The sequence below is a fragment of the Ovis aries genome, chromosome 1 (assembly GCF_016772045.2).
Source record: "Ovis aries strain OAR_USU_Benz2616 breed Rambouillet chromosome 1, ARS-UI_Ramb_v3.0, whole genome shotgun sequence".
Taxonomy (NCBI): Eukaryota; Metazoa; Chordata; class Mammalia; order Artiodactyla; family Bovidae; genus Ovis; species Ovis aries.
This window is the reverse complement of record NC_056054.1, coordinates 146,708,360-146,780,448: the sequence shown is the minus strand read 5'-3', so window position 1 is coordinate 146,780,448 and position 72,089 is coordinate 146,708,360. Positions and strand designations below refer to the sequence as shown.

At 37.8% G+C, this 72,089-nt stretch overlaps 1 non-coding gene across 1 annotated transcript; it reads right to left on the bottom strand.

Moving 5' to 3' along the window:
* Positions 1–48,765: 48,765 nt before the first annotated feature.
* Positions 48,766–48,837, bottom strand: TRNAC-ACA (transfer RNA cysteine (anticodon ACA)). Its single transcript has one exon. It is a non-coding gene; the product is annotated as a tRNA-Cys (tRNA).
* Between the last annotated feature and the right edge of the window lie 23,252 nt (positions 48,838–72,089).

Genomic DNA, 72,089 nt, shown 5'->3' with positions numbered 1-72,089 from the left:
TAAAAAAGCATAAAAGTACACATATGAAATGTTTGGTGTAGTAATCATATAAAACTCACATTACATTCTTCTAAAACTTAGTATGTGCCTGAGTGGCATGGTCCTCAGCTGTCAGCCTCCTGAGCTTGTATCAGTATCCATCTGGCATATGTTAGTGATATGTATCTTGATGTATGATGGTATATTGGTTTCACAAATGATTCATTTCTTTCCCAGCCTCCTTCATTGCATTAAATGCAACCACTATGCACCCAGTTGCTTAATCCTGAAATATGAGAGCTGACCTTGACTCTACATTTCCTTACCTCCCCACATCTGGCATATCAACAAACCCCAATTGTTCATTTATTCAAGGTCCCCAGAGGAAACAGAATTCATCCCCAAAGGTTCAAATGAAAAGACTTCAGTAAAAAAGATGAGTTTCAGTGATGTGAGAATTATGAAACAGACAAAGAACAGTGAGGCAAACAGGGATTAATAACAGTAGGAAGCCAATAATGTCCCAGGGGCTGAATGGATAAAGGGAGAAAGGAATCTTATCAGAATCAGGAAGACCTGAGAAGATGGAGTAGATGGGGGAGAAATCAGAGTCATGGGGAAATGCAGGTATTATCAGAGATTGAGGCTGGAAGTAGGGAGTGTGTAGGAGAGGGAAAAATACCTTTGCACCTTCTAATTTTCTACCAGCATATCCTGTTGATTAAAACCAAATGGAAGACATCTGGAAAGGGAGCATGGACGACGCACTAAGGAAGATCAGCCTCCTAACTGCAGAGTAGAGCAGAGAAGATGAAAAAGGTTTGGGAGCCACTAGGATAAATTGAAAATATATGGCATGTTGTACCTTAAAAATAGAGCCAAAATTATTCCTCTTGATTTCATTTTGTTTTAAAAATACTCTAAGCCAGTGTCACGTCTCACTTGGCCCTTTTTTTAAAAAATATAAATTTATTTCCTTTAATTGGAAGTTAATTACTTTACAATATTGTATTGGTTTTGCCATACATCAACATGAATCCCAACTACTCATTTCATAACTGCATGATTACCTCTCAACAACAGATTTTATAAAATTATAAATTTCTCCTGCTTGAAACTCTTTAATAGCTCTCTGTTACACTTATAAAACCCAAATTTCTCACTATGTGGTAGGCACAGGCATAGGGTTGCAAAAGAACAAAGTGGCAGTAGATTCAGAATTTTTTTCCTAAGGTTTTCTATGTTGTTGATGGAAGCTACACTAAACCTTCCCATTTGAGCCTATTATTAACAATCATAGCCACAGTGCTTGTCTAGGCTGCTTATTTATTCACACTGAAAAGAAAGATCTTCCCATGACATGATGAGGGAATGAAAAATACCTTTGATTGTTTACGTGTTTTATTTAAAATTTTATAATGGAAATTTACCTCTTTTCTCAAGGCTTCTCATAAAATTATAAAATATGAGATTTAAAATATAATTGAGAAAGTCATTGGTACAACTCTCCAAGTACAAGAAGGGGAAAAGTGAGTCTCAGAAACATGAGTGGATTTGTTCCATGTCAGTAGAGCTAGATAATATTGAATTGTGTTTTAGAACCCAGTTCCTTCAACTTCCAAGTCAGTTTTCCAATAATTATATTGATTTTCTTCATAGTTGATAACTAGTTTCTTATATCTAATACCTTTGAAGACATAGAGTGTGGTGCCTTTGCAATACTTGTTATTTATTTTTAATTCTTTAGTTTTTGCTTTAAAAGCAATGTAATAAAATATGTCTCCTTTTTTGCTTTTATCAAATACATTCAGATTAAAATAAATTGTTCGGTCACTAGAAATAGAATCTTGACAGCCACTAGGTAGTGTTTGGAAAAGTTCAGGATGAGAATGAGTACATTGCTATTATGTTTGTCAGTGCCGTGGAAGCTAATAACACACCTCTAGGTTTCCGAATCATTGCAGCCATGTGCACTGAAGCTTCTCACAGCAATCAGCTTGTAAGAGTCTACTGTTGCCACAATGAGTTTTTATCAAGGTCATGTGAAATTTGTCTTTAACTTTATTGTTGTTTGTCATGATGAATGTATACATGTTGACAGTAGTGAACAGGTCTGGTTTGGAAGTGTGGAAGCTGCCAGTATTTTCTTATAGAAAACTAAATACCTAGCAGGCATCAATCTATCTAAAAATAGCTACTCCAAAAGAACAATTTTACAATTCAGTTGTGTTTTAGGTGAAAGCATTCTTATGATTTACTTAAACTCTTCTTGGTACAATTAGGACAATGGAGTTATTTTTAGACTATAATCAAACATGCTTAGTCACTCAGTCATGTCCTTTGCGGCCCCATGGAGTGTAGTCTGCCAGTCTCCTCTGACCAGGGAGTTCTCTAGGAAAGAATACTGGAGTGGGTAGCCATTCCCTTCTCCAGGGGATCTTCCTGACCCAGGGATCAAACTTGCATCTTCTGCATTGCAGGCAGATTCTTTACCATCTGAGCCATCAGGGAAGACCCATATAATCGAATAGTTACCAAACTAGAATCATTTGCCTGTTATCAATGTTTTAGTTTTTATTTTTTTCAGGAATACCTCTTTTCTATATCATTGCTTTGTACTGCTTTTAATTCTCACCCGCAACTTATCATAACACAAGAAAAATTTGCTAAGTATCTATTACATACCAATCACTGTGCCAATAATTATAAAGACTAATAAGCCATAGTTAATGTACTCAAGAAACAAATATAACAGAGAATCAAGGTAGTATTATGAAAGATGGAAATCAACCCTGAATATTCATGGGAAGGACTAGTGCTGAAACTGAAGCTCCAATACTTTGGCCACCTGATGCGAAGAACCAATTCATTGGAAAAGATCCCAATGCTGAGAAAGACTGAAGGCAACAGGAGAAAGGGGAGACAGAGGATGAAGTATTGGATAGCATCATGGACTCAATGGACTTGAGTTCGGGGAAACTCTGGGAGATAGTGAAGGACAGGGAAGCCCGGTGTGCTGCAGTCCATGAGGGTCACAAAGAGTCAGATACAACTTTGTGACTGAACAACAACAAATGAAAGATGAAGGGCATTCACTCACTCATTTATTTAGTAATCTATTAAATGATACATGCTTAGCACTGCTAGTTTCTATGGTTACAAGGATAAATGACTAAGCCTCTATCCTCAATTTCACCATCTATTGGGATCAATATACACAGAAATCAGTGTAACACACTATGACTATGTGTAAGTATAGAGATATGCAAACTGAGTTATGGGTGCACAGAGAAAGAGGAGCTGTTTCAGACTTAGAGGGTCAGGGAAACCTCTCTGGAAGAGTTATTACTTACATGGTAGAACACAAGTAATAAAGATATCAAAATTAGAAGCAACACGGTGCACCTTGGGGATCTACTAGCAGCTGTGATTAACGTAGAGTAAAACACAGTATAGAGGGTACTAAGAGGTAAGACCAGAGAGTTGAGTAGGGCAAGATTTTGAAGGGCTTTGAATGTCATATCAGAGACATTGACATTTGTCCTTTGGTCAAAGAATAATAATAACATGGTTTTGAGCAGATGAGCAGCATAATTATATTTGTATTTTCATATGCCATCATGCCAGTATATTAGATATTAAATTTCTCAGTACAGAATGCAAAGTAGAGAGCTGAGTTACAAGACTGATGCATTAGAGCAGGCCAGTGATGACCACAGATTAAAGAGATTGGTAGAATATATGAATAAAAGGTTTATAGATTATAAAGGATCATGCATATATGGCAAGAGATTGTGATTGATTGCAATTAGATTAGGGAAATAAGGAAAAGAAATGAATCAGCCTTATGCCTAGATCTCTAAGAGAAAAAAAATCAAGAAAAGCAATAGAGGTTTTTTTTGAAAATGGAAAAGGATGATGAGCTTGATTTTAGATATAGACTATAAATTTCAGAAGGGACGAAAGAAGTATGCTTTGTTAATAACCATATGCCTGGTGACTAGTTCATGCTACACTTTGGGTATTTCATATATATATATATGTATATATATATAATATACACATATATATGATATAATGACAAGTGAATATCAGTGTGTTTGTAATATTAATATTCATTTGAAATATTTACCAATTTTTTATATATGCATCTGAAACTTAGAAAAAAGAAATGATTAATGTAAAACTTAGAAGTCTGGGTTAAACTTGTACTGGAAACCATGAACATATAGGTGGTGATTGAAACCAAGAGAATGGATGGTGTCAGAGAGAGTGAATCATGATAATTTCAATGTGCTAAAAACCAGACAGAGAGAGAGAAAGAGAGAGGGGGAGTCCTAGAGTTACAGGGAGAATCAGAGAATCATATCTGTGTCACAAATATGAATAAGGATTTGAGGAGAATTTGATAATATCAGATACAATGAAGAGATTCTAAGCATGATTTAAAGTATGTTCTTGATTTGATAATTAGGAAAAATCAAATTCAGTAGAATATGAGAAGAACCCAGATCAAATAATAAGTGCTGAACAATAAACAGGTTGTCAGGAAGTAAACTCAGCATGTTTAGATTACTCTTGGAAAGAAAATGGCTTGAAGATGAGTGTGGTGGTAATTTTGCATCTGAGGATGAGATTTTTCAGTGACAGTCTTAAAGATGAAAATAGGATGAAAGCAGCTGAATGTGGCAATAGAAAGAGATTATGAAAGAGGGAAAGAATAAAGAGAAAAAGAAACTACATAAAAAATATAATATGGTTTTCATAAATGATTAAGCACTACAGAAATCTGAAGATGAAACATATTTGTGTTAAAACGTTAGAGGGAAATTCACTCTTCAAAACTAGAAGAAAGGTGAAGGTAAGTGAAGACATAAGTAAATGTTTGAATCATAGAGTGGACATTGTGTTAGTTCCTAAAATAAGAGCCTAGTTTGCTTTCTGAGAGTTCTGAGATCAGGAACTGAGTATAGGGTTTGAAGAGATCTGCAAATAATTATTATTGGAGAACAGCTGAAAGAGAAATAACTGAGGATAAATGGAAGGATTGACAGTCAGGACTCTCATACCCAACTGTGATCCAAGGGCAGACATTTGAAGTGATAATTCTGTGTAGATTTTCTTCCATAGCTCTCAGCCACTCTAGGCTTTGGACCAGTGAACATGGATAGCAATTTCAGCCAATGTGATACCTTTTTTCTGGTTGAGTACATTTTAGGGGAAAAAGAAAAGAAGTTTAAAATGTGGTAGAAAAGTAATTTAATATTCATAGGTCTTAGGCTAAATCAGAAAAGAATAGATGTTTTGAGGAAGAAAACTGAGACATCAAGGGGTTATAAATCTCTACATATAAAGTTAAAGAGCAGCATGTGATTCATGAATTAAAGGTTAGAAAGTGCAGAAAGCTGTGGTCAATATATAGTTGAATTCAGGATTTCAGAAGTAAATGTTGTAGGTGAAAAATATTATAAGGTATGGCCAGGAGAGTGAATGACACAAATATAGATGTGAAGTTACCAAACTGTGGGGCTAAAAATTTGGATAAGATTAACCACGTGGATTTTGAAACCACCTAGATGACAACTGGGGGAGAAGGAAATGGCAACCCACTCCAGTGTTCTTACCTGGAGAATCCCAGGGACAGAGGAGCCTGGTGGGCTGCCGTCTGTGGGGTCGCACAGAGTCGAACATGACTGAAATGACCTGGCAGGAGCAGCGGCAGATGACAATTGGACTTAAGGCAGAGATGGAGAATATGACAGAGGTACCAAAACGTTTAATAATATGGTGATATAAATAGATCTTTAGAAAATCACAGAGATAAGTACAGATAGAGCAGAAAGCCATGAGCTTTATACATAGATTTATGGAGAGAGACCTGGAGATCTAGAAGATTGTTCACACATCTCTCTACTCAAACATAAGATAATGAGTAAGCTATCTTTGAAAGCACTGATAGAGCTATATGATGTGGCAAACAGATCATGTTTAGTTGAAATCCAGCATATAGACCATATGAAAGTAGATTAAGGATACAAGTTCTTTTATTCCATGGCCTAGGGTGGAAATATTTGATGGTTTCCCTTATAATGAAAAGGAGAATATGGTATTGTGAGAAAATAGATGAGGAAGAAAGTAGTGAGGCTAAAGAAGCAAAGGAATTCTGTTCCATTATTAATTGGATGAGGAGTAGCAATTATTCAGGGGGTTGCTATAATTCCAACAGAAGGGACAGCATGCCCCAAGACCAAAGAGAGAAGAGATTAGAGTGAGAATGTGAGATGGTTATCATGATTTGAAGGGTGTTGTGTATAGTACAAGATGAGTGTGTGCATACTTGTGGATGTGTATACACCTGTCAGCATGATATATAATGATAGAGATTTGAAGTACAATTTTGGGAAATTTTGTGGAGCATTTGGGTTGTCAATTCAAGGTGAGTTTAGTTCAGTTGCTCAGTTGTGTCGAACTCTTTGCTTCCCTGTCCATCACCAACTTCCAGAGCTTGCTCAAACTCATGTCCATCAAGTCGGTGATGCCATCCAACCATCTCATCCTGTTGTCCCCTTCTCCTCCTGCCTTCAACTTTTCCCAGCACCAAGGTCTTTTCCAATGAGTCAGTTCTTTGCATCAGGTGGCCAAAGTATTTCAAAGTAGTACTGTTAAATCCATAGGTAATATAGAGGACACTTATGGTAATATATTCAAATTAATAAAGATAACTGTGTGAGCAGTTCAGAGCATGAAATGTATGGGGACTGTGTGAATAAAATAAAGAGGACTGGTCAGGAGTTAATGTAATACATGACGTGAGAGAACAATGGCACTGAAATGAAAATGAGGCTTAAGACAATTATATTTGTAATTGATACAATTTTTAGAGGGGTTAAAGATGACCCCAATATTTTACACTTTGGAACACAGTGATCATTACATAAAATAATGGCAATTATTTTAAATGATATTGTTTGAGGAGCCTAAGGGCTTCCCTTAGACTAGTAAAGAATCCACCTGCAATGCAGGAGACGCCGGTTCAGTTCCTGGGTTGGGAAGATCTGCCGGAGAAGGGATAAACTACACACTCCAATGTTCTTGGGCTTTCCTGGTGGCTCAGCTGGTAAAAAATCTGCCTGCAATGCGGGACACCTGGGTTTGATCCTTGGGTTGGGAAGATCCCCTGGAGAAGGGAACAGCTACCCACTCCAGTATTCTGGCCTGGAGAATTCCATGAACTGTATAGTCCATGGGGTTGCAAAGAGTCAGACATGACTAAGCGACTTTCACTTTCACTTTCACTTTCACTTTGAGGAGTCTATAGCATACTTGATAGATGATAACTATTAAAAAGTTGAATGAAGATGACTGGAGCTAAGGCAATAGAAGAGTTTTGAAGAATGTATTTTTGAAAGTAATCTGAGTATACATATAACAGTAGAACTAATGGATAAAAAGTGTTGTCAGGGCAAAAGTATAACAGAAAAGTAAAACAGGACCATGGACAGAACCCTACATAGTATTAGCATTTCTGAAATGGCTAAGAAGATTAGATGCAAGAGGGAGTGGTGGAGTAATCAGGGCGATAACCACAAATGAAAGAGCATCTTCATAGAAATGTATTGAGAAAGTGTCAAGAACTGTGAAGAATGACAATTTTACCCTGCTTACCAGCAAACAAGTTAACATTTCTCTATTTTCTGGATGCCAACAGAAGATGCAAGGCTGCTGGGTCAGAGATGAAGGACTTTATTATTCACATCAAAAACATTAGCCAGATTGTCTGTGTGGTCATGTAGGTTCTCTGAACTTTAGTTCCCACATGGGTGATACAAGTGGGCCTAGATGGATGTCTGCACACACAGTGGGCTATATTATAAGAGAAAGACGCTAAACCTTGGTAACTTACCAGTTTATAGCAGCCTGTAAGCAACCCTGTATTTTTTTTTTTTTTTCCCAAGGGCAGACCTTACATCATCTCTTAATATTGCTGGCTGCAAACAGAAACATGAGGAATGGCCCTGTGAAAAGTGATCAGGGTCTTGCCTTCTTGGTATGTATAAGCAAGATGTAGAAGAGCCCCCACAGAAGACTATCATCCCCTAACAAAGTTTTAAAAGGAGGGTATGGACAGCATATCGCATGGTGCAAGAAGATAGGAGAGTTTGGGGAAGAAACTCATGGATTTGGCCATTAGATCTTTTTGGTAATCTTTTAACAGGAATGTGTTTCCCACCTAGCATCATTGAGGTAAACATTCCACAAATTGGAGTTCACTGAATTTTCGAGAGTTTTGGACATATCCTTAAGATTTAGCTATAAAATTTTAATTTCCTTCTTCACTTTTAATGTATTCTAGAAAAGACGATGTATACGTCTTATGTAGTCATTTTATTTCAGTCTCTCTGCCCATTTTTTTAAATGTAGAAGAGCAAGTGATTTTTATTTTTATTTATTGGCTGCATTATGTCTTAGTTGTATCTGTGGGATCTTTTCATGTGATGTACACTTTTCTCTATTTGTGCCCTGAAGGCTTAGTTGCCCTGTTGCATGTGGGATCTTAGTTCCCTTCAGTTCAGTTCAGTTCAGTCATTCAGTCGTGTCCAATTCTTTGCGACCCCATGAATCGCAGCACGCCAGGCCTCCCTGTCCATCACCAACTCCCAGAGTTCACTCAGACTCATGTCCATCGAGTCCGTGATGCCATCCAGCCATCTCATCCTCTGTTGTCCCCTTCTCCTCCTGCCCCCAATCCCTCCCAGCATCAGTCTTTTCCAGTGAGTCAACTCTTTGCATGAGGTGGCCAAAGTATTGGAGTTTCAGCTTCAGCATCAATCCTTCCAATAAACACCAAAGACTGGTCCTCTTTAGGATGGACTGGCTGGATTACCTTGCAGTCCAAGGGACTCTCAAGAGTCTTCTCCAACCCCACAGTTCAAAAGCATCAGTTCTTCAGTGCTCAGCCTTCTTTACAGTCCAAATCTCACATCCATACATGACCACAGGAAAAACCATAGCCTTGACTAGATGGACTTTTGCTGGCAAAGTAACGTTTCTGCTTTTCAACATGTTATGTAGGTTGGTCATAACTTTTCTTCCAAGGAGTAAGCGTCTTTTAATTTCATGGCTGCAGTCACCATCTGCAGTGATTTTGGAGCCCCAAAAAATAAAGCCTGACACTGTTTCCACTGTTTCCCCATCTATTTCCCATGAAGTGATGGGACCGGATGCCATGATCTTAGTTTCCTGAATGTTGAGCTTTAAGCCAACTTTTTCACTCTTCTCTTTCACTTTCATCAAGAGGCTTTTAAGTTCCTCTTCACTTTCTGCCATGAGGGTGGTGTCATCTGCATATCTGAGGTTATTGATATTTCTCCCAGCAATCTTGATTCCAGCTTGTGCTTCTTCTAGCCCAGTGTTCCTCATGATGTACTCTGCATATAAGTTAAATAAGCAGGGTGACAATATACAGCCTTGATGTACTCCTTTTCCTATTTGGAACCAGTCTGTTGTTCCATGTTCAGTTCTAACTCTTGCCTCCTGACCTGCATACAGGTTTCTCAAGAGGCAGGTCAGGTGGTCTGGTCTTCCCATCTCTTTGAGAATTTTCCACAGTTTATTGTGATCCACACAGTCAAAGGCTTTGGCATAATCAATAAAGCAGAAATATATGTTTTTATGGAACTCTCTTACTTTATCCCTACCAAGGATCAAACCTGGGCTCCCTGCAGTGGGAGGAGGAATCTTAACTACTGGACCACCAGGCAATTCCTTGTATGCACATTTGATCATTAAAGATGTCTCATATGCTATTATTTTAGTTGACATATGCTGAAGAGTTTGTCCAAATTTAAAGTCAAATGATATTATCACATGCTGCAAAAATGATTTGCACGTCTAAACATAGAAAAGCAGTGGATCTATGCCATAACACACTATTTGTCATAGAAGTATATCAAACTTGAAAGAACTGTGCCACATATCTCGGTTTGATATACATGTTGCCATTGTAAACTTTATTTAAGCAAAATGCGTGAAAGTGCTTGGTCACTTCAGTCATGTCCGACTTTTTCAATCCTATGAACTGTAACCCAGCAGGCTCCTCTGTCCATGGAATTCTCCAAGTAAGAGTACTGGAGTGGGTTGCCATGCCCTTCTCCAGGGGATCTTTCCAGCCCAAGAATTGAACCCAGGTCTCCTGAATTGCAGGTGGGTTCTTTACTGTCTGAGCCACCAGGGAAGCCCTTTAAGCAAAATAAAATGTTTTAAATATGGTTTGGCTAGTTATGTGATGATTTAAACATCTCATATGCCATATTACTTATATTGTTACATGGTCCAAACATGACTACAAGAATATTAGGAAAGAATCTTTCTATGCCTTCCTCCATTTTCCACATCATTTTCCTCTCCACACTAGTACACACATATATACCCAGGTTGCCATGTTACTACATTCTCATCTTTTTTCAAAATGTAAATTGAGTTTCAATTTGCATATAAAAAGCACACAGGAATAGGAATATATCTGTAGAAGGCAGAATTCTAAAGATGTCCCATCGGATTCAGGTCCCCTGGTTTTTAACCAAATGCTAATCTAGTGACTACTGTGGGGATTTAGCAAATGTAATTAAGGTTACTAATCAGCTAACATTAAAATAGGGAGATTATCTTTGATTATTCTGGCTCTGAGGTCACAAAACCCTGTAAAACAGAAGAGGAAGGCATAAAAGTAAATCACAGAGAGGAAAGCAGAAGAGTGAGGCAGATGGGAAATGAGAGATTTGTTCAAGAGTGAGAAGGACCAAGCAGTCATTGCTGGTTTGAAGATCACCTGCCATCTTACACTGGGAATGTGAGTGGCCTCTGGAGATGAAAACACCTCCCAGCCAAAAGCCAACATGAAAATGGAGACCGCAGTCCTATGATCATAGGGAAAATTGTTCTGCCAACAACCTGATTGAGTTTGAAATGTACCTGTCCCAAGAATCTCCAAAGAGACTGGGATGCCAAACACACTGATTTCATCTTTGTGAGACCCTAACATGACTAACTTCACAGAAACCATGAAATGATAAATTTATATTGTTTTAAACTGCTGAGTCTGTGATAATTTGTATGGCAGCAACAGAAAATGAATTATAGTATTTTTATTTTTCCTCTCTTTTTTTAATATAAATGCATCATACCATCATACAATTCGTATTTTGCTTTTTTTTTTTGAACTAAACATTGTATCTTGGAGCTGTTTACGTAACAGCACTGCAGAGTTTTGTGTTATTTATCAGCTACATAATACCTTACTGTATAACGAACCTTAATTTATTTGCCTAGGTCCCCACTGATGGATATATCTGAGCCGCTTTTCATCTTTTCATAATATATTGCAATAACTTTGTTCAAACTTTGTTCACGTATGTGCTAGGGTATCTGAGAGGTAGGTATTGCTAAGTCAAAGGTCATACAAGGCATACAGATTTAATTTGGATTGATATTGCTACAAAGGCTGTTTCCTTTATTTTCAGTGCAACTTTCTGTCTGTGTTCTTGTACACTCATTACTATTACCTACCAGATCTCTATCTCTTAACCTGTTTCATCCTGAGATATTATGCTTCTACTGCACTTGTTTTCTTTCTGTTTCTCAAATATTCTAACTTCTTTTGCCTTAAAGCCGTTGAATTAGATGCTGTCTTGGTTTATTACAGCCTCCTGTTCTGTGCTTTGCCGCTTAGTCGTATGTGACTCTTTGTGACCCTATGGACTCTAGTCTGCCACGCTTCTCTCTCCATGGAATTTTTCAGGCAAGAATACTGGAGTGGGTTGCCATGCCCTCCTCCAGGGGATCTTCCCAAACCAGGAATTGGATCCTGGTGTCCCACACTGAGGCAGATTCTTTACCGTCTGAGCTGCCAGGGAAACCCAACAGTTCTAGTCTCCACTTTTCCGTTTATCTCCACATGCTGGTCTCTTGGCTGGTTAGGTCTCAGTTCATGTATTCCTTCCCCAGAGAAAATTATGAAGCATCTAGTGGTTGGTCTACACTTTTTGGCTGGATGAATAAAGAAATCAGTAACTAAGGGCAGTAGTTCAGGGAGGAGCATGGCTATAAACTCTGCACTGGAGTTAGGTAGACTGCAGCTGGAATAAACCTTGCCAAGCATGAGGACAATACAGATACAGATTACGGGTAACTGTGATGAGAACATCATATAACATGAAGTTCATCTTATGGACAAGGAGAATCACTGATGGTTTTTGAATGTGGAAGTGATAGAATAAAATAAAACCATCTTGAAGATCTCTACCTTCAAAATGAGCAGGGAAGAGTAACAGATTCCATCCTAGTGTGGGATATCGTGTATGTCAACCATGTAATTACACAGTGAAAATAAATTTTAAGAAAATATAGGTTTAATTATCAGCGAAACTCTTGTGTAAGACTTACAGTATTGTTATATACAGACATTTTACAAGTTCCTGATGTTCTATGTATTAGTATATTGTAGATATTTGACTGTCAATCAATTTTCATTATATTTTTTCTATCCATGAAATCCAAAAAGTCATTATAAAAGTAAAATTAACTCATTAATACCTCAGACTATTGTTAATGTTATTGCTACAAGTTAAAAAATAAAGACAACTCTTAAAAGAAATTCATGAAACACAAAAAAGTTGTCATAATTGTTATTTTTTAGAGCAAACAATAATTTTTGCTTATTGCAATATAGAATTTAAAATAAATGATAGTACACAGCAGAATAAGATAATACGATGTTGAAAATTTTAACAAGAGAGATATAGTACACTGGAGATAATGTAGTTGTGTTTCTAAAGGAAGTTGAAAGTTTATCTAAAGGTAATGTGAGTACTGTCAGCTATGGTGCTTGTTTACTGAGGCAGTTTGATGTTTTCAGAGAAATCAACGAACATGAAAGGGTCATTGGTGACACAGCACATAACTACTTTTTGCCTCTAAAAAATGGCAGCAGCTGTGGAGAACTTCTAGCGTCACAAGTTCAGGATGGATTTGACAAAGAAACCTCTCTGGAGAAATATAATTTTTAGAGAACTGACCTTCTGAGAAGAAAATGTTTGAGAGACAAGTAGAGGAGAATAAAATATCAGGGTTTGGCACTTCAAAGAGTGAGATTATGTTTGTAGAGAAAAGTGAGGAGTTTGAATATAAGACCTGAATTTCCCATACTTCAACTTTTAGTTTTTTATATTTTCTCAAAACCATGTGTTTTTAAGTTTAAAACAAAATTACCGTAATAGTTAGAGATAATAGTTTTTTAATACGTCAATCTTGTCCAATAAATGCCCATCATTACAGTTAGTTTGATCCCAAAAGGTTGTGATTCCTCCACCCCATCCCTCACATACAAGCATACATGTTCATGCCTCTAAATGGGACTGTGCTACCACAATTTCAAACTGCTAGTCCACAAATTTTCTCCATTTTTGTAATTTCAAGGGAAAAGCAGAGTAACAATATGATAATCAGGAGGGTAAATGAGGAGGAAGAAGACTTAAGAAGGCAGAGTTTTATCTATATACACAAAACCAAGCATCATCCTGCCAGAAAACATAGTATGACAGATTTGCAGAACTAAAAGTAAATTGAAAGCGAAAGCTATTTCATCTTCAAAAAAATTTTTTAAGTCTTGCATGCATGCTAAATCACTTCAGTCATGTCCTATGAAGTGTGACCCACCAGGTTCCCCTGTCTTTGGGATTCTCCAGGCAACAATACTGGAAAAATACTGGAGTGGGTTGCTGTGCCCTCCTCCAGGGGATCTTTCCAACACAGGGATTGAACCTGCACCTCGTACGTATTTGGCAGGTGAGTTCTTTATTACTAGAGCCATCTGGGAAACTCCTTTTTAAATCTTAAAGTTCATTTTTTCTTAAAGATTTATAGATGGTATTGTGACTCATCTAATGAAAGAGTTGAAGGATTAAGCATGCTTTTCAGTGTCATATTTAACTCTATAAATGAGCAAGAATATATTTCAGATCAATAGACTGATAGTAAAGTTGAGAGTTCATCTTTCATTGTCCTATCTTTATGCCATTTCATACTGTTCATGAGGTTCTCAAGATAAGAATACTGGAGTGGTTTGCCATTCTCTTGTCCAGTGGACCACGTTGTCAGACACTTCTCTTTTATTGACTATGCCAAAGCTTTTGACTGTGTGGATCACAATAAACTGTGGAAAATTCTGAAAGAGATGGGAATCCCAGAACACCTGACCTGCCTCTTGAGAAACCTGTATGCTGGTCAGGAAGCAACAGTTAGAACTGGACATGGAACAACAGACTGGTTCCAAATAGGAAAAGGAGTACGTCAAGGCTGTATATTGTCACCCTGCTTATTTAACTTCTATGCAGAGTACATCATGAGGAACGCTGGGCTGGAAGAAGCACAAGCTGGAATCAAGATTGCCGGGAGAAATATCAATAACCTCAGATATGCAGATGACACCACTCTTATGGCAGAAGGTGAAGAAGAGCTAAAGAGACTCTTGATGAAAGTGAAAGAAGAGAGTAAAAAAGTTGGCTTAAAGCTCAACATTCAGAAAACGAAGATCATGGCATCTGGTCTCATCACTTCATGGGAAATAGATGGGGAAACAGTGGAAGCAGTGGCTGACTTTAATTTTTTTGGCTCCAAAATCACTGCAGATGGTGATTGCAGCCATGAAATTAAAAGACGCTTACTCCTTAGAAGGAAAGTTATGACCAACCTAGATAGTATATTCAAAAGCAGAGACATTAGTTTGCCAACTAAGGTCTGTCTAGTCAAGGCTATGGTTTTTCCAGTAGTCATGCATGGATGTGAGAGTTGGACTATAAAGAAAGCTGAGTGCTGAAGAATTGGTGCTTTTGAACTGTGGTGTTGGAGAAGACTCTTGAGAGTCCCTTGGACTGCAAGGAGATCCAACCAATCCATCCTAAATGAGATCAGTCCTGGATGTTCATTGGTAGGATTGATACTGAAGCTGAAACTCCAATACTTTGGCCACCTGATGTGAAGAGCTGACTCATTTGAAAAGACCCTGATGCTGGGAAAGATAGAAGGGGATGACAGAGGATGAGTTGGTTGGATCACACCACTGACTCAATGAACATGAGTTTGAGTAAACTCTAGGAGTTGGTGATGGACAGGGAGGCCTGGAGTACTGCAGTTCATGGGGTTGTAAAGAGTCATACACGACTGAGTGACTAAATTGAACTGAACTGAACATTGAGAGGCAATGATTAGAAATACATTAGAAATCTAAAGTAATGCTGGAGTTGTGGGATTAGCCTAAATCCTAGGTGGCAAAGAACTTTCAAATAGGTTTTACCAGGCCCTAGAAATTGTGAGAATGGAACATTTCTGCTGCTGCTAAGTTGCTTCAGTCATGTCCAACTCTGTGCGACCCCATAGACCTACCAGGCTCCCCCGTCCTTGGGATTCTCCAGGCAAGAACACTGGAGTGGGTTGCCATTTCCTTCTCCAATGCATGAAAATGAAAAGTGAAAGTGAATTCGCTCAGTTGTGTCCGACTCTTAGCGACCCCATGGACTGCAGCCCACCAGGCTCCTCTGTCCACGGGATTTTCCAGGCAAGAGCACTGGAGTGGGGTGCCATTGCCGTCTCTGGGAACATTGCTAGTGATACAGAATTTAACTGTAGCTGCTGCTAAGTCACTTCAGTTGTTTCCAACTCTTTGCGACCCCATAGATGGCAGCCCACAGGCTCCTATGTCCCTGGGATTCTCCAGGCAAGAACACTGGAGTGGGTTGCCATTTCCTTCTCCAATGGGTGAAAGTGAAAAGTGAAAGTGAAGTCAGTCGTGTCCGACTCTTAGCAACCCCATGAACTGCAGCCTACCAGGCTCTTCCATCCATGGGATTTCCCAGGCAAGAGTACTGGAGTGGGGTGCCATTGCCTTCTTTGGTTTAATTGTAGACAAAGTGCTAAATATAAGCAACTATTCACATAATTTAAAACAAACATAAGTTTGCCTCAGTTACCTATGTTTTTCAGCTGACATATTTTTGCTTGAATTACTTATTTTATCTGAAGCAATTCTATGTGTCTCTTTGCACTCACAACTAGATTTGGATTCAGGGAAGTTGTTTCCTTTGCTTCTTGATACTCTGTCACACAGCTGGGCTCAGAGCCCCCCAAAACTTCAAAAATCTTGAGTAAAATGGTATGAGTTACATGTCAATTGCATTCAGAGTGGAGGAAAAGCATTTGGAGAGAATGTGGAAAATTACTTAGCTGGTCTTTTCAATTATTGATGAGAAGGCAGAATAATCCAGAAAGGGACTGTCTACCTCCCTCAGCTCTGTATTCTCTGATTAAGTCAAGAAAGCTCCTATTAAAGTGTATCTGGACTCAATAGATTGCACCAGAAAAATCTGCAAAGGGTTATATTATTACCAGAGGGAGAACACATAAAGATAATTGATGTACACAATAAATAGGAGTTCATGACAAGTCCTCAAGCAGTGTAACCTCAATGAAAATATTAATGTCAAATATATGTACATCCAAGATGAAAGGTAGAATAGTAAAGTTGTTAAGACAGGTGCTTTACAAAATGATGAGGGAATACTGAGAAATGGCGAAAACTGGAAACACAGCATGCACTTTATAGCAAAAAAAAAATTGTTGACGTCTATTGGGAAACAAATTAAGATCTATAAAGGGCATAAGTAGATTCTTGGATATTGCTGGAGTGTAGGTTGCCAGGACCTTAACAAAAAGAGATGGGGAAATGTTTTTATAGATTGTCAAAATCTGTAGCAAGGCACGTTCTTTGATCCTGGCAGGATTTTAATTACTTTGCTGATGATTGGCATGCAACTATGTTCAAATGAAGGAAGAGCGCATATTCTGAGAGCTGTTTCAAGGATTGCTTTCTGATACACTTCATTGAACAGCTTCAGTGGTTAGAGGCTATTTTGGACTATAGCCTAGAAATGGCTCTGAGTAGGATAAATAAGGCTGAAATAGAAGAAAGTTGCTATTTCACACTATAATCATGATAACCTTCATTTAAAAATATTCTTGAGAAGTCAGGAAAGAAACAAATACATTTCAGAGAGAAGTATATGAAATCTTAATTGGAAGAATTCTGAAATGCTTCGATAAATTTTGATTGTATCCTTAACAGAAATAAATAGCAGCAGTAGAGCTGTTTTTTCCTTTGTGTTTCAAAGCACTTGTGAGTGTGTGTGTGTGTATATTTGTGTATGTGTACATACCCATACAAAATCCTGAGCAAATGATATGAACAAAGAGTTTCTGTGGGTTGCTCTGTCCTTCTGAACTTCCTTCCTAAATGATGAATTAAAACATGGTAGGACAAGACATGTCAAGAGCAACAGACAGACCATGGTGTGTTCTTGACAAAATACATTGTGTACTGTTATTTTCCCAGATGATTCATCACCCTGCATTATGGATCAGGAGCAGGGGAGTGTTTCAAAGCCAGGATACTCCATAAAAATTCTGTTTTTTCTCTCTATGATTGTCCCCAAGGCTGAAGGAACATTTAGAAAGCTCATCTCTGTAGAGCCCACCCTGAATACCCCAACTCAGGATTTTTTTTTTTTTCTCAAAAGTATACACTCTTGAGGTTTGTGGCTTTGTATAGACTTTGCTTACTAGTATTTGCTTTCACTTTTCATTCAAATGCATCCATAATGTGTCTTATTTTTTAAAATATAGGCTTATGGGTTAATTTTTAAAAGTTATTCCTACAGCTGTCCAGTAGAAGCATATAAGTGAAGTGAGTGAAGTTGCTCAGTCGTGTCCAACTCCTTGCGACCCCATGGACTGTAGCCTACCAGGCTCCTCCGTCCATGGGATTTTCCAGGCAAGAATACTGGAGTGGAGTGCCATTTCCTTCTCCAGGAGATTTTCCTGACCCAGGGATTGAACTGGGGTCTCCCGCATTGTAGGCAGACGCTGTACTGTCTGAGCCACCAGGGAAGTCAAAGCATATAAGGTCCTCATGAACTAGTTTGATTGTTTCTTCCTACTATCCATCAGGAAGAAGGGGGGATATGAAAAAACCCTTATGATAAGTCTAGCATATGGTTGAAAGGACACAAATAATTTTGTTAGAATTCCTTTAATGCCAAGAATTAAATTACTGGTTAAAATATTTTATTCCCACATTTTAGTCCTGCAGGACAGTTCATATCAAGATGAAAATTGAAACCATCGTCTATCTGTTTATTTCCTATATATGATGCCAAACACCCAGCTATTGGCTGGTGCTATTGCCAAACACCCAGAAAATTGAACAATGGGTAATTTTTCCATTTTATCCTGGGTGTTTTCTTTGGAAACTTTAGTGGGTTTATAGGCTATCTTCTTCCTATAAAAAACACATCCTCTAGCTTCCTCTTCTAATCAGGACATTTCTTTAGATAACCCACGACTCTCTGGCTTCACTGGTTGCGTCATGTTGCCTTCCATAAGGATTCTAAATAGCCTCATCAGACAGTTCCCTCAAGGGTGACTGGCATGACCTTGCATGTTTGTTCTCCTTGAGATTCTACTTCTTGGACTACTCCTTGCACTCCATGAATTATAGCCATTGGACCAATAACATTTCTATCAGCCATCTGCCTTCAGCACTAGTATATCAACCTAACCAGGAGCTTGAGGGCCTTGCTTCTCTGATATTCTACTGCCAGAGCTGTTTGGGGGGCCATGTGAGAAATGACAGTTGTTTCTTTCTATGCAAGAACTGGCCCTGTGCTCTAGAGCGAGATTTCCCTATAGCAGAATAAACAAGGTCCCAGACTCAGGTTGTTGGTGGAGGAATAATGACCCTGAAAGGAAGGAGAGTTCAATGCAATCAGCCTCCCCTACCCCACCTTTACTAGGGCAGAAATGTCTCCTTACCCCAACCACCACCAATACTACATAGTTCAACTTCTTTTGTGACTTCATTTTCACTGTGCTTTGGGATTTTTCTGTTTCAACAATGGTCCCCCAAAAAAACTTTGATAAGGAGTATATTATTGCCATCAGTGACACGGTGTGAAGATATCACTATTTCATTAAAGGTTCCTTGTGTTTCAGTGTTCCAGTTTCATTAAACTGGCCTACTTTTGTCTTATTTCAGAGTGGTTGAAGTTCAGCCTCACTGTAAAATAAATGTGCATTCAGAGTAAAGGCAAGTGGTAACCCATCTAAACAACTGTCTGATATTCAGAATATAGAAGGTGGTTTATAAGATGTGGGTTAGATAAACATATCTGGCATAAGCATCAATAAATAATAAGCAGTTCTTCTTGTAGCTCTTTACTTTCTCTGCACTATTGCTTGATGAGATTTGCAGACTTGCCATAAATGAGAACAGGCATCTTCTTCTCCCTCCATCCTTATTAGGGGAATGAGTGTCCCCAAACCCAAAGCAAAACCTCCAGCTGGGCTTTGATTCAATCCCCTCCTGGCTGCTTTGCCACCTTTCTCCATCAACTATCATCCCTTTTTTGTTGGATTCTCAATTTCCTTTTTTTAAACCAGGAATTGCAAAAACATTTCTACCTGAATCATCAAAGACCTCCTTAATATTTGTTGCTGTTGTTGTTCAGTCACTCAGTTCTGTCCGACTCTTTGTGACCCCATGGACTGCAGGATGCCAGGCCTTTCGGTCCTTCACTATTTCCTGCAGTGTGCTCAAACTCATGTGCACTGAATCAAACATGCCATCCGTCTCATCCTCTGTCATGCTCTTCTCTTGCATTCAACCTTTCCCACCATCAGAGTGTCTTCCATTAAGTCTAAAGAAATTCATTCTTCAGTTGTACATCATTCTTTTCTAATTGCCTTCCTTGTCTTCTATATTCTTGATACTTCTGCCATAATTTATTTTATAAGATCTAAATCTATTTATTATAATTAATGCGCTCTTATTGCAATCTTGTTGATTTTTTAACCTAAGTATTGCATTCCCTTGCATATTATTTTTTAACATCCCCATGACGTATTTATTTTATATCTGAGAAGTTGCACCTCTTGATCCAAATGTGTGACTGTTTTGCCCACCCTTCAATACTCCTTCTTTCTGGCAACTACCAATCTGTTCTCTTTATCTATGAGTTTTGTTTTGCTGGTTTTGTTTTTTCCAAATCCCACACATGAGTGAAATCATACTGTATATTTGTCTATCTCTGTTTGACTTATTTCACTTAGCATAATACCTTCAACGTCTGCCCATGCTGTTGCGAAAGGCAAGATTTCATTCTTTTTTATGGTTGAGTAGTATTCTACTGTATACATATACCATATCTTTATCCATTCATCATTGATTGATATTTATGTTGTTTCCATATGTTGGCTATAGCAGTTAACAGAGGGGTACATAAATCTTTTGAATTATTGCCTCATTTTCTTTGGATAAATACTCAGAAGTGGGATTGCTGGGTCATATGGTATTTTTAATTTTTTGAGGAACCTACATAATGTTTTCCATAGGGAATGAACCAATTTATATTCTCACAAATAATGTAGAAGTGTTCCTTTTTTCCACACAATCACCAGTATTTTTTAATTTTAATTTTTTGTTTTTTTTTTTGATAATAGCCACTCTGACAGATGTGAGGTGATATCTCACTGTGGTTTTGATTTGCATTTCCCTGATAATTTATCAAGTTGAACATCTTTTCATATGCTTATTAGCCATCTGTATGTCTTCTTCGGAAAAGTATCTATTTCTATCCTCTGCCCATTACTGGTTACTTATTTTTGTGTGTGTATAGTACTGAGCAGTATGAGTTCTTTATATATAATGGATACTAACCCTTCATCAAATATCCTCTTATGTCTTTAACCTTTGTCAGATATCCTCTCTTGTCTTGTTCCTTTGATATTATGGTGCTCTATAATCAGAGTTACTTATCTCTACTCCACATCAAGGGATTATATCTGATAGACAGAATGCCTGAAGAACTAATGAAAGAAGGACTATGGATGGAGGTTCCTAACATTATACAGGAGGCAGTGATCAAAACCACCCCCAAGGAAAAGAGAAGCAAAAAGGAAAATTGTTTGTCTAATGGATGCCTTACCAATAGATGAGGAAAAAGATTTTAAAAAGTGAAAGGCAAAAGAGAAAAGGAAAGATATACCCATCTAAATGCAGAATTCCAAAAAATAGCAAGGAGAGATACGAAAGGCTTCCTACACAAGCAATGCAAAGATAGGGAGGCAAACAATAGAATGGGAAAGACTAGCGATCTCTTCAAGAAACTTAGAGATACTAAGGGAAGGGAAAATTTCATGCAAAGATAGACACAATCAGTTCAGTTCAGTTCACTTCAGTCGCTCAGTTGTGTCTGACTCTGCGACCCCATGAATCGCAGCACGCCAGGCCTCCCTGTTCATCACCATCTCCAGGAGTTCACTCAGACTCACGTCCATCAAGTCCGTGATGCCATCCAGCCATCTCATCCTCGGTCGTCCCCTTCTCCTCCTGCCCCCAATCCCTCCCAGCAACAGAGACTTTTCCAATGAGTCGACACAGTAAAGGACAGAAATGTTATGGACCTAACAGTAACAAAAGATTTTAAGAAGTGGCAATAATTCACAGAAGAACTACAAAAAGAAAAAAAAAAAAAAGATCTTAATGACCCAGATAACCATGATGGTGTGGTCATTCACCTAGAGCCAGACATCCTTTACCGTGAAATCAACTGGGCCTTAGGAAGCATCACTACGAACAAAGCTAGTGTAAGTGATGGAATTCCAGTTGAGCTATTTCAAATCCTAAACAATGATGCTGTGATAGTGCTGCACTCAGTATGTCAGCAATTTTGGAAAACTCAGCAGTGGCCACAAGACAGGAAAAAGTCAGTGTGCATTCCAGTCCCAAAGAAGATCAATACCAAAGAATGTTCAGACTACCACACAATTGCACTCATCTCACATGCTAGGAAGGTCATGCTTAAAATCCTCTAAGCTAGGCTTCAATAATATATGGACTGAAAACTTTCAGATGTTAAAAAAGGCAAAGGAACCAGAGATCAAATTGCCAACATTCATTGGATCATAGAAAAAGCAAGAGAATTCCAGAAAAATATCTACTTCTGTTTCATTGACTACGCTAAAGCCTTTGACTGTGTGAGTCACAACAAGCTGTGCTGGGGTCCAGCCCCGGTGGATCCAGGGTGATTCGAAGGTGGGGACGGAGTCGGTGTCTTTGGAAAAATACATATTTAATCACAGATATAGAGAGATTAGAAATGGATAGTGTAGTAGGAAGATTAGTGGAGAAAAGGAGGCTGAATTACTTGGATTACGTGGAATAGCATCCATGCTCCAGATGGGAATTCAGCCAGAAAAACGGGAGCAAGAAAGAAGCGACATGGGGGAATCAGTCTTTCTGGAAACTGATCCGATTTCTTTATTTTTGGGTTTGCTTATATACCTTTTGTTACACATAGGGATGAATACAGAGTCACGCGAGGGTCAGCAGTCCTGACGTTTATCAAAATCAGGTGCTTCACATAAATGTATTTAAAAAGGTACATCATCTTCTGGCCATGAGTGAGACCTGCTGACATTTTATGATCCTTTCTTTCTGATAACCAAAATACTTATTTCTTCCAAGGGTGTTTTTTCTTAAACCAGGCACCACCCTCCAAATAAAGTTACATTCCTATAGGGTGAGGGTGTAGTGAGTTACAATCAAGAAAAGAATTTATTTAACCCAAGGTTAACATGATTAGTCTTAAAGGTTAATACTTGTTTCTCCTATATGCTTAAAGGTTAATGCTTATTTCTCCTATATGTTAGTTATATTCATTATAAGGGTAGGGAACATGGAGATTTAGCAGCAAACATCAGCCCAACAAATGAAAATCCTTTCACCAATGCTCCCCTTAAGATCTATTTAGTCTTAAGATATTGATAAAGTTACATTTTTACGTAACAAGGACACAGTGATTTATAACAAAGTACAGTGATCTATTACAAAAGAGAAAATCCATTAACTCAAAAAGTCTAGTATTGCTAACATCAAAAACTACCATATTTCCTTTGCTATATTCCAAATACATTGATTAATATATTCCCAGGTGCCTAAGGATATGGAGGCCTGGCAGCAATCATTGACTCAACAAGAAGAAAAAGCCCTATGCTAATTAAGACTCTCAAAATACTCCAAAACTCTGTGCTGTTTATGGTTAAGAGGTAGTAAACAATCATGTGGCAGGAGTATGGATAATCCTGTCACACAAGCTAGTCTGTCAGCAGAGAGGTTTGACCTGAGACATCCTTGTCCCACCTAGAGCAGGGAATTAGCAGCAATTATTGACACAACAAATGAAGAACCCTTCACCAATATAATTCCTAACCAACACACTATACTAATAATTTCCAACTCCCCAAAAGATTTTGCCTTTAGTAAGTCTAAAACATCTCATGCCTCTCAGATTGGGAGGCTGTAAACAATCACATGTGGCCGGACGAACCTATACAGGTGGGCTAGATAACTTTCAGAGGAGTCCGTAAGCTGAAACACTCTTGTCACGCCCAGGAATTTTTATTGCCTTGGAGCTGCACGTTTACTTCTTCTCTGAGAGAAATGGTTATGGGGGAGAGCCCCCGTAAAGTCAGAGGTGTAGGTGAGAGCCTAAAACAGACTCTGGTTTTGGGGTTAGATGCTCAGGAACAGGGGGTTTCCTGAGGCTTGATCACGCCTTTGTGTATGCCAAGCCTCCTTCCTCATGACCTTTGCCATGGGCGGAGTTCCTCACGCTGGCCCCCGGCAAAGCTGTGGGGAATTCTTCAAGAAATGGGAATACCAGACTACCTTAACTGTCTCCTGAGAAACCTATATGCAGGTCAAGAAGCAAAAGTTAGAAGCAGACATGGAACAACAGACTAGTTCAAAACTGGGAAAGAAGTACATCAAGGCTGTATATTTCACTTATCGAACCCCGCTTATTTAACTTGTATGCCGAGTACATCACGTGAAATGCCGAGCTGGATGAAGCACAAGCTGTAATAAAGATTGCAGGGAGAAATATCAATAACCTCAGATAAGCAGATGACACCATTCTTATGGCAGACACCAAAGAGGAACTAAAGAGCCTCTTAATGAAAGTGAAAAAGTGAAAAACCTGACTTAAAACTCAGTATTCAAAAAACAAAGATCTTGACATCCAGTCCAATCACTTCATGGCAAATAGATGGGGAAACAATGGAAACAGTGACAAGCTTTATTTTCTTGGGCTCCCAAATCACTACAGATGGTGACTGCAGCCTTGAAATTAAAAGATGCTTGCCCCTTTGAAGAAAAGCTGTTACCAACCTAGACAGCATATTAAAAAAAGAGAGACACTACTTTGCTGACAAAGGTCCGTATAGTCAAAGCTATGGTTTTTCCAGTAGTTATGTATGGATGTGAAATTTGGATCAGAAAGAAGGCTGAGCACTGAAGAATTGCTGCTTTTGAACTGTGGTGTTGGAAAAGACTCTTGAGAGTCCCTTGAACTGCAAGAAGATCAAACCAGTCAGTCCTAAAGGAAATCAGTCCTGAATATTCATTAGAAACACTGATGCTGAAACTGAAGCTTCAATATGTTGGCCACCTGCTGCAGAGCTGACCCATTGGAAAAGACCCTGATGCTGGGAAAGATTGAAGGCAGGAGAAGGGGACAACAGAGGAAGAGATGGTTGGATGACATCACTGACTCAACCACATGAGTTTGAGCAGGTTCTGGGAGATGGTGAAGGACGGGGAAGCCTGATGTGCTCTAGTCCATGAGGTTGCAAAGTGTCAAATATGATTGAGCAACTGAACAGTAACTACAACTCCACATCAGAGTGTGTGTTGTTTGAGGACACAGACTATGTCTTAATTAACTTCTTATCTTCATAATTGAGTGAGTGGCTGGCGCTTTGCAGACATCATTTTTTAAATATAATTTGTCAAGTTTGGGTTTCTTCCAACATTTCTCATCTTGGAATAAAGTGTTTAACCCCATTGTGGGCTCTTGGTTCACATGTAACCATACTAACAGAAGAGGGCTTTCACCAGAAAGTGAAGATGGGACTATCATTATTTTAGTGAAAATAGATGCCTTGTTATGATCTGATGAGGGATGTGAAAGCCAAAACAAACAATTATTTTGCCCTCACTCTTGGTTCAGTGTTTATATTTTATAATCTTATGGTGAGATTTTTTTTTCTGATAATGCTATCTGCCTGCCTTTTCTACAGCTAAGTATATTACCCAGATGATTTTTTTAAAAAGACAAAATTATCAAAACAATAGGATCTATGAGAGTTCCAGGAATGTGGTCCAAAATTGACTTTACATTTTGGTAGCTCTAACTTCAGACACATTTTGCAGAGAAAAGGGTGAAAGCCAGTATTGGTTTGGTGGAAATTTGTTGATCCTTTTTTTCTCTATAAAAATAAAATGGCAGATCATGTCTTACCACTAAGAAAAAATATATCAAAAACTGATTCCAAATTCAGATATGTAATTTTAAGTAAAGAAACTACTTCTGGGAAATGTAACATAAACCTACTTTTAAATCATATCTTGGCTGTATGTTTAAATAATATACTCCAGTGATCATTAGCCTACAGACACCTTTCAGATGAAACATCTCTAAATTTAAAGCAGTGGGTGTAATTGTTAATCTGATAGAATTACAATATTTAAACCTTTTTATCCTATGTATTTCTAGACACTTTGACACCTGTATTTTATTTATTGTACTGTTCTCAGATTAACAATTGAACCCATTGCTATAAATTTAGAGGCATTTAACCTGAAAACATGTTGAGCATTATTTGAATATGTAGCTTACATATTATTTAAGAATAAATTTATTCTCTGTTCCCTAGCTTTGTGGACACCCTGAATTATAACATTACAGATAGCATATGTTTAAGGATGTGAGAAACTTCATAGTATCTATGTTAAGTAAAAAAGAAAAAACAAGATATAAACATATAATTATATATATATATAGCAATATCAAATTTGTGAATATATTTTGAAGAAAAATTGTCTGCTAACAATGATGATGTGATCACATTTATTGATGTGATTACTTGAATCAGCAAAATTTTTAGAAGAATATTTCCTATTCTTCATAATTCAAAAATTTATTTTAAAATTTTTGTTATTTTCCTGATAATTTTCACAGAAATATAGAATAGAATCAGTCCTTGAGAACATTTTAGCAAGTTTGAGAGAGTGGCTTGGGTGTTTTCAGCACTATTCTGGGTAACAGCCTGCATTAATGATATTTGACTTAATCCTGCTTTTGAAAGGTTACTTTTGATCATAGTCAAGAGCATCTATTTCACAGTGACAATCCCAAATCTGTTTGATAATGTTTACTGACAATTACAGGCTTAGCAAAGAAGTAACAACAGGGAGTAAAGCAGTCTTTGAATAAAGTTGGCCTGAAAATGAACAACAGTAGGGGACTGATTGGCTCAGTTTTATTTAACATGTTTAAGCCTGATCTTTGACATTTTCATTAGTGAACAGAATAGTACATTGATGCAGTTCTCAGGTGGCTCACAGAGGAAAATGTTAAACATAACAGAAACAACTAAATAATTCAGAAGATCCCACTATCTTTAAAAATATAGACATACATAGACACATTTTAGGTTTCCTAACTTTTAGAAAATTTAGGGCACTATTTATCAATGCCCTTTCCCCTTGTTCTAGAGGAGACAAAAATTTATTTGTGGAAATCAATGATCCTGTTTTCAAAATCTCAAAAAATCACTGAAATTATGGCACTATGTTATAAAATCAAGGAACCATGAACATTTCATGACATTTTGGGGAAATTTTATTCTTGTTTTCTCAACTAATTACTGGAAAGATTTATGAAAGTCAAAAATTCTTCCAACATCCTTCTTATCAACTTCAAAACAAAAACCCTAAAAAAAAAAAAGTGAATTAACCAAATAAATCATGTCCAAGCAATTACATATGATGATACTTATTGTAACATAAACATTGGAAAGAGAATGGATGTTTTTTGTTGAACTTTCATCAGGTTATATCCTTGCTGCTTTGGTTGCCTACTGCCTATCATTTTGTTTTTCAAATTCAATGAGCACCTTACCAGAACTATGTGAGATTATGTAGGGAGTTGTAATATAAGGTCACAGAGTGAACATGGGGCATTTCCTAAAGTTTCATTGTTAAGACATTCATAAATATTAATATTAATGGGTACATCAATATTACTGGAGAATTGTCTTTCAATGTTTCTGAAGCCAATGCTTAAGTGACAAGTCAAGAAGAATTTTCCCATATTATTGAAGCTATATTCCAGCCCCTGTTGAAATGGACCTAAAATTCAAATAACAAAGTTAATCCTGAGCATTAAGAATTTAATCTGTTCTTAAAATGAGAGTCTCCTGCATGGATCTCGTTTGTTCCTTCAGTTATTCACTAATTTGGCAATATCTGTTGAGTACTATTTTCAAATTATTATAGAAATTTAGTTTTTTTTTTTCTGATCCCCCATTATTCTTGGAATCTGGAGATCTTAAAAGTAATGCGTCCTGTCATCTTTTGAAACATTTTCCTCCAGCTCTGTCTTGGGCATAAAGTGTGTTTGCTGTGACTAAGGTGTGGCAACATAATGAGAGATTTTGGAATCAGACTTTGTAGATTCAGATCTTGGTCTGAAAACTTACTCTCCCCCACAGACAAGCTCATCATCTCTGAGCTTTAACTCTTCATCCTTAAATGAAAGTATTACAATTGGGCTTTAGCACAGTTTCTTGCCATGATAAAGACACTAAAATATAATAGCTATTGTTTTTCAAAGACTTCACTGTTTTTAAAAGATATGATGAAACAGAAAACTCTGCAATGCAAGTAATTTCAATTGCTGCCTGTAACTTTCATTAATCTCTTATTGTGTTTGTGTGTGTGTGTGTGCATACATGTGGAGGGAGAAAAATTAAATGTTTATATGGAAAATGGGACAGTCATGTTAGAATGATAAGATAAAGGATTTAAAGGTTAAAGGTCAAAAGTCCCTGAAGCCTTCAGTCCTCCATACTGCAAGATTGAAAAGACAAACAGGTTAGAGGGGTTCCTCAACTGAGAAATTGAAGCACAGTATAAATCTGCTGAAATGCTGTCTCTAAATTCCAAAAACATCTCAACTAGAGCATTCTGTTCAATAACAGAGAAATTATGCATGATTGTTCACTGTTATTACATATTGGGAATGTATTCTGGTAGGCTTTTAAACAGGCAAGGAGAGATAATACTGATAATACAATGTGGAGTAAGCATTTAAAACAAATCAGATATTTTCTTGTGTTAATGTTTATAAATTAAGATAATACTATTGCCTGACTGAAGTTTTTTTTCAGTTTATTTGAAAACTCAATAATGCATACTCAGCACTTCAGACAGAAGGGATAATTGCTTTTAGGGGCAATCCTATCAACTTTTAATTAATTCTTTGGAAGTCTTGCAACAGAACAGAGAGCATAAAGTAATGCTATAAATGGGTTACATGACCCTCACTTCCTTCAAAGCCATATTTCAAAAGGAAATCTATATGTACAGTACTTCCAAACTTCAACTAAAAATAGTTTTAATGATCAAAATTCTCGAAGTTGAAATAGTAAAGGAAATATCCTTATTTCTTGTTATTGAACTGCTTTGAGAAGAAAATATCTTGAAAATCAAAATGAACTAATCAGACTCCATTTCTCAAGAGAATATATAAAGCAAGGAGGAAGGGAGTGATGATCTCAAATTCTCTTGGGAATGAATATTGAAGGAAGATTTAACTCAAGTTCATAATTGCACCTAGTACATTCATCTTCTTCATGGAAATAGTAGAACCTTTCTCTCAAAAAATAGTCTTCAAAAGATGGTACGGATATAGGACAGCAATACATGGATATAGGACAGCAATGGAGATGCAGACATAGAGAACAGATTTTTAGACATAGTTGGAGAGGGAGAAGGTGAGATGATTTGAGACAGTAGCATTGAAACATATACAATGCCATATGTAACATAAAGAGCCAGTGGGAATTTATTATATGATGTAGGGACCCAAAGCTGATGCTCTGTGACAATCTAGAGGGGTGGGATGGGGAGGGAGGTTTATGAGGGAGGGGACATAAGTATACTTATGGCTGATGGTTTCTGCCATTGATGTATGGCAGAAACCATCACAATATTTTAAAGTAATTGTTCTCCAATTAAAAATAAAATAAATGGTGTTCATACATTTATACAACTATGCTCACCTGGGTTAATGCTACATTTTAAATAATACAAAAAAAGGTGCAAATCAATTTATGTCATCTCAACTTATAATACTGAATTTGGGAGAGACTTGAACCACATAAAATGAAAAGACCAACTATATGTACAACAGATGACTTGAGTTGAAGGTTGAAGAAAGTCACACATATACAAGTTCTCAGAATCATCTTTCCCCCCTATCATATGTTAGTGTATAATTTTGACACATAAAAATGATTTTTTTTTCATATGAAAGCTGTTACTTATGACTTGTTTAAAACCTGATTCTGGTTTTGGACCATGGTGTCTGTTCCAGCTGTACTGTTTTTAATACCTCCACTAACTTCAATCCTTTTTGTCCCTCTAATAAGTGTCAGAGGTTGAGAAGGAAGAATATCCTATTCCAGTGAAGCTGAGTTCAGGCTAACTCAATCCAGATCATATATGGAGTTAAAGCACTTTGTTATAAGGAATGTGTGTTATGAGAGAGAAGAGTCAGATCACTGGTCCATATTGTTTGCATTTACTAGCATGATTAATAAATAACTGCACTCCACCTTAATTGAAAAAAAAATTATCTTCTTTAAGTAGTTCATTAAATTCATTAAATAACTCCCTTGGTCAGGATTCTCTAGTGAGTGGCTAAGGTAGTAAAGAATCCGCCTGCGATGTGGGAAACCTGGGTTCAAACCCTGGGTTGGGAAGATCCCCTCGAGAAGGGAATGGCTACCACTCCAGTATTCTGGCCTGGAGAATTCTACGGACTACAGTCTGTGGGGTTGTAAAGAGATGGACAGGACTAAGCGACTTTCACTTTCCATTTCTTTTTATTATTCTGCATTACTTTTCATTCAGATATTTTGTATGCCTATATGATGTAATAGGAATATATCAACTTAATAAAATCCTTTTTATATTTTACCCATCACTCCCTTCCTCACTCCTACCTTCTTTCCAGTGTCATTAATCTTCACATTTAACCCATGCTAACAGACCATTATTTAACTTATATGCAGAATACATCAGGTGAAATGCCAGATGGGATGATGCACAGCTGGAATCAACATTGCCAGGAGAAATATCAGTAACCTCAGATATGTAGATGACACCATCTTTATGGCAGAAAGTGAAGAGGAACTAAAAAGTCTCTTGATGAAAGTGCAAGAGGAGAGTGAAAATGTTGGCTTAAAACTCAACATTCAAAAAACGAAGATCGCGGCATCTGGGCCCATCCCTTCATAGGAAGTAGATGGGGAAACAATGGAAACAGTGACAGACTTTCTTTTCTAGGGCTCCAAAGTCACTATGCATGGTGACTGCAACCATGAAATTAGACACTTGCTCCTTGGAAGAAAAGATATGATCAATCTAGACAGCATATTAAAAAGCAGAGGCATTACTTTGCCAACAAGGGTCCATCTAGTCAAAGCTATGGTTTTTCCAGTGGTCATGTATGGATGTGAGAGTTGGATCATAAAGAAAGTTGAACACCAAAGAATTGATGCTTTTGAACTGCGGTGTTGGAGAAGACTCTTGAGAGTCCCTTGGACTGCAAGGAGATCAAACCAGTCAATCCTAAAGGAAATCAGTCCTGAATATTTATTGAAAGGACTGATACTGAAGCTAAAGCTCCAATACTTTGGCCACCTGATGCGAAGAAGTGACTCATTGGAAAAGACCCTGATGCTGGGAAAGATTGAGGGCAGGAAGAGAAGGGGATGACAGAGGACTTTTCTGCCTTTCCCCCCGATCCAGTAGTAGTGGAAATCTTTTCATTTCAACTAGGATAGCTTCAACCCTTGTTTGTTTGTCTGCTTAAAGTTTCATAACAGGGATGTATAGAAAGTTGTTTCAGCATTTCTATATTGATGAACATTTATCTTTTTGTCCCTTTCTGCTTTGTATATATCAATAGTTCTGCATTAAACACTGTCTTGATATGTATATTCTACATATTTTCATTTTTCTAAGATAAAACTCAGAGTGATATTATAGTGTCTAATTTTAATAGCTGTTATGAAATTCCTTTCCAAAATTACTAACTCATATTTTTCTAGCAATGTGAAGAATATAATTTACCCACATTCTAGTTGGCAACAGATATAATTGTTCTCTTTATATTTTACTAGTTGTGGAGGGTAAAGTAATATCTTTATGTTCATATTTCTTCTGTTCCTCCTACATTTCACACACTATTCTAGGTATCATATTAAAATAGTGAACAAAATACAAGTTCTGTTCTCATGGAACTTATATTCTAAGAGGGAAACAGAAGTAATTAACAAGTAAAAAAGTAATATAAGCCCCATGATATTTAGATTTAGTCTTCAATAAACTACTAAGACTTTGTATTTTACAGTTGTTAATCTTACATCATTGTGTTGAAAAAAGTTTTCTCTAAATATTTTTGTCTATTGACTTTATGATCTCCTTTGTCATATTTCATGCCATTAAATATATTTTTCTTTTCAAATTTCTGGTTTACCAATCTTATTTAAGCAGATTTCTTCTGCCACTAGATTGCAAATTTAAACCCTAGACTTTCTCCTAATATTTCTGATGAATCAATAGGTACTGTAGTTTTTAAATAAAAGCAATCTGGATGATCAGAAATAAAGTAATCAGTGTTGGCTAAAAAATATGGAAAGTGGCTCAATGACAGTCTTTGAAAGATGATAAAATTTAATGGGTAAAGAGAAGTTGCAATTTTTAAAAAAAACTTGAAGCCATGCCTGAGAACATACATTGCATATATATTACTCTGTCTTGAATAGACAGATCCCTTAATTCCACATATTTAGTGATGAGAATCTGAATCACTTGTTAAACTAGACAATTACACGATTACTATACAGTTACTTAGAAGATATTAAGAAGAGGTGGCAAGAACTGACACAGAAGAATTGTACAAAAAAGATCTTCAAAACCAAGATAATCACAATGGTATGATCACTCATCTAGAGCCAGACATCCTGGAATGTGAAGTCAAGTGGGCCTTAGAAAGCATCGTTATGAACAAAGCTAGTGGAGGTGATGGACTTTCGGGGGAGCTATTTCAAATCCTGAAAGATGATGCTGTGAAAGTGCTGCACTCAATATGCCAGAAAATTTGGAAAACTCAGCAATGGCCAGATGACTGGAAAAGGTCAGTTTTCATTCCAATCCCAAAGAAAGGCAATGCTAAAGAACACTCAAACTACTGCATGATTGCACTCATCTCACGCGCTAGTAAAGTAATGCTCAAAATTCTCCAAGCCAGGCTTCGGCAATATGTGAACCATGAATTGCCAGATGTTCAAGCTGGTTTTAGAAAAGGCAGAGGAACCAGAGATCAAATTGCCAACATCTGCTGGATCATTGAAAAAGCAAGAGAGTTCCAGAAAAACATCTATTTCTGCTTTATTGACTATGCCAAAGCCTTTGACTGTGTGGATCACAATAAACTGTGGAAAATTCTGAAAGAAATGGGAATAGCAGAACACCTGACCTGCCTCTTGAGAAACCTATATGCAGGTCAGGAAGCAACAGTTGGAACTGGACATGGAACAATAGACTGGTTCCAAATAGGAAAAGGAGTACGTTAAGGCTGTATATTGTCACCCTGTTTATTTAACTTATATGCAGAGTACATCATGAGAAACGCAGGGCTGGAAGAAACACAAGCTGGAATCAAGATTGCCGGGAGAAATATCAATAACTTCAGATATGTAGATGACACCACCCTTATGCCAGAAAGTGAAGAACTAAAAGGCCTCTTGATGAAAGTGAAAGAGAAGAGTGAAAAAGTTGGCTTAAAACTCAACATTCAGTAAATGAAGATCATGGTATCTGGTCCCATCACTTCATGAGAAATAGATGGGGAAACAGTGTCAGACTTTATTTTTGGGGAGCTCCAAAATCACTGCAGATGGTGACTGCAGCCATGAAATTAAAAGATGCTTGCTCATTGGAAGAAAAGTTATGACCAACCTAGATAGCATATTCAAAAGCAGAGACGTTACTTGCCAACAAAGATCCGTCTAGCCGAGGCTATGGTTTTTCCAGTGGTCATGTATGGATGTGAGTGTTGGACTGTGAAGAAGGCTGAGTGCCAAAGAATTGATGCTTTTGAACTGTGGTGTTGGAGAAGATTCTTGAGAGTCCCTTGGACTGCAGGGACATCCAACCAATCCTTTCTGAAGGAGATCAGTCCTGGGTGTTCTTTGGAAGGAATGATGCTAAAGCTGAAACTCCAGTACTTTGGCCACCTCATGGGAAGAGTTGACTCATTGGAAAACACTCTGATGCTGGGAGGGATTGGGGGCAGGAGGAGAAGGGGACGACAGAGGATGAGATGGCTGGATGGCATCACCAACTTGATGGACGTGAGTCTGAGTGAACCCTGGGAGTTGGTGATGGACAGGGAGGCCTGGCGTGCTGCGATTCATGGGATCGCGAAGAATCAAACGTGACTGAGCAACTGAACTAACTGACTGACTGACTGATTTATAAATAACTTGTCAACAGCTTCATAATACATAGGAATAATTATGAACACAGTAAAAGTACAGCCATAGCTAACTGTTGACCATTTTGCTATCATACATTATTTTTCTAATTATGATCAAAAGAGAGAAGTATTCCAACCAGCCAATTTATCTAGAAAGTTCTCCGATGTAGATTATTGAGTGTGTTTTTTATTCTAAAAGATATGAATGTTACATTTTCAACATCTTTTCTGGACAAATTAGACTGCAGTGTTACAAATTATGAAGAAATTTTTGCATCTATTACAAGGTAAATTTGAAAATTGTAGCTCTTTTTAAATTAGGAAATAAAGTTTTTTTAATTAAACTGTAAATTTTTCCTTTCTTTTTTCCAAGTCTTTCTCTTATAAATAAAAGCATCCTAAATATAACTAATTTTTCCCACCTATCTTTTTATATTTGGGTTGACTATCTTCCATAAGAAATAAATCAAAGTACTCATTGTGTTAAAAATAGTGTCATACCATTGTCTTCATACAGAAAGAAGACATATTTATTTGTTCCACAAATGTGCATTCACAGTCACATAAAAGAATAAAATTGTTTTCACAATTCATAAATTTTTCTTCCTTTGCCATGTAATGTATTATGTCTCATAGTACCTCATACTTGATGGCATTTTAAATTTCAAAGAAATTTTGTGTATTTTAACTGAACATATTGAGCTCATCATGGGGTAGTAGGGTTACTATGAGTTATTTGCAATGATTTTCTAATTTATTTGCCTTTCATCTCTTTTAAATGCTGGTATATTGTTAAACTAGGGCTTCCCTGGTGACTCAGAGGGTAAAGCATCTGCCTACAATGTAGGAGACCTGTGTTCGATCCCTGGATGTATGGCTTTCAATATCATATACCTAAATAGACATATATGCACACATGTATATTTTAATTTTGTACGATCAAGTTACTCAACGCTTACTGCTTTTCCAAAGCTCTGTTATGCGTTCCCAAAAGAGAATGCAAACTGAGTGACTTGTTTGAGATAACTGTTTGTACAAACCTAAATCTCACTCAATTTTATTTTCTGCCTTATTGCATGCAATTTGCTTCTTCTCCTATATATTTTTTCACATCATTACTCCTTTTCAAGTTTAATCCATTAAGTGTTTTGTAGAATTTTCTTTCAGTGTAATAGCCCTGTGCATTTAGAATACAAATTGTATACTACACTCATTTTTCTTACCACCTACTGTGCATTTATAAGTTATTTATCTGTGCCACTAAAACATTTTAGAGGGAGTAGGTATGTAATTAGGTTGGATACCTAAATAGTTTCACAGACGTCTCTAAATATAAAGAGTCCTCCATATTTTATACTTTGAAGAGAGTCAGGACAGTTCCTATACAGAAGAGAAACCCCAAATTTTGACTTTTCTAGTAATAGCAGTGTTAGCTGTGTACCTGCGTCTGACTGTGTGTGACCCCATGGACTGTTGCCCACCAGGCTCCTCTGTCTATGGAATCTTCCAGGCCAGAAGACTACAGTGTGTGGCCATGCCCTCCTCCAGGGCATCTTCCTGAACCAGGGACGGAACCCACATCTGTTACATATCCCCCATTGGCAGCCTGGTTCTTTACCAATAATGCCACCTGGGAAGTCCTAACTGTGTTGTAATTTATTAAAAACTTTATTGATAAAATTTGTATTAGCCTGATAAAAATATATTACGTTTTTCTTTTACATTTTCTTCCTTCTATCCTGACTAGCTGGAAAGTGTTAGTCGCTCAGTGATGGGGCTCTTGGAACCCCATGGACTGTAGCCGGCCAGACTCCTCTAGTAATGGACTTATCCAGGCAAGAATACTGGAGTGGGTGGCCACTTCTTGCTCCAGGGGATCTCCCCCACCCAGGGACTGAATCCAGATCTCCTGCATTTCAGGTAGATGGTTTACTGTCTGAGCCACCGAGGAAGCCCCTTAGCTCCTCTGATCCTGGACAATTGCTTGATTAGATAGTTTCTGGGACCAGAACAGAATTTTTCGTTGTTGTTACAGGCCACATTCAGGTGATTTCTCCGCAACTCTTGGGTTCCGGCTTTAAAAGAAATAATTTGTAGCTGTGTCTTTAAATAGAGTCCTATAATTTATAAATTCACTTTAAGAGCTCTTTGTGATATGCAGTGACTACTGGTCTACCCTTGACATTTTGTCCCTTTATAATTGCAGCATAGTTTCAACTCTAAAAATGGATCATTGATGTTACCTCTTTTTCTTTTGATTAGAAAATTCTAAGACATTATTTTCTAAAATTTTACATCAATTCAATGCTACTGTACCATCCAACGTACAGTGTATTTCACACTTTGCTAACTTTGAGAAGATTAGCACAAATTAAATTTCACATTAACCAGCCTAAAGCCATGAACAGGAAACTAGGCTCAAGGGTATTTGGTTAATTGTGCTAAAAATACATTCATGTTATTTGTGTAGAGCATAAATGTAGCAAAACTAGTTATTTAAAGAAAATACTGTGAGTTTAATTTCTTCTGCTTTCCCATTCATTTGTAGATGTGAATAATAATGACTATTTTGATATTCTGAAAATCTGGTAGATTATAGTTCACCAAACTGTTATCCTTTTATTACTTTGTAAGTGTTTGAGAGAGCGATATATTGTAAAATCAAATTTTCAAATGTATGCTTTTATCCCGGTTCTTTATTTTATTAATTTTTAACCATTCAATATAAGCATATACTTAGAAAAAAAGGAAAATCATAGTTAGACCAATTATATGTATATATGTACACACACATAAATTTAATGACTATTATTCATTGAAAACTTGAAGTGTAAAGTCACTCTACTCTTTATTACATCTTTTTATTTATTTATTTATTTATTTATTAATTTTAAAATCTTTAATTCTTACATGCGTTCCCAAACATGAATCCCCCTCCCACCTCCCTCCCCATAACATCTCTGTGGGTCATCCCCATGCACCAGCCCCAAGCATGCTGTATCCTGCGTCAGACATAGACTGGCGATTCAATTCTTAATGATCAAAAACAGTATTATTGCTTGTATGAATAGATGTGTATTTCTCTAAGGATGGCACTGTTAAGGCACAAGGATTTCATTAGATTTTGAAGGGTTTCTGTGTCCCCAGATGTTACTATATAAAATGTTAAATGTTTTCAGAAACTATGACAATTTTTAAGGAACTTGTAAAATAGTGATCCCCAATGTTGGTCTGGAGTAATTGCCAACTCCTTATTAACGTCATCAGATGAATCTCTAAAATATCCTAAAATAGCTATCAAGCAGGTACACTGAATTTTTATCTCATTTTTCTCTTCCTTGAATTTTATCAAATGACTACATAGAAGACAATTAAAGCCACTGAGAAGTTTTAAACCTAAAAAATACCCCAGCATATTCCATCTTTCAATATTGCTTAGACCTTGTACTTAGCATTTTATTTTTCTTGCTGCTACACTCACATTTGCTCATAGACCATTAGCCATGAAAGTTTTCCCTCTTCATTATTTTGTTCCCATTCAGTGGTTTAACCAATCTGTGACAAGGGTGATGCTTCCTTTTTGCACCCTGGTATCTTGTATTTTTAACATTTGAATTGTTAATATGTCTTGATTATTATAAGCTCTAACCCATTGGATTCCATTTCTAAACCTGTAAATAGACCCACTCAGGAAAGGGAAATCAGTGGTCCATTTGAATGCTAATTACTGCACAAGTCTTGTCTACTGTATCAAAACTTAGCATAAACATGGTCATCAGGGGAGGCGAAAAAAACCCATTAAAATGCTCCCCAGGAGACTGAGCTCATTAGAACCTACACTGATATCCAACAAAGAAGAAAAAAAGTTGCTTAGCTGGACCTGTTCCTCTTCTGGATATGTAATCCATGTACTCAGTACGGATTCAACATATTATTCCCTTTCAAAATAAGAAATAAGACATTTTTGAAACCTTTCAAAATATAAAAGCTGAAGCTAGGACAAAGATGCTTCTATAAAAAGAAAGAAGACTGTACAAAATGAAGTTTAGTTAAGGTTTCTGTGAAATACTTAGTTTTCTTTCATAAAAAATGAAAACATTGGATTCATGTCAATGTATGGCAAAACCAATAGAGTATTGTAAAGTAAAATAAAGTAAAAATGAAAATTAAAAAAATATATAAAAAAAAGAATTTTCTTAAAAGAAAAAGTGGTAGTTATTGACAAAACACTTGTTTTCACTAACTTGTGTCTATTAAGCATTTAAGTATAGATACCTGTTTATCTTATCTGGATTGTCTCATGCAGTTTTAACCAAGCTGATTTAGACATTTTGACTAATATTTCTAAAATGTCATTAAAGTTTTAGCTGATACATAAACTAAAATCTTCATTCATGGGAAAGGAATAGACAATGACACTGGACACAAACAGAAACTGAGGCAAAAATATCACCAAGCAAACATTTTCTTGACTCTCACTTACATTTTGTTATTTTATTCAATGATATTTAAAGATAAAATATTATTTCTAGTATAATTTAATTAGATCTGTATCAGTTTATCCAGAATACAATCCATGTTGTTATTTTCAATTCCTTCAATCAGTAGCTTTTAAACTCTGTGTGCATCACATTATTGGGGATACTGGTGAAATCAAGATTCCTGGGGCCCAGTGCCCGCTGGGAACCTGCATGTTTAAAAACCACTCCAGGTAATTGTGCTGTAGCTGGGCACATTACCTCAAATAAATAGCATTAATTAAATAGTGCTGCATCTGTTCATTTTCTGTGAATTTATCTGTGATTCACTGAGAGATCTGGATGATATATTGTTGGGGCTACCTCTATTTTTTAAAAAAAAAATTTTTATTTTTACTTTATTTTACTTTACAATACTGTGTTGGTTTTGCCATACATTGACATGAATCCACCACAGGTGTACATACGTTCCCAAACATGAACCCACCTCCCACCTCCCTCCCGATAACATCCCTCTGGGTCATCCCCATGCACCAGCCAGAAGCATGCTGTATCCTGCATCGGACATAGACTGGCGATTCGATTCTTACATGATAGTATACATGTTTCAATGCCATTCTCCCAAATCATCCCACCCTCTCCCTCTCCCTGAGTCCAAAAGTTCGCTATACACATCTGTGTCTTTTTGCTGTCTTGCATACAGGGTCATCAGTGCCATCTTTCTAAATTCCATATATATGTGTTAGTATACTGTATTGGTGTTTTTCTTTCTGGCTTACTTCACTCTGTATGATCGGCTCCAGTTTCATCCATCTCATCAGAACTGATTCAAATGTATTCTTTTTAATGGCTGAGTAACACTCCATTTTGTATCTGTACCACAGCTTTCTCATGCATTCATCTGCTGATGGATATCTAGGTTGTTTCCATGTCCTGGCTATTATAAACAGTGCTGCGATGAACATTGGGGTACATGTGTCTCTTTCAATTCTGGTTTCCTCGGTGTGTATGCCCAGCAGTGGGATTGCTGGGTCATAAGGCAGTTCTATTTGCAAATTTTTAAGGAATCTCCACACTGTTCTCCATAGTGGCTGTACTAGTTTGCATTCCCACCAACAGTGTAGGAGGGTTCCCTTTTCTCCACACCCTCTCCAGCATTTATTGATTGCAGATTTTTGGATTTGCATTTCTCTAATAATGAGTGATGTTGAGCAGAAGAAAAGGGAATGAGAGAACTGGTTTTTTGTTTATTAATTTTTGCTGGAGTATATAGTGCTTTACAATGTTTGTTAGTTTCTTGACATACAACAAAGTGAATCAGTCATACGTATACTTTTATCCACTCTTTTTCCTATTTCTTTCTTAATGTTCCAACAACAGAGCATTGAGTAGAGCTCCCTGGGTTATACAGTAGATATTCTCATAGTTATCTATTTTATGTGGTGTGTTAGTCACTTAGTCACGGCCATCTCTTTGTGACCCTATTAACTATAGATCACCAAGCTCCTTTGTCCATGGGGCTCTCCAGGCAAGAATAATGGAGTATGGGTTCCCATTCCCTTCTCCAGAGGATCTTCCCAGCCTAGGCACTGAACCCAGGTCTCCTGCATTGCAGGCAGATTCTTTACCAATGAGTCACCAGGGAAGCCCATTTTATACAGAATATATATATATATATATATATATATATATATCAATCCCAATCTTTCAACTCATCACTGCCCCCCACCCTGCCACTCTTGGTAACCATAAGCTTGTTTTCTACATCTGTGATTCTATTTCTGCTTTACAGATAAGTTCATCTGTACCATTTTTCTAGATTCCAAATATAAATGCTATTATATGATATTTGTTTTCCTTGAGAGGACTGTTTTAAATGTCTATAGCATTTTTTACTCAAATGACTGTATTTTCTCACTTTAATTCGATTTTACCTGGTTTTAGCATTTTATAGATATTTATTTTTCATATCATATGGCTTTAACCACATATTATATCATGAAAGTTGATATAACATCAAATTACCTTTTTGCATACTCATTAAAAAGCATGATAGTATGGTATAGTAGAAATATATTTGGACTTTATCCCTGGTTCCTGGCACAGAGTTCCTAAAACCCTTGGAATTTCCTGAGTGATAAGAGTATCTTCTATTATTCATCAGAAATCCCTTTTGATCTCACCTGAGGTTATGCTAATGAGGTGATTTGGGTTGGCATCCTACATAGCCCCAAAATGGGGCTGGTCAGTGGAAAGACTGATTAGAGGGTTGGCACTGTCAGCTCCATTCACTGACCTCTAAAAAGGGGAAGATGGGGATGGAGATTAGGCTGTATAAACATTCCTGACCAAAAAGGATTTGGTGACTTCCAGGATGATGAACACATGTAGGTGCTGGGAGGTTGATGGACACAGAGAGGCTCTGCATATGGCTGCTCCATACTGTGCCCTATGTATTCCTTACATCGGGCTATTTCTAGTATCCTTTTATAATAAGCCAGTAAACATAAGTAAAGTATTTCCCTCAGTCCTGTGAGTCATTATAGCAAATTGTCAGACTCAAGGAGGGGGTTATGGTAATTCCAATTTATAGTTCTTTGATCAGAAGACCTCAACTTGCCATTAGCATCTGAAGTAGGGGTAGTCTTGTGGGACTGAGCCTTTAACCTGTAGGACTAATTCTCTTCAAGTAGAGAGTGTCAGAGTTGAGTAGATTTATAGGATGTCCACCCAGTGTCTACTGTGAATTCCTGGTGTCAGAAAAAAATCCACACATTGTGGGGCTGGAAGAATTGAGTCTGTGAATAGAGATAAACATTTTCCTTTCAATAATAAAGTGAACATCATTTAAAAGGTGGAGGCATGACTTTCTTGTCCAAAGGATTCTGTGAAAGTCAAGATTCACTGAGATGATAGTGCTCCCTTCACAGACAGATATTGAAGACCAAAAATAACACATGCCAGATAATGTGCAAGGCATTGGTTGTTCAAAAGACTGGCCCTAGAGAGAACTGGGTATCTTGTCTTTTACTTCTTTTCCTTTTTAATTTACCATTTATAAATGATCTGATTAAATACAACTGATGAATTAGTCTATATTCCTAGATATTTGGGGAATTAACAGTATTTATATTTTTGAATTCTATGCAGTTGAAATGGCAATTGTAATATATATGCTCCTAGTTCTTTTATAATGATTCTTTAGACCTCAGAGAAAAAGAAAATCTGTTAGAACATGATCAGAAGTATTTTGGAAGAAGGAAGCAGCATAAAAATAAAAGATATAAGTTCTCTTATTTATTCAACAACTACTCATTGACTACAGATGTCTAAGTGGCAAATAGTCACTGCATAAGTCTAAGCTGTATTTACTGTCAGATTCACACGTGCCCAGGCATAACTTGGAAGACTGGTTAAGAGCAGAAAGAGGTTTGTTTACATGGAGGATCAGAAAACCTCCTAGCAAAGTAAAAATTCATCCCAGGGGAAAAAAAGGTCAAGATGGGTAAAGTTGGTTGAAGGTTTAATGGCAAACATTGAACACAGGAGGGAAGAATGAGTCTGAGCATGGTTTGTGTCCCTGAGATTATTACATAGCCCAGATCTCATTATTTCAAACACAACTCCTCTGGCTAGAGGGCTGAAACATAAACTAAATAGTAGCACTTAGAAGAGCCATAAATTGCTGTAGGACAAAAAGAGCATGATGCATTGACAGCACTGGTGCTGAGGGTGTTAGCAAGCACTCTTGGGGCATGACACTGGCTGGGGTTGCTAGGTAAATGCCAGTAACAGTGTTGGCAACTGCACTGGTGACGGTGGCACTAGGAAATATGTAAATACTGGCAATGCCAATGTGATGGCTGAAATGTCTTTCGTGCCTTGCACGCTGGAGGAAGATTGCAAATGAGAGAGAAGGAAGGGCCAAAAGTGATTTCCAGGTGTTTTCTTAAATAAATGGTTATGTAGTCTTCCAAAATGGAGAAAATCCAATAAGAAGCAATTCAAGGAACAATAAAATTTCATTTTTGTACATATTAACTTGAACTGTCTGTTTTATATATAAGCTGCCATTGGATATATATGTGTGATGCTCAGAATGAGGGATCATATCCCCACTTTGGAAGTCATCAATAATAGGAGCTAGGAGAAGTGGTTGAGATAATCCAAGGAGAAAGTGTATAATACCAAAAGAAGAGGGAAAAGATTTAGAATAGAGGACTGAAGGGCAATGATATTTAATATCTATCTTCCTGGATTAAGTAAATCTGGACTGGGTTTGAAGGATGAAAGTGAAGTACTCAGTAAGTAGATTGGGGATAAGTTATAAAGACCATGCCAGGCAAAGACATAAAAGCAGAGAAGAAGAACATTTAGAGAGACAAAAGCATTTTAAGAAGCAGAGCAAGTTCAGCATCATGAAAGTGTAATGTTCAGTGTTACAGGTTATAGGATTTTGTTAAGGGAGTAGAAGACATGGCAGGAGACACAATCAGGGGCCTGATCATAAAACACTACACAGCATATTCAGGAACATATAGAAATGGAGACCATTATAAAGGTTTTAAGCAGAGAAGGGATATAATCAGATTTGCATATTAAAAAGACGACTTTGTTAGCTTAGTTAAGGAAAAGTTGAAAGACTTTAGTTTAGGTAGAGAGAACAGTTAGGGGGCTATTTCCATAGCCCAGGAAAACACTGACAAGGGTCTGAAAAATTAAGTGAAAGTGATAGTGAGAGAGAATAAAGCAGCGCTCCAGAGAAAAAAGGAGGCTCACTTAGTTCTATTGCTGACCTTGTCTTTATTTAGAAATTTGGTGTTTTATTCATCATAGATTTTTTCATTATTTTTGGTTAAACAGTTATCACATTAAGTATTATTTATCTTTAAAAACAAAGCGGGACTTTCCTGGTTGGTAATCCACTTGCTGATGTGAGGGATGCAGGTTCAATCACTTATCTGAGAAGATCCCACATACTGCTGAACAGCTAAGCCCTTGTGCCCCAACTACTGAGCCTTCACATGCTAGAGCCTGTGCTTTGCCACAAGAGAAGACACCACATTGAGAAGACCAAGCACGCAATGAAGAGTAGCCCCCACTCACTGCAACTAGAGAAAGCCCATATGCAGCAGTGCACAGACCCAGTGCAGCCAAAATAAATAAATAAGAAATTTTACAACTCTATTTAAAAAATAACAAAAGCAATGGAGGTGTTGAAGATGCCTTTATTTCTGATTTAGGCAAATGAACAAATTGGATTGTCCTAAGATAGAAATCTTCCCGGTGGGGAAGATCCTCTGGAGAAGGGCATGGCAATCCACTCCAGTTTTCTTGCCTGGAGAATTCCATGGACAGAGGAACCTTGCAGTCTACAGTCCATGGGGTCACAAAGAGTCAGACACGGCTGAGCAACTAACACTTTCACAAGACAGAAATACTATTAGAGGAAGAGGAACTTTGAGGAAGCAGATGGAATATAGCGATGATATGACTACGATGTGAAGCTGCTCACATAGTAATTGGCTTGTAATGTGGTTCCCCAAGATAAAGTAACAGAGTGGAATGGATTGCTTAGGGGGAAGGTGTATATGAAGAAGGATTTCTAGGCACCTTAAAAGTACTTCTATTACACAACACACAAATCAGATTCAAGTTAGATTATAAAGAGAGTTTTTATGCTGTTTTCTTAAACTATTCGAGGGTGGGAATAAGAGTGGACCAGAGGGATAAAGGGAGATAATGACTAAAACATTGTCAGTGTTATTTACCTCTACCGGGCATTCCTTAGCTATTTCTTTACACAGCTATATTCTCTCTCTTTCTCTCTCTTCCTCTTTCCTCTGTGCCTCCGAATGCCTCTATTTTGTTGACGTATGTGAATATAATAACAGTGGGACACTTTAATGTTCTGTTCTGGTTCTAAAAATCTGAGGGAACATTCTGGTGGGCCTAGTCTCAGCCTTCCCGTGAAGCATTTTCAGGCAGCATGTCTATTCCGTGTATAACAATGTGAATCTTAGAAATGAAGTTTCTAGAAAAGTGTCCATGTGTTCGCTTAAGGATGAAGATGGGGAGATAAATATTTAGGCAAAAGGCATACAAAACACTGTGCCAAGTAATGAAAACATTCCAATGAAAATCATCATTCAATGTGATGAAGAGGAACAGATGAAAAGTTCAAGTCAAGGAGACAGAGAAGCAATGTTCAGAGGGAAAGTAGGAAAATGAGGAAAGAATGCATTAGGAAAAGCAAAAGAGGAGAGAATTTCACAGAGAAGCAGTAGATCATTTATAATTGATAACTGCATTTACAGTCAGATAAACATTAGTAAAGATCCCTGGAGAAGGGAATGGCTACCTACTCCAGTATTCTTGCTTGGAGAATTCTATGGACAGAGGAGCCTAGTGGGCTATAGTCCATCGGGTCACAAAGAGCTGGATATGACTGAGCAACTGATTTACTCTCTTCTCACTTAAGTTATCTAGACACATTAAAGAGCAGGTAGCTTGTGGTCAGCGACAAACAGTTATAGCAAAAACACTAATAAGGATCAAACACATTACCTCAACCATATGCACTGTTGGTTAATAATAGTATTGCATTCCTTCTTATTTCCTAATGGTGCTCTGACTCCCAAGTCTTAGAATATATGTGATAGGGTTTATAGCCTTTTTTCTCCTCTTAATGCCATCTCACGACTCCTTTTCCTTCCCAACACGTACATATACCCACAGAGATACAAATTACTGAGTTAGGTTCAGACAACAGTTCTTGCGGTGGGAGTTTTCAAGAGCTAAGGCTGGAAATCAAAAACTGTTATACGCAAGTGTCATTCTTTTTCATGGTTTCTCAAACTTGGCACTATTAACATTTTAGGCTGTATAATTGTTGTTCTTATATGGGGTTGTCCTATGTGTTGTCAGATTAACAGCATCCCTGAACTTTATCTACTAGATGATAGTAGCAACCTTAATGCAAGTTATGACAAACATTTCTCCATAGGTCCTAGGGGGGATACAAGGATAGGAGGGGACAAAATCATCCCGGCTGAGAGCCATGCCTCTGTTTAGTTTCACCTTTTTGGAATATTCTCTTGGATAGCTCCTCCTTTGGAATGCATTTCCTCTGTATTCTTTCATCTTTTTAAATGTCAGACTATTGGTAAATATCTCAGACTACCTTCTGATAAAGAAGAACACTTCCACCAGTCTATAACATAACTGTCTTGGAAATGCATAGGCCTAATAGTAGGCTGTAGAAAGAAATATAAGTACTTTCATTAAATTGCTTTTTCCTTTGTATCTCTTCTCCTTCCATCAAGTATTATTTTGAAGATAAAATTGGATAATTCATGTTAAAACCTGAACTCTATCACTCTTTAGCGAGTGATAAGCAACAAGTTTTATCCACACAAATATTTAAGGTTCTCACCAGCAGCAGGCATAGTGTAGCTGCTAAAACTATTCAGTCTAGATAAAGTCCTCAAGACTTAGCCCAGCGCATAATCACATAAAGTTTCATCAAAATTTTGGATCCATTATGGAAGTTACACAAAATTTGGGGTCCAAAGTATGGGACAATAAACCATGCTCAATTTTTACACTGAGGGTTCGCATTTCAAAAGTTGTGGTATTTTGGGGTACATGGTGGGAGAGTGAAGGACTTCCCACATGGCTCAGTGGTAAAAGAATCAGCCTGCCAATGCAGGAGATGCAGGTTCAATTCCTAGGTCAAGAAGATCCCCTAGAGGTGGAAATGGCAATACACTCTAGTAGTCTTGCCTGGAAAATCCCATGGACAGAGGAGACTGGAAGGCTACAATCCATGGGGTTGCAAAGAGTTGGACATGACTAAAGTGACAGAGCACACACAGGAGGGTGCCGAATTCAATAATCTCCTAATATTTATTTATCAGCTTGCTTATTTATTTTTATCTCTTTTGTTCCCATCTCAGCAGAAGGAAGTTCCTTTCTTATACTTGACTTATTTCTCTATGTGCTTATTCTTCTACCCAGTCCTCGTAGCCAGGAGTCATATAACAGGTGCTTTTATGTTTTGTTTTATTTTTTTTAATGAAAGTTAAAGTGAAAGTTGCTCAGTCGTGTCCAACTCTTTGAGAGCTCATGGACTATACAGCGCATGGAATTCTCCAGGCCAGAATACTGGAGCCCAGGAATACTGGAGTAGGTAGCCTGTCCCTTCTCCAGAGGAATCTTCCCTACCCAGGAGCTGAACGGGGGTCTCCAGCACTGCAGGTGGCTTCTATACCAACTGAGCTATCTTTGACTGTGCTGGGTCCTTGTTGCTGTGTGAGCTTTTCTCTATTTGCAGCAAGTGAGTGCTGCTCTCTCATTGTGATGCAGGTTTTCTCATTGCATTGTAGTGGCTTCTCTTGTTGTGGAGAACAGCTCTAGGGTACATGGGCTTCAGAATTTGCAGGATATGGCCTCGGAGTTGCAGTTCCTGGCCTCTAGAGCACAGGCTCAATTGTGGTTGCAAAGCCTGTAGGATCTTCCTGGATAGGGAATCGATCCTGTGTCTTCTGCATTTTCAGGTGGATTCTTTACCACTGAGCCATCAGGAAGCACAAGAGCTGCTTTTTGGGGGCACAGATAAAGCCCATATACCACTCTCTTCCTATCAACTTTGGATTCTATTCAAACAAGGGTTTCAGAATGAGAGTGAGTAAAAGTATTATAAATGTAGATTGTAATTTTAAATTTGTAGTATAAATAAATAAGAGAAAAGAAGAAACTGTCAGTTTTATGAATTTTCTTTGAGGAGATACCCCATGTCCAAAGGCAGAGGAGCCCCAGCAAGATGGTAGGTGCTGAAGCGGAGGCTGCATGGCCCTGGAACAACTTTGAAGCAGTACCCCACATCCAAGGACAAAGAAGAAGCCCCAGCAAGATGGTAGGAGGGGCAAAATTGTGTTTAGAATCAAACACCATACCTGCCAGAGATGCTCAGAAGGCTCAAACATACCTTGTGCACACCAGGACCCAGAGATCCCACAGATACTGAGGCAGAACTGTGTTTAAGTGTCTCCTGAGGAGGTACGGGTCAGCAGTGGACTGCCACAGGGTCAGGGGCTCTGGGTGCAGTAGATCTGGATATGGAATAAGCCCTCTTGGAGGAGGTCACCATTAACCTCACCATAGGGCCTCCAGAACTTACACAGGACTGGGGAAACAGACTCTTGGAGGGCACAGACAGAACCTTGTGCATACCAGGACCCAGGAGAAAGGAGCAGTGACCCCACAAGAGACTGGAACCAGACTTGCCCATGGGTGTCCAGGAGTCTCTGGTGGAGGTGTGGGTCAGCGGTGGCCTGCTGCAGGGTTGGGGGCACTGAATGTAGTAGTGTGTGCATGGGATCTTTTGAAGGAGGTCCCCGTTATCTTCATTGCCTCTACCATAGTTTAGCCTCAGGTCAAATATAGGGAGAAAATACAGCCCCACCCATTTGTTCATTGGACAAAATTGGATTAAAGATTTACTGAGCTTAGCCCCAATCATTAGAACAAGACTCGGTTTTCCCCTCAGTCAGCCTCTCCCATCAGGAAGCTTCCACAAGCCTCTTATTCTTTTTCATCAGAGGGCAGACAGAATGAAAACCACAATCACAGAAAACTAACCAATTTGATCACATGGACCACAGCCTTGTCTAACTCAATGAAAATATGAGCCATGCCATGTAGGGCAACCCAAGATGGACGGGTCATGGTGGAGAGTTCTGATAAAATGAGGTCCACTAGAGAATGGAATGGCAAACCAGTTCAGTATTCTGGCCTTGAGAATCCCACAAACATTATGAAAAGGCAAAAAGATAGGACACTGAAAGATGAACTCCCCAAATTGGTAGGTGCCCAATATGTTACTGGTGATCAGTGGAGAAATAACTCCAGAAAGAATGAAGAGATGGAGCCAAAGCAAAAACAACACCCAGTTGTGGATGTGACTGGTGATGGAAGTAAAGTCTGATGCTTTAAGAGCAACATTGCATAGCAACCTGAAATGTTAGGTCCATGAATCAAGGTAAATTGGAAGTGGTCAAACAGGAGATGGCAAGAGTGAACATCAACATTTTAGGAATCAGCAAACTAAAATGGACTGGAAAGGGTGACTTTAACTCAGATGACCATTATATTTACTACTGTAGGCAAGAATTCCTTAGAAGAAATGGAGTAGCCATCATAGCCAACGAAAGAGTCCAATATGCAGTACTTGGATGCAATCTCAAAAACGACAGAATCATCTCTGTTCCTTTCTAAGAAAAACCATTCAACATCACAGTAATCCAGTGCTGAAGAAGCTGAATGATCCTATGAAGACCTACAAGACCATCTAGAACTAACACTCAAAAAAGATGTCTTTTTCATTATGGGGGAAAGTGAAAGTGAAGTCGCTCAGTCGTGTCTGACTCTTTGTGACTCCATGGACTGTAGCCTACCAGGCTCCTCTGTCCATGGGATTTTCCAGGCAATAGTACTGGAGTGGATTGCCATTTCCTTCTCCAGGGATCTTCCCAACCCAGGGATCGAACCTGGGTCTTCTGCATTGTAGACAGACGCTTTGCCATCTGAGCCACCAGGGAAGTCCTTCATTATAGGGGACTGGAATGCAAAAGTAGGAAGTCAAGAGATACCTGGAGTAACAGGCAAATTTGGCCTTGGAGTACAGAATGAAGCAAGGCAAAGGCTAATAGAGATTTGCCAAGAAAAGGCACTGGTCATAGAAAACTCCCTCCTCCAACAACACAAGATAAGACTCTACACATGGACATCACCAAATGGTCAATACTGAAATCAGATTGATTATATTCTTTGCAGCCAAAGAGGGAGAAGCTCTATGCAATCAGCAAAAACAAGACTGGGAGCTGACTGTGGCTCAGATCATGAACTCCTTATTGCCAAATTCAGACTTAAATGAAAGAAAGCAGGGAAAACCACTAGACCATTCAGGTATGACCCTTATGATTATACAGTGGAAGTGAGAAATAGATTCAAGGGATTATATCTGATAGACAGAATGCCTGAGGAACTATGGATGGAGGTTCGTGACATTGTACAGGAGACAGAGATCAAGACCACCCCCTAGAAAAAGAAATGCAAAAGGCAAAATGGTTGTCTGAGGAGGTCTTACAAATAGCTGTGAAAAGAAGAGAAGTAAAAGGCAAAGGAGAAAAGGAAAGACATAAGTATCTGAATGCAGCATTCCAAAGAATAGCAAGGAGAGATAAGAAAGCCTTCCTCAGTGATCAGTGCAAAGAAATAGAGGAAAACAATAGAATGGGAAGGACTAGAGATCTCTTCAAGAAAGTTAGAGATACCAAGGGAACATTTCATATAAAGATGGGCACAATAAAAGGCAGTAATGATATGGACTTGACAGAAGCAGAAGATATTAAGAAGAGGTGGCAAGAATACACAGAAGAACTGTCCAAAAAAGATCTTCACGATCCAGATCATCACAATGTTGTGATCACTCACCTAGAGCCAGGCATCCTGGAATGTGAAGTCAAGTGGGCTTTAGGAAGTATCACTATGAACAAAGCTAGTGGAGGTGATGGAATTCCAGTTGAGCTATTTCAAATCCTAAGAGATGATGCTGTGAAAGTGCTGCACTCAATATGCCAGTGATTTGGAAAACTCAGCAGTGACCACAGGCCTCAAAAAGGTCAGTTTTCATTCCAATCCCAAAGAAAGGCAATGACAAAGAATGCTTAAACTACTGCACAATTGCATTCATCTCAAACCCTAGTAAAGTAACACTCAAAATTCTCCAAGCCAGGCTTCAACAGTACATGAGCCATGAACTTCCAGTTGTTCAAGCTGGTTTTAGAAAGACAGAGGAACCAGAGATCAAATTGTGAACATCTGCTGGATCACCAAAAAGGCAATAGAGTTCTGGAAAACCATCTACATCTTCTTTATTGACTATGCCAAAGCCTTTGACTTGTGGATGACAACAAAATGTGGAATTTTCTTCAAGAGATGGGAATACTAGATCACCCGACCTGCCTCCTGAGAAATCTGTATGCAGGTCAAGAAGCAAAAGTTAGAACTGGACATAGAACAAAAAATTGGTTCCAAATAGGGAAAGGAGTATGCCAAGGCTGCATATTGTCACCCTGCTTATTTAACTTATATGCAGAGTACATCATTAGAAATGATGGACTGGATAAAGCACAAGCTGGAATCAAGATTGCCAGAGGAAATATCAATAACCTTAGATATGAAGATGACACCACCCTTATGGCAGAAAGTGAAGAACTAAAGAGCTTCTTGATGAAAGTGAAAGAAGAGAGTGAAAAAGTTGGCTTAAAACTCAGCCTTCAGAAAACGAAGATCATGGCATCTGGTCCCATCACTTCATTGCAAATAGATGGGGAAACATGGAAACAGTGACAGACTTTATATTTCTGGGCTTCAAAATCACTGCAGGTGGTAACTACAGCCATGAAATTAAAAGATACTTGTTGCTTAGAAGAAAAGGTATTACTAACCTAGACAACATTTTAAAAAGCAGAGACATTACTTTGTCAACAAACATTTGTCTAGTCAAAGCTATGGCTTTTCCAGTAGTCATGTATGCACGTGAGAGTTGAACTTTAAATAAGCCAAGCATTGAAGAATTGATGCTTTTGAATTGTGGTATTGGAGAAGACTCTTGCGAGTCCCTTGGACTGCAAGGAGATCCAACCAGTCCATCCTAGGAAAATCAGGAAATCAGTCCTGAATATTCATTGGAAGGACTGATGTTGAAGCTGAAATTCCAATACTGTGGCCACCCGATGCAAAGACTGACTCATTTGAAAAGACTCTGATGCTTGGAAAGATTGAAGATGGGAGTAGAAGGGGATGACAGAGGATCAGATGGTTGCATGGCATCACCAACTCGATGGACATGAATTTGAGTAAACTCCAGGAGTTGGTGATGGACAGGGTGGCCTGGCGTACTTGCAGTCCATGGGGTCTCAAAGAGTCGGACACGCCTGAGTGACTGAAGTGCACTTATGAATTTTTCAATAATAGTAGTAAATTATTTATTATCTATCTCACTCCTGGTTATAACATGCCAGAATTGTATAACATGGCTCTACCTTATACTCCCACATGTACCAGTCTATTTAAAATATAAAAATGTCTACATAGGTGAATATACATTAAGTGCCTAATGATTTACATATATATAATTTATTTAATCTTCATAATAATCTAATGAGGCATGTTTATATAATCTCCAATTATTAGATGAAGAAGCTGCAGCCCAGAGTGCTTAGGAGTCAGCTCAAGGACACACTGCTTGAAAATGCTAGATCTGATCTGAAGTCAAACTCAATCTGACTCCAAATGTATATCCTTATTCATCATGCTATGATGCCTATGCTAAACAGAAAGAAAAGTATGATGCATTAATTATTTAATTTATATATAGCTTGGTATAATTTATATATATATATATATATATATAAAACAGCATCTATATATAACCTATATATGGATGGCATAATTGACTCTCCTTTGTACTGTATGAAATATTGCATGATTTTCATGAGACATATTTAAATCCTCAGTAAGGATGTGAATCGTAGATAGCTTAACATGAAAGGTCATCCATCTTTAAATTGAAAAAGAACATCATTGTGTGCAAATGCATCATACAAAGTTGTAGCAAAATGGTTGACTGCCCTCATGCATGCAAGAAATTAAGTTGTCTGTAACCTTTGGTGAGTGCATCATTTCCACATGAATAATCTCAATTCTATATTCCACGAGCCTTCTGAGCGGGTGATAACCACACTGTATATCTTCAAATACTTGTATGTGGTATATGATTTATCAGACTAAGACCTACTTTCCACAGGTGAAAAACCCACCCTATTGGGGGAAAATGTAATAAAGAAAATGCACATTTAGAATAGTCACTGAGATAGTGACTACAAACATTTCCTGAGGTGAGCAAACTGAGGAGAAATAGAATTTTGTGTACCTGCAAGAAATATTGAAATTGGCCCATAAGAAGAAACTGTGAGCCAGACAGCCTCAAGTCATCTTGACTGTGCATAAGAATTCACTGTGTGACATGTCTAACCATGCTTAGATCCTGCACGGGCTGGCATTCCATCTTCAGGTTTTGTATTACCTAACAAACCTACAGTGTTGTGACCTTGCAAAATCTCTTTGAGCCTCACTGAGTTTTAAAGTCTTAAATCAAGATCCTGCCAGGATGAGGTGATTCTTGTAAGAACGATAACCCACAGATAAGGCAAAATGAAATGCAGTTGGATCTTGAAATGACTTGAGCTAACTCTAGCAATGGAAATGTCAATCAAACAGTCTCATGCCAAGGCTAAATCCAAACTTGTGTTTGACGGCTAAGACTAGATACCTTGGGTATTATTGCTTCTATTATGTTTATACATTTTCCAATTTCAAGTGTAAAAATATAAAACCATAACCTGCAATGAACAAATATCAGGAGGCTGAATTCCTCAGTAATTTAATATGAAATAAGAAAAAGAAGTTTAGTTTTAAATCCAGAGAGATTTTGTACCATGTAAATCAAGTCCGGGCATTAAAGGCTCTAGTAATTCCTCTTTTGTTTTTCATTTTGTTTTGTTTCCTTGTGGTACTGAATCTGGGTATTTTTGCATGGCCACTGAGGAAAAACAGCAAACACATTCTTCATAGAGCTTGAATTTAATATTAAAAATTAATTTTGACCATTAGATTCTGACTTATTTTATACTGATAAAAGTACCTAGAAAATACATTATATGTATTATTTCAACCAACAAATATAACTTTGGCCCTTCTCTTTGTATAATAAGGAATTTTCTGTCTTTATAATACTACACTGAAGTGAAATATTTTTTAACATGTGTCACAGTCTTGACAAGAAATCTTACACTATAAATATGATTCTCTAAATAAAATTTGAGGACTATGCAACTTTTGACTGTCTAGTTTCTATTTTCTAATCTGAAAACACGTGTTTCTATTTTTTAGCAAAATATTTATCAATCACCTCTTCAGCAGAATCTGCTAATTACTCTCCATTATCCATTTTCTCCTTCCTTTTACTGCAAACAGAATATCCTGAATTTTAAAGGGGTTCAATGAGAGCCTGACATGTTTCCTGGTCTGTTGATGTTAGATGCGGCATTATAATCAAGTTCCAGGCTCTGAGATGTAAGCAGCAATGATGTAACTGCCTTGGTTATGTCCTTAATAGAGGAAAGAGGTTGCCTTCACATCTTCAATTTTCTCTTCCTGAAGGTTAAAACAGTGAAGAAGATGCTCACCAACCAATCTGAACTATGCAGATTAGAGAATATCATGAATCCACATTTCTGTTTGTGTTCAGTCACTGTCATGTCCAACTCTTTGTGACCCCATGGACTGCAGCATGCCAGGCTTCCGTCCTCACTGTTTCCTGGAATCTGCTCAATCTCATGTCCATTGAGTTGATGATGCCATCTAATTATCTCATTCTCTGCCACCCCCTTTTCCTTTTGCTTTCAATCTTTTCCAGAATCTTTTCCCAAGAGTTGGCTCTTTGCATCATGTGGCCAAAAATTTGGAGCTTCAGCTTCATCACCAGTTCTTCCAATGAATATTCAGTGTTGGTTTCCTTTAAGATTGATTGATTTGATCTCCTTGCAGTATTAGGGACTCTCAAGAGTCTTCTCCAGCATCACAATTTGAAAGCATCAGCCTTCTTTATGGTTCAACTCTCACATTCATACATGGCCTTTGTCAGCAAAGTGATGTCTCTGCTTTTTAATATGCTATCTAAGTTTGTCATAGCTTTCCTTATAAGGAGCAAGTGTCTTTTAATTGCATGGCTGCAATCACTATTCACAATGATTTTGGAGCCCAAGAAAATTAAGTCTATCACTGCTTCCACTCTCCCCCCCTTCTGTTTGCCATAAAGTGATGAGACTGATGCCACAATCTTAGTTTTTTGATTGTTCGCTTTAAAGCCAGCTTTTTCCACTCTTCTCTTTCACCCTCATCAAGAGACTGTTTAGTTCCTCTTCACGTTCTGGCATGATGAGTCCAAAGAGAATGGCATGTATGGAATAGTCCCGGAACCCCTTATGGAGCAGAGTCATTTACTGGCCTCCAACCACCTGTCCATCTCAGAAGCATTAAGTGACAGAGATACCTGGAGCAATACATAGGTACATATGTATTGCTCCAGGTATCTGTTCCAGGTACCAAAAACAAATAGAACTATTTTAAAGTGTGCATTTCTGTGGCACTGAATACACTCACACTGTTATGTAACCACTACCTCTATCTAGTTCTGAAACATTTTCATCACTCCAAAATAAAACTCCATACTAATTAAGCAGTCACTCTTCTTTCCCACTTCCCACTGTCCCTTTGTAACAACTGATCTGCTACCTTGCTTGTCTGTTCTGCATATTTCATATAAATGGAATCATAGAACATGCAATCGTTTCTGTTGGATACCTTTCATGCAGTATAATATTTTTGAGGTTCATCCACATTATGTCATGTATCAGCACTTCATTCCTTTCTTGACTCTATTTCAGTGTACATGTATGTGTGCTACACTTTGCTTATCCATTCATTCGGTGATGGACATTTGAGTTGTCTTCAACTTTTTGCTATTATTTATTAACAGTGCTGCTATGAGTACTCTTTTACAAGTGTTTGCTTGCATACTTAGTTTGAATTCTTTTAGCTATACACATGGGAGTAGAATTGCTGGGTCTTGTGGTAATATTATGCTTAAGTTTGGAGGAGGTGTCAACTGTTTTCTACAACACTGTTATTTTCAGACTATGGCTTAACCCCAGTGCCCCAATCTTTATGTTTACCCAGTGGTATGCGCTGCTGTTGTGAACAAGGAGCTTTCTCTTGGTGCATATAGAGAGTAAGAGTTGTTTCAGAAACACAACCAATATTTCTAATACAATAATAGAAAAAGACTAGCTCTGGAAACCTCTGAAGTAAGCCAGAAAGAAAAACACCAATACAGTATACTGACACATATATACAGAATTTAGAAAGATGGTAATTATGACCCTGTATGCTAGACAGCGAAAGAGACACAGATGTATAGAACGGACTTTTGGACTCTGAGGGAGAGGGAGAGGGTGGGATGATTTGGGAGAATGGCATTGAAACATATATACTATCATGTAAGAAACGAAGTTCCAGTCTATGTTCGATACAGGATACAGGATGCTTGGGGCTGGTGCATAGGGATGATCCAGAGAGATGATATGGGGTGGGAGGTGGGAGGGGGATTCAGGATTGGAAGCTTGTATGCACCCGTGGTGGATTCATGTCAATGTATGGCAAAACCAATACAGTATTGTAAAAGTAAAATAAAGTAAAAATAAAATTAAAAAAAATAAAATAAAATATAACAGGATAATTAAAAGAAAGTGTTAGCAATGATTTTCATGGTTTCTTCTTTCACTTGTGGAGACCAAAGGTGAGAGACATTAGTATGAATCTTCCCTAAGGCAGCATGCTTTCATCCGCTTGATCATTTACAGAATATCCACTGAGTGTTATGGACTGTAATGGGTGCAGAATGAATGCTGGGGTTAGTGATATATGGATTCTTACTTTTAGAAACTTCGCCAGTCTATATCTGACGCAGGATACAGCATGCTTGGGGCTGGTGCATGGGGATGACCCAGAGAGATGTTATGGGGAGGGAGGTGGGAGGGGGGTTCATGTTTGGGAACGCATGTAAGAATTAAAGATTTTAAAATTTAAAAAATAAAAAACTAAAAAAAATAAATAAATAAAAATAAATAAAATAAAAAAATAGAAACTTAGAACACAAGAATAATCAAAATATATATTGTATTTTTTTATGATATTTTATTCCAAAGGAGAAGCAGACAAAGTCTGTTGTAAGATTCGATAAACACTCTCCTTTGAGAGAGGATCAGAAATGGCAGATTGGATGTATTTCGTTTCGGATGTTCTAATTTGTGATTTATATTATGCTTTTTGCATGTTAGAGATGTCAAGAAGGCATGTAGATTTTTCTAGCCTGAGTCAAGAGGCCACTGGAGAAGTCTGAGCTGGAGTCACAGCTGGAATCATAAATATACAGTAAACACATAAAGATGCTATTTAAAGTCAACAAGTTGCATGAAATTACCTAAGATGATGCTGTGTATGGGGATGAAAATCTAGGACTGACTCCTGCAGCACTCAAAACTTTATTTGTTGAGAAAGAAGAGTCAGAAGTGACTAAGATGGAAGTGTCACCAAACACAGTGGAACCCAAGGAAATTGTGATCCCTTGGAAGCCAAGAAAGCAAAGTGTTTTAATGAGAAGACAGTGATTAAAAGTGTTAAATGTTACTGAGATTTTAAGTAATATATGGATCACAAATGGCTTTGGATTTGGCACATGGAGACCATGGGTCATCATGACAAACAAAGTTCTAGTGTCACGGCAATCATGGAAAATAGGAAAGTCATCTAAAGGTGAAAGGAAATGAAGAGAATCATTATTGATTACTCTTTCAAGAAATTTTCCTATAAATGGAGGATAAAGATGTGGGAAGCTCTTAAATTGGCTTGAGATCAGTGAATAACAACAGCTAACATTTCTAGAGTACAACCTGGAGTGGGAATTGTTCAAACTGTTTCATATATTAACTCATTTCATCTTACATCAACTCAGATAGGTAGATATTGTTCATATTTTACAGACAAGGAAACTGAGGCCTTGAGCCTTCAAAAATTTTGTCCAAGAGCATGAACTAATAAGTGGCAGAGCTGAAATTCAAATCCAACCAGTTTATTATTCTAGAGCCCGTACTCTTTTCTAATTTTATTGGTTTTGACAATTAGATATCTTTAATACACATTTTTATTCCATTGCCTTTTACTTAACAAGGACCCAGCTCTTTGATAGTTTGGTAATCAAAATGCCCTTAGACTACAGATCTGCCCTTCAGATCTACAGTCCTTGGTCCTGGCTATTTTTTTTTTTTTTGAGGGGGATCAATTTTATAGTTTTTATTGAAGCTATATGAGTTGGGACTATTCTATAATTTGTAGAGAAAAATTGACACTCCAAATGGCCTTGGCCTCTTATTCATTTGTCAGTTGGAGGCTGTGATGCAATTTCTCTTCCAATAACCAGCAAGAAGAAAGGAAGTAGTAAAGTCAGCTGTTGAAGAGTCTTCAAACAGAAAGGAGATTCAGGCATTGGCTACTCTCAAAATGTTTACAAGCATGTAAGGAACCTAAGGGAAACCAGCCACACTTTTTCATCAGCAGGCCTAATGAAGACAGCCCCTCTACCCTGTGAATCTAAGCTTCTCTCCACATGATTGGGGGCAGACTCTTGTGTACATCTTTCCCAGATTCATGGTATTTTGTTAATTAGGTTATGAGGAACCTACTGTGGCAAATGGAGAACATGAGGGTGTTGGCTGGTGTATTTATCATTTTTCCATTAGACCAGATGCCTTTGCAATTAGTTCACAATTGGTGGAGGCTTTCCCCTAAGTAGACAGAAATAATCACATGGTCCTCCGTCTCTCTATATTTATTTATTAAAAGTTTCTTATGCCTAATGTTGTGACATGTGCTAAGGAGGAAAGAATGTGGCCTGGGGCTTCTCGCTTGGTTGGTAGAAGAGAGTAAACATGCAAATATGGGAGGTAAGAAGGAGCCCTTTTGGGTGGAAATGTCTCAAAAAGCTTCATGGAGAAATGTCACCTGAGTTAATACTTTACAGAGATCACTTCATATCAATATTTGGAAAAACAAGGGAAACAGTGATGACTTCACTTCCTTGGCCTCCAATATCACTACAGACAGTGACTGCAGCCATGGAAAATCTCTTTCTTCTTAGAAGAAAAGCTGTGGAAAACCTAGACAGCATATTAAAAAGTATGGACATCACTTTGCTGACAAAGGTCCATATAGCAAAGCTATAGCTTTTCCAGTAGTCACATGTCGTTGTGACAGTTGGACCATAAAGAAGGCTGAGAGCTGAAAAAATGATGCTTTCAAATTGTGGTGCTGGAGAAGACTCTTTAGAGTTCCTTGGACATCAAGAAGATCAAACCAGTCAATCCTGAAGGAGATCAACCCTGAATATTCATTGGAAGGACCGATGTTGAAGTTGAAGCTCCAATACTTTGGCCACCTGATATGAAGATCCAACTCATTTGGAAAAAAACCTGATGCTGGCAAAGATTGAAGGCAGGAGGAAAAGGGGGAGACAGAGGTTGAGATGGCTGGATGGCATCACAGACTCAGTGGACATGAGTTTGAGCAAACTCTGGGAGATAGTGAAAGACAGGGAAGCTTGGCATGCTTCAGTTCATGGGGTCGCAGAGTCAGACATGACTGAGTAACTGAACAACAAAAGGGAATCCATAGTGGGGCTCAATTAAGATTAAAAAAAGAATAGCTGATCTAGAATGCTTTTAAATCTTATGTTAAAATAGTCCTCACTGTTGATTTGACCTGAATACAAAAATATCTTTTTTTTTTTTTCCTTCAGGTCAAAAGTAAGTATAAATATATCCTATTAGAATTTATCCTAATAAATACCACATCTGCCTGTATTTATATGTGTGAAATGTAGACAACTTATTTATTTTTACTGACTTAGTTCTACTATTTATCAGCTGTGTGGCCTCAAGCAAGTTACTTAACCTCTCACCAGCTTTGGTGGCTTGGAGGGTAAAGCATCTGCCTGCAATGTGGGAGACCCAGGTTCAATCCCTGGGTCAGGAAGATCCCATGGAGAAAGAAATGGCAACCCACTCCAGTACTCTTGCCTGGAAAATTCAATGGATGGAGGAACCTGAGTAAGCTACAGTCCATGGGATTGCAAAGAGTTGCCTTAATTCCTTATCTAGAAATGAGAATAGAAATGAATATCTATTTATTGAATACAAAGTTGAGTTAAACATTCTCTATTTGTATTGAATGAACTAAATATTGCATTTGATATTTCTTAAAACCACTGCATATAAGAAACACACACACACAGACCTGACATTTCTTTGACATTCTCAGACTTAGCAGAGGTAGTATATTCTCACCAATTCCAAGTCTCTCCTTTACAGCATGCACTAACATGGCAGCCGTTGTCTTAAAATATTATTAACATCTTGTTTTTTCTCCACACAAGAACTAACAATAGTTTTTCTACTATTTACATCAAATCCCCTTATTCTACATGTATTCTAACTCTCCCAATTTTGAGGATTACTGTGTTTCCTAATCTTTAACTTTCTTTGATCTACTTTGGTGTTCCCAATTTTCTACAAATAAAACATTCTTGTTATACCAAAATGTTACCTCAAATCTTTTCTCAAATATTTTCAAGAAACTCTTTGTGTTTAAATCCCATATCCTGCAAGATAAAGTTCAAATGCGATATGCATTATTGCAATAAATATGTTGGATTGAACCCACATTCACTCTAATTTCATTCTGCTATAACTCCTTTATTATAGTGATTAAAAAATTCTGTCTTCAAAGTTTCTTAGGTCTAGGCTTCTGAATGCAAATTAAGTTGCACCAGTTAGAAACATTTGGTTTGCGTCTGGAAAGGTGACAGCAGTGCTAGGAAGATAGATTGGACTGTGGAGAGAGTGACAGGTGAGGAAGTGAAGGCAACCATTATTGATTATTCATGTTTCTGTTGCATTAGTGTGTTTTCTGCTGTCATGTATGGAAGTAAAGATAATTAGGTTTTCTGTAGTGGTGTCACAATTTCACAAGTGTTGAAAGGCCATTATAGTGACTGTATCAAGCTTTCTGATTTTTGTATTGAAACTTTGTTGATATTGTAAAAAAAAATAATAAACAGAAACTTAAATTAAATAGAGTAGAGAGATCAGAAAGGGGAGTAATCACACACTGAAAGAGTCCAACAGGAAGAAGAAAGACTATTCCTCTTTCCCAGCAAGGACTCAGCAAATGAAAAACCAGAGACTGTGTATTTACTACAGCCCTCTCAAGTTCCAATTCCTCTCTATAAACGTTGCTCCCCTTCCCTTGCCACATGGGACTTGCACAATCCTCATCACCCTTGCAGATCCTGAATTGCTCTTTTCTGCTGATTCTGAATAATACCATCTTTGCAGGGGAAATATTGGCAGTCTATTTACTTTAGGTCAACAAAATCGTTTTGGAAGACATTCCTGGAAACAGCCTAGAACCCATTCCGTTCAATTTTCTAAGCTTTTAATCTGCTTATAATTGCAAAAATGTTTGTTGTTTTTATTTTTATTTGTTTGTTTTCTTCCCACGACAGATCCTCTACTCAGCCAAATAAAAAAGACCTTTGCAGACTGTTCCCAATCTCACTTTCCTGCCTAATTATCTACAATTGTTGTCTTTATTTTTCTTAAACTGTATATGTGCTAAAATACTACATGTGTATACGCTTGCACATGCGCACGTGTGCTCAGTTGTCGAGTCCTGTCCAACTCTTTGTGACACCACGGACTGTAGCCCACCAGGTTCCTCCGCCCATGGAATTTTCCAGGCAAGAATACTGGAGTGGGTTGCCATTTCCTAAAACGGTGGATCTTCCCAACCCAGGAATTGAACCTGTGTCTCTTGTGTCTTCTGCATTGGCAGGTGGGTTCTTCACCACTGCACCACCTGACTCTAAACCACTATCATTTCTCAAACATTCAAAGAAATGTGAATGTACTCTAGCCCCTCTGAAGAACATTTACTCTTTACTTGTATAAGAAAGTTCCACTCCCTTTTCCAGGATTAGAGAGACTTCCTAGCTCTGTCAGGCCAATTACTTCTCTCCACTAGATTTCAACAGCAACTCCTATGTATTACATATTTTTCATTGTCTAGCACTAATCTCATTGTGTTCTGATTATCCATTGAAATCCAGTCTTAGGCTCTGAGAGGCAAGAAAGTTGGAAGAAGGTCCCAGCTATTTGTGCATTACATGGTAGGTTTTATATCTGGATAGTTCAAGCTAATTTTAGTGTTTTAAAAGGTCTGTTTCACATCACAGTTTCTTTTGAAATCTTTGTCGTTAATTCTAGCCACAATAATGTTATATCTTTTGTAATGACTCAAACTGCAAAGGGGCTGAATTTTAAAGTTGAAAGGAAACTAAGATATCCTTAGGTCCACATTATTTATGTGCAGGGACCTTTTAAAGTCATATAGGTTGACAGTAGATCTTATGTTTTATTGTTCCCAAGGTAATTCCCCAAAATGCTGCCTAATATTCAGTGTATTAAATTCTAGTTCATTATTTCATGGAAATTATGCTAATATTAGCTAATAGTAGATAATAGAACCCTGTTTCATATATTTTCTATTAACTTATAGAATTTGTTGGTAAACCAATTTTTAATCCTTCAAACACAGTAATGATTTTATTTAATCATTTATTTTTCAACAGAATTGCGTACTAAGTGACTTCAGTCATGTGCAACCCTTTGCAACCCTATGGACTGTAGCCCAAGCAGGCTCCCCTGTCCATGCAGTTCTCCAGGCAAGAATACTGGAGTGGGTTGCCATCCAATACACATAGAGATCCTCCAGGGGATCTTCCTGTTCAAGGGACTGGACCCATGTCTCTTATGTCTCCAGCACTGAGGCAGTTTCTTTACCACTAGCACCACCTGGGAAGCCCCAAATGAGCACCTACAAAGTTCCAGGCAGATACTATGTGCCAGAGAATATCATACCAGCTGGACAGACTCCCTACCCTCTTGAAGCTTAATTATAGCTAGGGGAAAATGGACATATAGGTAAAATAATGTCAGATTTCATAAGTGCTGTCACACTGACAATAATAGAAATGCTTCAGGCAGGATAGTTCAGTTCAGTCGCTCATTTGTGTCTGACTTTGTGACCCCATAGGCTGTGGCACGCCAGGCCTCCCTGTCCAACACCAAGTCCTGGAGTTTACTCAAACTCATGTCTGTTGAGTCGGTGATGCCATCCAACCATCTCATCCTCTGTCATCCCCTTCTCCTACCGCCTTCAATCTTTCCCAGCATCAGAGTCTTTTCAAATGAGTCAGCTCTTCACATCAAGTGACCAAAGTATTGGAGTTCCAGCTTCAACATCAGTCCTTCCAGTGAATATTCAGGACTGATCTCCTTTAGGATGGACTGATTGGATCTCCTTGTGGTCCAAGGGACTCGCAAGAGTCTTCTCCAACACCACAGTTCAAAAGCATCAATTCTTCAGCGCTCAGCTTTCATAATAGTCCAACTATCACATCCATGCATGACTACTGGAAAAACCATAGCCCTGACCAGACAGACATTTGTTGGCAGAGTAATGTCCCTGGTTTTTAATATGCTGTCTAGGTTGGTCATAACTTTTCTGCCAAGGAGTAAGCATCTTTTATTTTCATGGTTACAGTCACCATTTGCAGTAATTTTGGAGCCCAAAAAAGTAAAGTCTGCCACTGTTTCCACTGTTTCTCCCCCTATTTGCCATGAAGTGGTGGGACTGGATGCCGTGTTCTTAGTCTTCTGAATATTGAGCTTTAAGCCAACGTTTTCACTCTCCTCTTTCACTTTCATCAAGAGGCTTTTAGTTCCTCTTCACTTTCTGCCATAACGGTGGTGTCATCTGCATATCTGAGGTTATTGATATTTCTCCCGGCGATCTTGATTCCAGCTGTGCTTCTTCCAGCCCAGCGCTTCTCATGATGTACTCTGCATATAAGTTAAATAAGCAGGGTGACAATATACAGCTTTGACATACTCCTTTTCCTATTTGGAACCAGTCTGTTGTCCCATGTCCAGTTTTAACTGTTGCTTCCTGACCTGCATACAGATTTCTCAGCAGGCAGATCAGGTGGTCTGGTTTTCCCAGGCAGGATAGTTAAGGACAGCTAAACTTGTGATGGACAGGGGAGATGAGATCCAGAGTTTGGTGGAAATGTGACCTTTCATGGAGGAAAAGACACTTTATTTAACTATACTGAGAAAGGAAAGAATTAAATATAGGTGGATTTACTGCATGGATTACAGAAAAGTAAAAAATTCCAAATTAATGGCTGTCATAGCCAATGGAGAATTAAAGATCAAGGAAATATATAGAGTAGTGTGTGAGGTCAGAAAACAAAGAAGGTCTCTCTGTAGCCTCTGCCAAATATCTATACAGTTTCTTCTGCGCAAATGCCTCACTTACATTCTGTGTATCAGAATCTCATATCTAAATTTTCATCCTATTTAATTCTGAGCACATTTTGGCAAACAATAAAGAAAATACAATCACAAGAGCTGCTAATAACATTCTTGCTACTTAGATTTAACAAGCATTTAACTGGTTTTCATTGTGCTCTGAAGAGAGATGGATGTTCTTTGATGGATGTTTATACCTATACAAATAACTCGATTGTGACTATCCAAAACTGAAAGTTTTTTCAAGGCTTTGTACACTCATACAAAAGCACAGCTTTTGTTTGCTGTGAGTTAATAGTTTTAGCAAACATGTAGCCAAGATGGTTTTTGAATGGAAGGTGACCCTTGAAGCTAAGTCACCTTGCTAGGCATATCAGAAGGGAAATAACTAATTATGTGTGGGCACTACAGGACAACTGTTGTTATTTTGTGTACTGTAGATACAATGCACCAGGGACACAATACCCCTTGATTGAAGTTTGGATAAAGATAACCACTTCCCTTTTTCAGTTATCTCCAAAGATATTTTTATAACATGTTTTTCTGCATGTGCCCAGATACTTGCCTAACAGCAGCTACTGATATGTAGTAAGAAATTAGCTCTTATAATAATGGTCAAAAATAGAAAGAAAAGACATTGTCTAAGAACAATTAAAGATCCATGAAATATTCTATTAAAATGCAGAAAAATGAGTGGCTCTTCTATCTACATTACATTATATGATCCCTGTGCTGTTCTGTATGCTGTTAAATTTATAAGCTAGTTGATTCCGATAGTTATCTTTCAGTTCAGTTCAGTCGCTCAGTGGTGTCTGACTGTTTGTGACCCCATGGACTGCAGCACATCAGGCCTCCCTGTCCATCACCAACTCCCAGAGTTAACCCAAACTCATATCCATTGAGTCGGTGATGCCATCCAACCATCTCATCCTCTGTTGTCCCCTTCTCCTGCTGCCTTCTATCTTTCCCAGCATCAGGATCTTTTCAAATGACTCAGCTCTTTGCATCAGGTGGCCAAAGTACTGGAATTTCAGCTTCAGCATCAGTCCTTCCAATGAACACCCAGGACTGGTCTCCTTTAGGATGGACTGGTTGGATCTCCTTGTAGTCTAAGGAACTCTCAAGAGTCTTCTCCAATATCATAGTTTTAAAGCATCAGTTCTTTGGTGCTCAGCCTTCTTTACAGTCCAACTTTCACATCCATATATGACTACTGGAAAAACCATAATCTTGACTAGATGGACCTTTGTTGACGAAGTAATGTCTCTGCTTTTTAATATGCTGTCTTGGTTGGTCATAACTTTTCTTCCAAGGAGTAAGTGTCTTTTAATTTCATGGCTGCAATCACCATTTCCAGTGATTTTGAAGCCCCCCAAAATGAAGTCTGCCACTGTTTCCACTGTTTCCCCATCTGTGGTCATTATTTACATTTGAAGTAAAGAAGAGAAAAAAAAAAAAGCATAAAATACTACACTTTTTACAGGATGGTGGTATTATCCATTGCTTTATCAAAATTGGATTTTTTGTTAGCATGAAATGTGCAAGATGAGTTTTTAATATATTGCTCTCTGGAATTTTTCCCCACCCTCCCCCTTTATTTAGAAAATAAATATTTTAAAATTAAAAATACATACATATAGTCTTCCTTGGTGGCTCAGATGGTAAAAAATCCACCTGCAATGTGGGAGACCTGGATTCAATCCCCAGGTTGGAAAGTTCTCCTGGAGAAGGGCATGGCAGCCCACTCCAGTACTCTTGTCTGGAGAATCCCCATGGACAGAGGAGCCTGGTGGGCTACAGTCCAAGGAGTCACAAAGTGTCAGACACAACTGAGCAACTAAGCACACAAATCAGTTGATATTAAAATTACATGTAGTAACCTGTTTAAAAACTATATATAGTAATTAGTTCATATGGTCATTAATTGTAATTGCATTCAGTCTGCAAACTACTTTCATAACCCCATTTTAAAATAGAAAAAAATCAGCATTGACGAGAAACTGAACAAGATCACTCAACTTAAAACGTTCTTAAATACAGATTGCTTAAATCCTGCTTGTATGTTTGGTTCATATTGTTTATATTTCACTTAATAATATCCTATAAAATACTGATTTTGAAAATTTTAGCATAGGCTAGTTTCTATGTACAATTGAAAAGAGAAATGAAACTTATATGAGGAAAATTTTACCAGTCAGGTTTTGCTGTTGCATATTTGTTTACTGCCAGATAAGAAGGCAGTAAATATAAATGATGGTAGCATTACACTACATCCGATAAGATTATAAAACATGCCACACTGTAGGAGCGTGTTAAGTAATCATGGTGAAATTTTGCATACATTGTCAGAATATTATTCCCTCCTTTGCATATTTTTTCTTGATTGCTAATTCTTGTTGTTCTCATATCTTACACTGTAGTAATTTATGTACAAAGCTTACTCAGTAGATTTTAAGTTGCATTGAGACCTAGACAGCAAGAGTCAAGCCAATCTAAATTCTAAATCAAATGGCTAAAACGAACTAGAGTTTGATGCGCTGCAACTGGCTTACAGTTTTTGCTCTTGGGGAGATCTAAGAGTCACTACACCTACACAATGTATCCATATTCGTTAGGTCATGCAACAAATATTTATTGAGTTCTTATTACATGCCAGGGACTGTGGTAGGTGCTTCATATCGGAAAATGAACGAAAGAGAAATGACCTCTGTCCCATGAACTTCAGAGAGATACTCAGTTAATCAACGATACACCTCCAAATAGTGCCTTGCAGACAGAAGAATTTCTGTTTCAGAAATCAATATAACACAGTTTATGTTCAAGTGTTTGGTCTAAGGATGCCGTCTGGAATTTTGCCAAGTACATGTCATCTTATTGAGTGCTATGAACACAGCCTTTAACTCTTCTAGCCATATTTGAGTTGCTCATTTTGTAGCTCATGAGAAAAACTGATATTTGGAGATAAATGTTTGTAGAAACTCAAGCAAACACAAAATCTGTTAGGGATATTTTCCCTAAACCTAGGCCAAATTTAGACATTTAAAAATAAGGTCAATGAGATAAAATAATTAATATTTTGAGTCAAGCAAAACTGCTGATGGAGATTTCTCAAAACTGAGGCCAATGTATCTTGCGTAAAATTTCAAGTTGTTGTTCATTCAGTTGTGTCTGACTCTCTGTGACCCTATGGACTGACTGCACAACGTCAGATTTCCCTGTCCTTCCCCATTTCCCAGAGCCTGCTCAAACTCATGTCCATTGAGTCAGTGATGCCATCCAACCATCTCATGCTCTGTCTCCTTCTTCTCCTCCTGCCCTCAATCTTTCTCAGCATCAGGGTCTTTTTCATTGAGTCAGTTCATTGCATCAGATGGCCAAAGTATTGGAGCTTCGGCATCAGTCCTTCCAGTGACTTTTCAGGATTGATTTCCTTTAGGATTGACTGGTTTGCTCTCCTTGCAATTTTTTAATTTAAAGTTTTAATTTATTAATATATTCATATTTTATTATTTTTCCTTTGTCCCATCTCAGTTTCTTCTCTGAAAATGTGTGATGATTAATTCTATGTGTCGACTTTACTAAGTCATGAAGTTTGAGCAATCATTATTTGGATAAAGATTATTCTAATAGGCTGTGGGGGTGTTTCTGGGTGAGATTAACACTTGAATTAGTAGGCTGAGTAAAGTAGATTGCCCTCACTAATGGGAGTGGCTCTCATCCAATCAACTGAAGTAAAGTGAAGTGAACTCACTCAGTCTTGTCTGACTCTTTGCGACCCCATAGACTGTAGCCTACCAGGCTACTCCATCCGTGGGATTCTCCAGGCAAGAATACTGGAGTGGGTTGCTATTTCATTCTCCACGGGATCTTCCCGACCCAGGGATCGAACAGAGGTCTCCCACATTGCGGGCAGATGCTTTACCTTCTGAGCCACCAGGGAAGCCATAGAACAAAAAGGCTGAGTAAGAGGGAACTCTGCTTGGCAAGTAAGATTAGTCTTTTCTGGTCTTAGGCCTTGGGCTGGAATTGAAACATTAGTTTCCTTGGGTTTTGAGACTTTGGCTTTGGGACTGGAACTTATACCATTGACTCTCCAGATGAGCATTAAACTAGCCTCAAAGAATCAGGCTACCCAACCATACTAATTGGGTAGAATGTCATTTGCAAAAGAGAGAAGTACAATAGAATGAGATATTGCAGCTGAAAAGTATAAGAAGTCTGACTGCTCAGGAAGGCAAACAAAGAATGAAGATCCTTTGGAGTTCATATGGCTAGCCAATTTGCAAAACTCATTTGTTCATGGAAATATTAAAAAAAAACATATTGGAGGAAAACCAACATATGGGATAATACGTATGTTTCGATTACAGAAGACAGCAAATAAAAATGGTCTTTAAGACTAATTAGTTAGTCTGAGGAATAACATTTGAGTCATATGCTTTTATATACAATAAAACCAAATTATAAAAAATATTTTTGAAAATTAAGATAAACTATATAACCAAATAGGCAGTGAAATATAAGACAATTAATGAGACATTGCTGTCTCTGCCGTCAGTGCACAGATTTTGTGAAGATTTTGCATAGATTTTGCAACTCTATGCAATATCCTGATGTTTTCTATTCTGAAAAGTCATTTCCTAAGATCAACTGTAGCATATTAATAGTTTTTTAACACATACACTTTATATATCAGAAGCAAAAGTATTATTAATACTAATCTTTTTCATAGAACATATATTAAAATTTCACAAAGCAGATTATCCTTGGGAGATGCTTCCATGGGTAATGGGAGACTTTGGTCAGAGGAAGTAATAATATCAAGCTATTATTTTAAAGAGTTCAGGGCAACAACTGTGTTTATAAAGGAAAGAGGCAGATGACATCCTTGGGAAATTAGAAAATAGTTGGGAGTGGACTTTTTGGTTGTGGAAAGAAGGCGAAGAAATAGATTAGAATGATACTAGCAATTTAGAGTAAATCTGATTTAATAACCAGTTGTATCTGGTAGTAGGGGAAAGAAAAGAACCAATAAAATTCACCCCCAGGTTTCTAAAAGACTGTATTGTGTTGGACTGTTTCTTTGTTGATTGTAATGTTTTCAGTTTGAGGAGAATGAGTATGGAAAGGGAGAAGATAAATACAATCAATGTATGATTACTCAGAGTCAGAGAAGCTTATGACTTCTTCTTCTTTCCAGAAGCTGGGAAATAGTAAATGCTCAATCAGTTCTCATTGAATATATGAATATTTTGTTTAGTGCCAAAGAAGGAACTGAGTCAGAGCTACAGGTTTTGAAATTATGGAATTTCAGATGGTAGCTTAAGTCACGATGATAAGTGGGTGAGAATATGAAAAAGTGATATATACCTTGTATTTCATGTGCAGATGCAATTATAGTAAGAGCTTAAACAGAAGAGTGTCAGTGGAGCGATAGACGACAGATTGCAGTGAATGAAGAGTAAGTAGAAATGAGGAGGCAATGACAAGACCATTGACCTGCTTTTCTCAAAATACACTGCAAAGCTCTCACCCTGCAAGATCGTGATGTGATGGGTCTGGGAGAGCAGTGGGCTTCAATCACATTGTCAACTGTACTGGTGTTTTTATCAGTAGCGGTATGAGTGTTCTTAGCTAAAACTTTAAAGTTTATAAATGACTTAACTTTTGTTTATTAAAACAAACATTTAAAAATTATCTCTGTATTATCTTTTTCATACTCTTCCATTCCAAAATGCCCTTATGAATATAGAGAGAGCCCACACAATACGAATTAATTAATGGACTTGTACAGTGCCTGCAAAAATCAGTTGCTCTATGAGACCTAGTCAATGGAAGTTTAAGAACTATAAGGTATGGACAGGTTGATAGGCAGAGGAACAATCCATGTAAGATAAAGATTCTTTTCCAGTAATAAGGGAAAGATGTAGGTGAGAATGGACATTTTTGTTGATAAGTAAACAGTTCAATAAACAAATTATTTCATATATAAAATCCATTTTATGTTTCTAAGTGAATAATACCTGTGCTGTGCTGTGCTCAATCACTCAGTTGCCTCTGACTCTTTGTGACCCCATGGACTGTAACCCACCAGGCTCCTTTGTCCGTGGGGATTCTCCAGGCAAGAATATTGGATTAGATGGCCATGCCCTCCTCCAGGAGAGCTTCCAAACCCAGGGATGGAACCCAGGTCTCCTGCAATGCACGTGGATTCTTTACCATCTGAACTACTAGGGAAGCCCATAAAATCTGTAAAAATTGCTAAAAATAATATATTTACTGAGGAATTTGTGTATAATAAACATGAATAATTTGCATTTTTAATTTAAAGGGAAAACTACTAATTTTAGTTAAAAGTTTGAATAATTTCCCATTATCACTTACTGCTAAAAATGTAAAAAGGGTTTCTTTAATAAGTTATATCTAGTCATGATCCACTTGCAAGATTCTGCACCATTTCTAAATGTGAGAGATTTTTGCAACGGATACTTTTAAATCAATTAGAAGAAAGCTTTCCTCTTACTGGGGAACACAGGGGCTTGAGGACATCCCACTTACGAAGCAAAATTGCTGGGAAAGTAACATGAAAATGTTATTAACAAGTCTTTGGATTCCTTAGGTGGGGCGCAGGGAACCTGTGCAGAAGAGTGAGATGGAGTGGAAATTTACAGAAACCTCCCTCTTATATGGGCTTGACATAATATAAGAAGAAGTTTTAAGGGAAAGGAAATGAAAAAAGGAAAAAAGAAGGATAAGAGAGAAATGACGGGGGTAAGAATACATTACCCCAAAATATAATACCTCCACATACTGAATATTTTCAGCTGATGGAATTTTAGAGGTGGTGATACAGGAAGGAGTCTCTGACCTCCACTTTCTCCTCAGAAGCAGATCATAAGATTCTCCTTAAAGAGGCTTCCATGCACCCAGAAGAAAGGAGCATCTTTATTTTCAAAGATGGAATGCTGAGAAGAATCAGAATGAATAGGCCTTGCTAAATCCCCACAGTTTACTACCCTTAGTCCTATCACATTTTTCTATGACTTTCTCAGTTCAGTTCAGTTCAGTTGCTCAGTTGTGTCCAACTTTTTGCGACCCCCTGGAGTGCAGCATGCCAGGCTTCCCTGTCCATCACCAATTCCTGGAGCTTGCTCAAACTCATGTCCATTGAGTCAGTGATGCCATTCAACCATCTTATCCTCTGTCGTCCACTTCTCCTCTTGTCTTCAGTCTTTCCCAGCATCAGGGTCTTTTCCAGTGAGTTAGTGCTTCACATCAGGTGGCCAAAGTATTGGAGTTTCAGTTTCAGCATCAGTCCTTCCAATGAATATTCAATTAGGATTGCCTTGATATAAATCCCCATATTCTGGCTACCTACTTGAGTCTAATTTCTTTGTGAACTCCTGGGCATGCAATTGTAATTAAAACTGCTTTTTTTAAAATTTCCTTTTCTTAATCTCTCTTTTGTAGGTTTAATTCACAGGCCTCCCAGCCACTGAACTTACCAGGGTAGAGGAAAAATGTTTTTCTTTGGATCTGGAAGCTATTAAGATGAGTCTCATTTATCGTCTGGTAATGTTGCTGGTATTATTGCTGTTATCAGTTCTTACTTGTGATGAATTGTCCACATTTTTGTCTGATGAAGATATGTCTGTTAAGCTCTGTTGTTGTTTAGCCACTCAGTCATGTCTGACACTGAAAAGCCCATGGACTACAGCATGCCAGGATTCCCTGTTCTTCACTATCTCCCAGGGTTTGCTCAAACTCATGTCCACTGAGTTGTTATGCCATCCAACCATCTCATCCCCTATCACACCCTTCTCCTCCTGTCTTCAGCCTTTCCCAGTATCAGGGTCTTTTCTAATGAGACAGCTCTTCCCATCAGGTGGCCAGAGTATTGGACCTTCAGCTACAGCATCAGTCCTTTCATAGAATATTCAAGGTTGATTTCCTTTAGAATGTACTGGTTTGATCTCCTTACTCTTCAAGGAATTCTTGAGAGTCTTCTCCAACACTACAGTTCAAAAACATCAATTCTCCAGTTCTCAGCCTTCTTTATGGTCCATCTCTCACATCCATACTTGACTACTGGCAAAACCATAGCTCTGACTATAGGGACCTTTGTTGGCAAAGTGATGTCTCTGCTTTTTAATACACTGTCTATGTTGGTCATAGTTTTTCTTCAAAGCAAGCCTCTTTTAATTTCATGGCTGCAATCACTGTCTACAGTGATTTTGGAGAGATTTAACTAGGAAAGAACACCAAGGAACTTTCCAAGATGATGGAAATGTTTTATATCTTTTGCAAATATATTCTCCAATCCAGTAGGTGGCCATTTCATTTTGTTGCTAGTTTCCTTCACCGTGTAAAAGCATTTCAGGTGGGTTTTTTGTTTGTTTGTTTTAAATATTTATTGAAATATAGTTTACAAGCTGTATTAGTTTCAGATATATAGCAAAGTAAATCAGTTATACATATACCTACTCTTTTTCAGATTCTTTCTCCATATAGGCCATTACAGAATACTGAATATAGTTCTCTAAGCTATATGGTAGATCCTTATGAGCTAATTAGCTTTTTATCTTATATATAGTAGTACATATATGTTAATCCCAATCTCCCACTTTATTCCTCCATCCCCTTACCCCTGGTAACCATAGCTTTGCTTTTTACATCTG